The sequence below is a fragment of the Mauremys reevesii genome, linkage group 27 (genome assembly GCF_016161935.1).
Source record: "Mauremys reevesii isolate NIE-2019 linkage group 27, ASM1616193v1, whole genome shotgun sequence".
Lineage (NCBI taxonomy): Eukaryota > Metazoa > Chordata > Testudines > Geoemydidae > Mauremys > Mauremys reevesii.
This window is the reverse complement of record NC_052649.1, coordinates 8358321-8415940: the sequence shown is the minus strand read 5'-3', so window position 1 is coordinate 8415940 and position 57620 is coordinate 8358321. Positions and strand designations below refer to the sequence as shown.

At 60.9% G+C, this 57620-nt stretch overlaps 6 protein-coding genes across 12 annotated transcripts; 4 read left to right on the top strand and 2 right to left on the bottom strand.

Moving 5' to 3' along the window:
• The first annotated feature begins 3862 nt into the window (after window positions 1-3862).
• RAB5C (RAB5C, member RAS oncogene family) lies at window positions 3863-12041 on the top strand. The gene is made up of 5 exons (XM_039516818.1): window positions 3863-4128; window positions 7906-8057; window positions 9351-9473; window positions 10344-10437; window positions 10846-12041. The coding sequence occupies exons 1-5, from the start codon at window positions 3963-3965 to the stop codon at window positions 10959-10961; spliced, it is 651 nt and encodes a 216-aa protein (XP_039372752.1). The 5' UTR covers window positions 3863-3962; the 3' UTR covers window positions 10962-12041.
• Window positions 12042-14307: 2266 nt separating this feature from the next.
• LOC120392227 (heat shock protein 30C-like) lies at window positions 14308-15032 on the bottom strand. Its single transcript, XM_039516888.1, has one exon. It carries the CDS (start codon window positions 14946-14948, stop codon window positions 14337-14339), a length of 612 nt encoding a protein of 203 aa, XP_039372822.1. The 5' UTR covers window positions 14949-15032; the 3' UTR covers window positions 14308-14336.
• A 1366-nt stretch (window positions 15033-16398) lies between these two features.
• Window positions 16399-17113, top strand: LOC120392228 (heat shock protein 30C-like). Its single transcript, XM_039516889.1, has one exon. It carries the CDS (start codon window positions 16481-16483, stop codon window positions 17090-17092), a length of 612 nt encoding a protein of 203 aa, XP_039372823.1. The 5' UTR covers window positions 16399-16480; the 3' UTR covers window positions 17093-17113.
• Window positions 17114-18573: 1460 nt separating this feature from the next.
• Window positions 18574-19594, bottom strand: LOC120392250 (heat shock protein 30C-like). Its single transcript, XM_039516921.1, has one exon. The coding sequence runs from the start codon at window positions 19548-19550 to the stop codon at window positions 18879-18881; it is 672 nt and encodes a 223-aa protein (XP_039372855.1). The 5' UTR covers window positions 19551-19594; the 3' UTR covers window positions 18574-18878.
• Window positions 19595-21324: 1730 nt separating this feature from the next.
• Window positions 21325-35335, top strand: KAT2A (lysine acetyltransferase 2A). Of its 3 annotated transcripts, none has more exons than XM_039516972.1 (18): window positions 21325-21557; window positions 22674-22797; window positions 23030-23175; window positions 24686-24775; window positions 25697-25878; window positions 26483-26674; window positions 27169-27275; window positions 27514-27624; window positions 28458-28594; window positions 28838-29046; window positions 29391-29517; window positions 30096-30206; window positions 30304-30447; window positions 30879-30993; window positions 31628-31664; window positions 32188-32251; window positions 32608-32692; window positions 33039-35335. In XM_039516972.1, exons 1-18 carry the CDS (start codon window positions 21348-21350, stop codon window positions 33230-33232), a joined length of 2385 nt encoding a protein of 794 aa, XP_039372906.1. In that variant the 5' UTR covers window positions 21325-21347; the 3' UTR covers window positions 33233-35335. The 3 variants fall into 3 exon arrangements, with proteins under 3 accessions (XP_039372906.1, XP_039372905.1, XP_039372907.1); XM_039516971.1 differs by having other exon boundaries at window positions 27511-27624; window positions 33039-35334; XM_039516973.1 differs by lacking the exon at window positions 21325-21557 and adding an exon at window positions 22503-22520 and having other exon boundaries at window positions 27511-27624; window positions 33039-35332.
• A 1558-nt stretch (window positions 35336-36893) lies between these two features.
• DHX58 (DExH-box helicase 58) lies at window positions 36894-49432 on the top strand. Of its 5 annotated transcripts, none has more exons than XM_039517015.1 (13): window positions 36894-36931; window positions 37705-37891; window positions 38700-38901; window positions 39603-39793; window positions 40236-40352; window positions 40616-40742; window positions 42262-42453; window positions 42949-43205; window positions 44557-44706; window positions 45244-45405; window positions 45733-45923; window positions 46452-46548; window positions 47267-49432. In XM_039517015.1, the coding sequence occupies exons 2-13, from the start codon at window positions 37724-37726 to the stop codon at window positions 47438-47440; spliced, it is 2028 nt and encodes a 675-aa protein (XP_039372949.1). In that variant the 5' UTR covers window positions 36894-36931; window positions 37705-37723; the 3' UTR covers window positions 47441-49432. The 5 variants fall into 5 exon arrangements, with proteins under 5 accessions (XP_039372949.1, XP_039372946.1, XP_039372947.1 ...); XM_039517012.1 differs by lacking the exon at window positions 36894-36931 and adding an exon at window positions 37218-37295; XM_039517013.1 differs by lacking the exon at window positions 36894-36931 and adding an exon at window positions 37236-37342.
• The last annotated feature ends 8188 nt before the right edge of the window (window positions 49433-57620 follow it).

The following is a 57620-nucleotide window of genomic DNA, read 5'->3' as shown; positions in this document are numbered from 1 at the left end:
CTTTATCTCAGCCCGGCAGGAGCCAAGAGGGCCTTGCTGTGAACGGTTACCGTAAGAAATGACAGGTGTCTCTTCTTTCCTCGTGTTCTGTGATCGGGGGGCTGAAATCTTCATCGATGTAGCTGTTTCTGTACATGCACATTCCCAAGTCCTGTCCTGAGTTGGTGTGGGAGTGGCTTTCCACAGCTGCCTTCACAAACCAGTAATTACTGACCAGGGCTTCTTTCCATGTCTTGGCAATGTGACATTTGATGGATGATCGCTCAAGTAGTGCTTGTATTGTGGTACTACTCAGATATTCTCTCTCCCCCTTCGCCCCCCAAATCAGGGCTCCATTCTGTTTGGGGACACAGCCTCTCGGAAGCTGCTCCTGCTCCAAAGAGATTACAATCTCAAGTGGCTTGTCCTGCAGGAAGTCTCCTAGCTAGCTCAGCCTGAAAGCAAGATTAGTCCTGCTTGAAGTTCTGAAGTCTCTTCCAAACCCCCTTGCTACCCCCCGAGTTTCTTTAGGGTTAGAAAGCTCAGGGTTCTGTTCTCCAACTCCTCAGTGTCTCTACAGCACAGTTAGGTACAATCCCGAACAGAGAGCTTCCAAAGCAAGCCACTTTCCTGTAGGCCATCTCTGGCAGCCCAAGCTGGCCTGCTCCTTACAGCATGTCGAGTGACACCTAAGGAATCTGGAGCAGCTGGAACCCTAATGACCGAGTCCAAGATGTGGCTGGGTGAAGTGATTCTTTCTAAGTAGGTCTTTGCAAATGAAGATATTGACATCTGAGCTCTGTGACCTGGGGTCCTGGAAGTCTCTTGCTTGAGAAGACTTGGGCTAGAGCTTCTTTTCAGGAAACTACCGAAAGGGAGTCCTGCTGGACATGCTTGGGACTCCAACCCTGGCTGTTCAGAGCTTCCCCTAGGCTGCTCTTCGTCAAACCGGAAGCGCATTCACTTGTGAAGCTGAAGTGCTGATAAGGAAATATCTGTTTTCATATCTGATTGTGCTAAAAATTCTTCACTGTGGCCAAAATGATAAAATAGATATTAAACAAAGAGATAAAGGAGAAGGGCCATTAACAGCTGCAAGCCAAGGTAATTATCCTTCCCCTACAGTGAATAGCGCTACGTGGCTGGGGAGGCACAGTTGTGGGGCTTTATCTGTTGTGTGATACAGCAACTTGCCTGTTGCTTTTACTCGTGCCTTTGGGATCATCTGTATAAATCTGAAGAGTTGGGTTACTATTGCCTCTCTACTGTCGGAGGAACAGAACAGAACTGTGATCAACAAGTATAAATATACCAGTGCACTCCGGTAAAATGAACTGGATGATAACGTACTGTGATGTGGGTGTCCTGCTGAGACTAGTGCCTTTTAAAAAGTGTGTGTATGTGTATATATATATATAATATGAATGTGTTGGGATGGTGAAGAGTAGGAGTAGCAGCTTTGCATAGGCTGGAATGATGTGATGGACTGAAGTGACAGACTGGACAGTGATTGAAAGCATATAGTAGAACCTCGGTTACGAACCCCAGGATACAAACTGACTTATCAACTGCACACCTCATTTGGAACCAGCATTATGCAATCAGGTAGCAGCAGAGACCAAAAAAGTTTACGTTCAACAGTACGTTAACTACCAGAAAATAAAGATTTGACAAGGTAAGCAAGCTGTTTCTGTGCTTGTTTCATTTAAATTAAGATGGTTTAAAAGCATTTTCTTCTGCATAGTAAAGTTTCAAATCTGTATTAAGTCAATGTTCAGTTGAAAACTTTTGAAAGAAACATAATGTTTTGTTCAAGGTTATGAACACCTCAGGAATGGAGGATTTTCATAAAACTTGGAGGTTCTACTATATAACCCTTGCCAGAATTGATAACTGGTCCATTTTTGTCATTGTTCCCGCTTCTCCATACTAGCGGTATTAGAAATCAACAGGAGCTCTAGTGATTGCTACTGGGTATGAGACTGGTCACTTCATAGCCTCTGGTGCATTGTCTACTACAGCCAGGGGGCAAAATTTGTTGATGGTTTAAATTCAAAGCAGGGATCTCTCAAAACTGGGTGACTGGGTAACAGAATGGCAGATGAAACTCTCTATTGATAAATGCAAAGTAATGCACATTGGAAAACAGGATCTTAATTGTACATACAAAATCATGGGGTCTACATTAGTTACCAGTCAGAGATTTTGGCGTCCTCGTGAATGGTTCTGTGAAAACAGCTTTGATTGCTGCTGCTGCACACTGAGCAGATAACGTTAGAAACCATGAGGAAAGGGATAGATAAGACAGAAAATTATCCTAATGCCATATGTAAATCCGTGGTATGCCCACACCTTGTATGCTGCTTGAAATTCTGGTTAACCATCTCAGAAGAGATGTATTGGAGTTAGAAAAGGTACTGAGAAGAGCAACAAGAATGGTTGAGGGTATGGAACAGCTTCTGCATGTGGAGAAATGAAAAAGATGGGGGCTGCTCATCTTGGAAAAGAGATGACTGGGGGGGGGAGATACGAGAGAATTATAAAGACATGACTGGTGTGGAGAAAGTAAATAAGGAAGTGTTGCTGTTCACATAAAACACAAATGCGGGATCAGCCAATGAAGCTAATAGGCAGCAGGTTTAAAACAAACTTCATCCAATGCCCAGTCCATCAGTGGAACTCTTTGAACAGGGGATGTTGTGAAAGCCAAATGGATAACTGAGTTCACAAGAGAATGAAAAGTTGATGGAGGGTAGGTCCAGCAATGACTAGTAGCGAAGTTGCTCAGGGGCACAACCCCATGCTCTGGGTGTCCTAAACCTCTGACCCCCAGTAGCTGGGGCTGGATCGCTTGATAAATTGCCCGGTTCTGTTCATTCCCTCTGAAGCATCTGGCATGGGCCACCGTCAGAAGACCGGCTATAGGGCAAGATGGACCATTGGTCTGACACAGTCTGGCTGTTCTTGTGTTTTTAGTTGGGAGTCTCTTCCCATCCAAACAGAATAAATGTTTTTGACTTCCTTAGTGGTGTGATTCTAATACGATGATTCTTAATGTGTGTCGTCATACAGACCACTTTGTAAGATCCTCTGCCCTTAACACCCCAACTCCCCATGACTTCCTGTGTTCCAAGCTCTGGACCACCCAGTGCTTCAGGAACCCCTGGTTTAACAGACTGCATTTGGCTAAGCTACCTAAGCTCTTACAGCTCTAAGCATTCATGAGCTCAGACCACGTTTTCACTTTATGGGGGTGGCTTGATACTCAGTTTGCTCATAAGGGAGGAAAGGGGCTCTGTGTTGCCCCGTACATGCCAGGGCACTGAAGATGGGTTGATCCCACTCATGTGTAGCTAGCGTGACTTACCCTAGTGTGTATATTGGGTCTAATGACTTCTGCCATAGCCCAGTTTCACAAAGGGGCTGGGTGGTGGGAGAGGAGGCTCATGCAACTTGGCTGATCTGTGGCCTGTATGAAACTAGTCTGTTCATGATCCAGTTTTCGGTAGGCAAGTATCCAAACACTTGGCAGGAATTGCTCTGGGGTTCTCCGCTACCTGTCTAGCAGCGAGGAGAGCATGGTGCATGGCTAGCGTCCCTGGCGGCAGGCTCCAGAGTCTGGGGCTCACTTCAAACGAAGTACTCGGTGAGATCACTGGTGAGGGGAAGCTGAGGGGGGATGGTCTCGAGCATTAACAAATACCTGATCCTTCCTCCAAGGATGGACCGATAATGCACCCTGTTTACTTGGAGATTTCTGATTGAGTGGGAGGGGATTCCTTCCTGCTTCTGCAGGAGATGAGCTTGCTTCTGGAATACATGATCAGACCAAAATCCTTCTGCAGGGGATGCTAATGCACAATCTAATGTCTTCCTCTTCCAGTTGGAAACTCACCGTCCTTGAGTGCATCGGAGTCCACAACCAGCACAGTCCCCTTGCCCCTGAAGTCTGTGCTCTTGGCACTGCTGCACTGTAACGGACCATGGCGGGTCGAGGTGGAGCTGCTCGACCTAATGGACCAGCTGCTGGAAACAAAATTTGCCAATTTAAACTTGTCCTCTTGGGGGAGTCGGCAGTGGGGAAATCCAGCCTCGTCCTGCGGTTTGTCAAGGGCCAGTTTCATGAGTACCAAGAAAGCACAATCGGAGGTGAGTGCTCAGGGCCATGATGGGGAAGCTGCAAGAGTCCTGGTCCATGAGCTAGAGGGTTGGTTTCAAAGGAGCAGGCTAGTGGCTAATGCAGAGGTTAGGCTAGAACTCCTCCCTAGTTGGGCCACTGATGCTCACCTTGGGCAAGTCCCTTCCCGTGCCGGAGTTCCTGATCTGTAAACGAGTGTAATTCTTGCCAGGCTCAGCAGTTCGGGATCTGCCTTAAGTGTTCATTAAAACACTCTGCAGTTTTGGGATAAAAGGACCTCTCCGTTTAAAGCCTGGCTTGGATTCCAGTGTGAGGTGTGGGTAGGTAAACTCGTCCTGTTGCCTTTCCAAAGCCGGTGAAGGGAGTTCATAAAATCCTGCTTCTGGAATCCTCACACTTTCATAGGCTGACGACATTGCTCCAGTGTCCCCTCGCACTGCGATGGGTGAAGTTGTCACAGGCACGTTACGTTGTTGCTGTGTGGAAAAGTTAACTGAGACCCAACATACTTTGTGCTGAGATTAAAGTGTTCTCGGCGGGGAACCAGGAGAGTCTGCTCAGCACTCTGCCAGCTGGGAACCCCTGCCCTGAGGGAAGAAGATCTTGAAATGACTTTCTTAGAAAGCTACTGCTGTGCATGGGGTTTCCCCAGTGTCCTCAATGCACTTTCCCTTCCCGCACAGCTGGCTGCCACTCTCCACTGCACAGTCAGCTGTGGCAGAGATGCCCTGCTCAGAGAAGCTGCTGTGCTTGAAGACATCTGAAATGAACCTGGCAGCCTGAGCTAGTCTGACTTGGCAATCGTGCTTCCTGCTGCTGGGTGGGAAGCTCAGGCTGGCGGAAATTCATAAGACTGGGCCAATAGTCAGTCTACCAATATTAGGATGCTCGCTTCTAATAGTGGCTGGTGCCAGAGGTTTCAGAGGGAGTGAACAGAACAGGGCACAAGAGATCCAGTCCCAGCTTCTGGAAGTCGGAGGTTTAGTGACACCGAGCATGGGGTTGTACCTTGACCATCTTTGCTAGCCATTGCTGGACCTACCCACCATGAACTTGTCTGATTTTAATTTTGAACCCAGTTATACACAGCATCTCCTGGCAATGAGTCCCACAGTAGGCTGCATTGCGTGAAAAAGTTCTTCCTTATGTTTGTGTGTTAAACCTGCTGCCTGTTGATTCCATTGGGTGACCCCCGGTTCATGTGTTATACAAAGAGGTAAATAACTCCCCCCTTTCTCCATGCCAGGCACGATATTCTAGACATCTATCAACCCCCATCCCCCCTTAGTTGTCTCTTCCAAGCTGAACAGTCCTGGTCTCTTTGCTGTCTCCTCATATGGCAGCTGTTCCAGACCCCTCATTATTTTTGTTGCCCTTCTCTGTACCTTTTCCAGTTCTAATGGGTTTTCCCTGTCGGCAGGGAGGCTGTAGTGACTGATGCCCGTTTTACTTAACTGCTGTCAGTTCTCCACTGCTCCCCAGAGTAACCCAACGTAGACAATAACTTCATAGTTAGCCTCTGTCTGGCATGAAGTCAGAATATCTGGTCTAGGAATTCTCTAGTACAGAAATACAACTCTTTCCAAATATTCTCTGGAGTCGGTGGGACTGGTGAACCCTGATCGCTTTCAGTGCGTTCATCTGAGCTGAAGAAGGCATGTTCCATTGGTCAATCAGGACCTTTAGACCTGTCCTACGAATGGCCTCTTCTGTTTGAAGCAGGTGAACCGCTGGCAGTGATCTTGCTTCTCCAGCCCAGCGTTCTGCCTTTGCTCGCTTTGAGCACTGCACAGTTTACCTCAGACATTCGATGGCATGTCTGTGCCCGACTGAGTGTGTCAGGCCTAGGAAACAGAGCTAACTTAACCACATCCTACCTGATTTGGTGGCTGTCAAATCTCAGCCTTGTATTGATCTTAAATGACCAGAAAGTAAACTGGCCTTTGCCATTTGTAAAGGAAAACTGGAGGCTGAATATCATGAAGGGCTGCCCAATAGAGCTCCCAGGGGAGTTTGGAGGAACGTTAACGAGACGGGAAAGCTTGTTCCTGGAACTCTAGAAATGCCGTCTGTGTCCGAGTAAATGGGCCACTGGCAAAGAGCATTTTTTTGCTGCAGTTACCTGGCTGAAGAGGCTGGCTGGCTGGCCATTGGTGGAGTGTATTAAAGTCTTCCTGCTGTTGAGAAGCTTCCAGGGCCCCTCGACGGTTAAGACAAAAGGCACTTGCCTGTGCCGAGGAATCTTTTCAAAGGCGGGGCGGGCGGGGTGCATACAAACCCCTTTGCAGGCTTCATGTAAAAAGCAGCCTCCACTTGGCTTTGAGTGTCACTCGTAAGTGTTGGCAAACTGGCTTGTCTTGCACACGCTGCTGGGAAGTAACTTTACATGCACTGGGGAGGTGAAATGGGAGGTTTCAGCCTCCCTCCTGGTAGGGCAGAACTAGCGCCGCAGTAGCGAAGAGGAAGCTGGTGAACGTCTAAGCCTCACTCCGCACTGACTGGGCTGCCTGATAGAGAGCTCCTGGCGTGTCCACAAACCTCAGGAAGGTCTAAACCCCAGCTCTCCCCCAGCGTGCGCTAGTGTGCCTGTGATCGCAGCTCTCCCCGTGCAGCCCCTGGGTGCAGGGGCCAGGGGAACACGCTCCCCCAATGCAGGGGTGTGCACGGCAGGCCTGGGCCCTCCATCGAGAACGGCAGAAAGGGAAATGACGCAGTTAAAGCACGGCCCCCTGGTTGGAAGGGCAGAGTTACCTTCCACTTCCACTTCATGGAGGGGACCTTCCCAGCGTGTAAAAACAGGAAGACAACAGCCTGGTGCCTTGATGTACAGTCAGTGACTCGGGTGAGACGTGCAAGACTAGACCCTCACATGCACTAGTCACGCCAGCCGAACGATGTGGACGTGCTAGTGAATCTATTCAGGATCTTTACTGCTTCAGTGAAGCCACATGGGTGTGCTTGGATCAGCTGTTCTGCCCTGAAAGCCACTTCCAGACACACCCATCTCCATCTCCGACCCACGTCTCTCTGGAGCGGAGCATGGCCCCAGCGTGTTCTACTGGCTCAGCGGCCTGGGCATTGACGCCTCTTGGCCCAGGACACCCTGCACCTGCCTGCTCTCCATCGCCCTGCCAGCGTGCCTCCGCCAGCTCTGGCCTGACCCCCCACCTGCTGAGGAGAGGGAGGCTCCATTGTGCACCATCCGTGACCTCTCAGCCTGGCAAGGGGCTAGCTGGGATGTGGAGAACTAGGAAGGAATTTGTCAGTGTGGCTAGAGAGCTTTCAGGTGACAATCGCTGCTGTCCAATGACTCGGGCTGGATTTGAGGCTGTGACAGACCCCTCTCAGCGTATGTACAATGTGCCCAGCTCCAAACTGTCCTTCGGATCAACTGTAACTGTCCTGTTCACAGCTCCCCTCTGCTGGCAAATGCCCCGTTCTTCGGCTCCTGGCTGGCGTGCTAGGGGTCTGTCTCTGAGCAGTGGGTTTGTGAGCATTTCCCGGAACGACAACATCTTACAGTGACAGCTGGAGAGCCAAATCTCCTCCTTTGACATGCAGCGATGTCACGCACATTTCAATGGGATAATATGCAGTGGATTAGGAGTTTTCAGAGGGTACCTCCCGAGGCATCCTTGGTACAAGTGGAGCCGTATAAAGGCAGTGAATGTGGGGTGGGGAGGTGGGGTGGGTGTCTCATAGCGCAAAGAGAACCGGGTTCTCAGAGGCCAGCTGGCTTAACCCAGGGCTGTCCGACTCCCTTCACTGACCAGCCGCTTCTCCCGCAGCTGCCTTCCTAACGCAGACAGTCTGTCTGGATGACACAACGGTGAAGTTTGAGATCTGGGATACAGCAGGACAAGAGAGATACCACAGCTTGGCCCCGATGTATTACAGGGGGGCCCAGGCGGCCATTGTCGTCTACGATATCACCAACACAGTGAGTACTGAGCTGCTGGCTGCAGACCAGCTTGCTGGAGGGGAGAAGGGCCCGTCTGGGTATCCTGCTCCTTGGGGCGCTGCAGGGATGGTGTTGGCTCAGGACTGGGGGCCAGCCCCTCCTCTGACACTCCCCATGTGTCACTTCCCCTTGGCTTTGTAGTGACCTAGCCACTGAGCCTTGGCTCACAGTGCTTGGAGGCAAACTGTTCTTGCTGACTAGAATCCGACTCTCAGGGTTGGAAGGGACCTCGGGCAGTATCTAGTCCAACCCCCTGCTCGAAGCGGGACCAACCCCAACTAAATCATCCCAGCCAGGGCTTTGTCAAGCCTGACCTTAAAAACCTCTATGGCAGGAGTTTCCACCACCTCCTAGGGAACCCATTCCAGTGCTTCACCACCCTATTTCAGTAGGAGTGTTTCCTAACCTCCCCCACTGCAACTTGAGACCATTACTCCTTGTTCTGTCATCTGGTACCACAGAACAGTCTAGATCCATCCTCTTTGGAACCCCCTTTCAGGTAGTTGAAAGCAGCTATCAAATCCCCCCTCATTCTTCTCTCCTGCAGGCTAAACAATCCCAGTTCCCTCAGCCTCTCCTCATAAGTCATGTGCTCCAGCCCCCTAATCATTTTTGTTGCCCTCCGCTGGACTCTCTCTCCAATTTATCCACATCCTTCTTGTAGTGTGGGGCCCAAAACTGGACACAGTATCCAGATGAGGCCTCACCAATGCCGAATAGAGGGGAATGATCACATCCCTCGATCTGCTGGAAATGCCCCTACTTATACAGCCCAAAATGCCATTAGCCTTCTTGGCAACAAGGGCACACTGTTGACTCATATCCAGCTTCTCGTCCACTGTAACCCCTAGGTCCTTTTCTGCAGAACTGCTGCTTAGCCATCCGGGCCCTAGTCTGTAGCAGTGCCTGGGATTCTTCCATCCTAAGTGCAGGACTCTGCACTTGTCCTTGTTGAACGTCCTCAGATTTCTTTTGGCCCAATCCTCCAATTTGTCTAGGTCCCACTGTATCCTGTCCCTACCCTCCAGTGTATCTACCGCTCCTCCCAGTTTAGTGTCACCTGAGAACTTGCTGAGGGTGCATCCACGCCATCCTCCAGATCAGTAATGAAGACATTGAACAAACTGGCCCCAGGACTGACCCTAGGGGCACTCCGCCTGATACCAGCTGCCAGTGACATGGAGCCATTGATCACTTCCCTCTCCTGCCTCTGTTCTGGGCAGGAAGGGGGAGGGGCTGCCCTCCCTCACCCTGCCTCCTGCCTCCTTCTAGGACACCTTTGTACGGGCCAAGAACTGGGTGAAGGAGCTGCAGAGGCAGGCCAGCCCCAACATCGTAATTGCATTAGCAGGCAACAAGGCCGACCTTGCCAGCAAGAGAGCCGTGGACTTCCAGGTAACAGGGATCGGCGCAGACGCTGCCCTAATTCAGAATTTTCCCTTCCTCGATCTCCAGTGTCAGGCTGAAACCTATCCACGTGGCTGCATTAGAGCCCTGGGGGAGCGCTGTGTTCCAGGTGGCTGCAACGTGGTAACCCCCAAGCCCTGCTTGAAGGGAAGTGGAGCCCACCTGTGTCCGTCCACTCCTTTCACAGTCCTTGTCTCCTCCGTGGGGCAGCCCCATCTCAGAGGTGGGGATTAGAACAGGCCGACCCCCTAAAGCGTCACCGCTGGTGTGCTCTGCCCACACTCGCTATGATGCCACCCTTCAGCCAGCTGCCTCCTTCCCCAAGGCAGATGAGCCACATCCCGCAGCAGCCAGATGTGAGCGTCTTTCCAAGGCGGCTCTGTAGACAGATTCCCTGCCAGCTCCCACCTCGCCGAGGGAGCTTGGTTAATGCTGAGCTCATGTCCCGTCGCTTCTCATCACGCTGCGGTTCCGCGCACGGCACTGAAATGCAGGCTGGGTCGCTACCGTAGCAGCCTGGCCCATGTACCTCCCGGCTAGCGGCCGTAGCACAGAACCCTGGTGAGCAGCGCCCCAGACGGGTCTGCCCCGTGCTCCTCGGTGGGCAGCTGGCTCACACTGGTGGGAGACCTTGGGGGTGCTGTCAGATGGCTGGGATGCCAGCCCAAGCAGCGCCATCAAGTGCAGCAGCACGAGCCCTCCGGGGCGCGAGGGGACTTGTCGGAAGAAGGCAAAGCAGCAGAGAACCTAGTGCAATGGGGCCTCTGGAGGAGCCCAGGCTGCTGTCTGTCCTTTGCCTGCCTTCCCCAAGCCCCTTGTAAGCATAGGGCCAGCTTACACTCTTGTGATTGCCTCCAGGAAGCCCAGACGTATGCAGACGACAACAGCTTGCTGTTCATGGAGACCTCGGCGAAGACGGCGATGAATGTGAATGAAATCTTCATGGCAATAGGTAAGTGGGGTAGCCGCAGTGCCCTTAGCGATGTCTGTCTGTGTGCACCATCGCAAACTGGCATTGTGCTGCCTGCCACCTGCCCACCCATCTAACAGCAGCAATCCCCGACTCTACGCCCCAGGGCAGCGAGGCTCTGCCTAGCGAGCAGTCCAGTCGCTCGGCTGGACACTGCCACCCCTGCTGGTTAAAGGGGCTCTCCCCACCCTCCCCCAGCAGGAGCAGCCAGAGAGAGAATTGAGCCTGCCCACTCTGGGTTAGTGCTGGGCACACCTGGAATCGGCACTTGCCTTTCCAGTCCCAAGCCCAGCTGGAGGGAGAGACCTGCCTGGCGCGGCACGAAGGCCTGGGGAGCACGAGCTCGGAGCTCTGCATATGAGCTGCATTGACCCGTTCCTCTCCCTCCAGCCAAGAAGCTGCCGAAAAACGAACCCCAAAATGCTGCCGGCACTCAGGGCAGGAATCGGGGCGTGGACCTGCAAGAGACCAGCCAGCCCAGCAGAAGCCAGTGCTGCAGCAACTGAGCCGCCGTTCCCACCTGACCGAAGCCCTTCCAATGACCTGACTGGAATCCACTCGACCCAATCGCACTTACGGTAGAGCAGCTGGCAATTGCCGCTGCTGTGATTTCTCCATCTCCTTCTGATCATAGGCTGGAGGGAGCTAGTCCACCTGCACCTTTCTGTACAAATACTAATTCCATTTTAAGTCTTAAGTCACTTTTTTAATATATGAACTGCTCGTCCCTCTTCCTGGTGGTGGATACGTGGGCTGGCCTCTTCCCACCTTTGCTAGGTGAGGGCTAGAGCCGAACAGCTCCCACAAGCTTCTCATTCACTATTGGAAACAAGGGGCCTTGTCCCTTAGATGGGATCTTGTTTGTTATCCACGTGAACAAGCCAAGGCTAGGTCAGTGCCACATGCCTAGAACAACCACTAAACAACACCGTAGCATTATAATGCCACTCAGCTCTGGCGTCCGAGCTCGGTCTTGACCAAATCACAATGATGAGTATTTTGGGGTGGGGGTGAGGGGGGGCAGAGGGGAGCAAAACTGGTTTCTTCTGTATTTTGTATTATACGTTTCTCAACATGTAACCAATCAGTATCTTGTCAATATAGTACATACCAACTAGCCTTCTGTCGTCCTCCTTTTGGTGTTGGACTTTAGCATGCCAGCTCTTTTCTAGCTCTTCAGTTCCGGTGTAATGCACTAATAATCCTCTTGCAATTTTTTGCAAAAAAAAAAAAAATCTTGTATAAAAAAACAAAAGAAAATTGTCCTTTTTGACAGTGATGTGATGCCACTAATGTTAATATCCTTGCTCTGTGCAGACCGCTCTGGTTTACTGATGTACAGAGATGAGGGTGGGGGAGACTGGGAAGAATTTGTCTGTGGAAACCATCTGTATTAAACGTGTAATTCCACAAAATAAAACCTGGAGGGAGGTATTAAAATTGCTTCTGTTGCTGGAGTCTAACTCACGTTGGCTGCTGCCTAGTGCCTGATGCAATGTTATACAGACTGGTATTTAAAGAGGAACTGTCAACTTAGTCTTCACCACAAATTTACGGTGTGATTAAAATTTTTTTTATAAATCTAATGTAACCAGAAATGTTTGTTTTATTAAAGGCACGTAAATGAAAGGTGGGTTCCCGTGTGCCCTACACATCACACTAGTACTTGAAAGCTAAACTGGCCAGTGTAGTTTCATTGTGAATTTGTTCTGCTAGTGCACAACACGAAAGATCTCGAGGTCAGTATTGTTCCCGCCACTCTACATGTGGGGAAATGGAGGCACAAGCACCTTACCCAGATCCTCCAGCAGGCCAGTGGCAGATCGGGGCTAGAACCCAGGTCTCCTGAATCCATCACTGTTCTTCTCACTACTCCTTGTAGATTACGGTGACAGTGTCTAGATTCCCATTGTGCTAGGTGCAGCTGCCTAATGTGCGTGGAAATGCCGATGGTAAATGGCCGGCATGGTGGAGAAAACGGAGTGGATTGTCTTGAATGCAGGGACTCTTTAAAAGGCGCAGAACGAGGCCTAGAGGGTGGCAAGATGCAGGGAAAACAAGCCTCCCATGGAATGGAAGTGGCCCATCTGGCTACAGATGACAGCCTGGAGGAAAAGGTCTGGACTACGTGACCTCTTGAAGTCCCTTCCAGTGCTACGATTAAAAGCAAAGTGCGACCGGCTGCTCTTTGCGCTGCGTATGATAGAACCGAGCTGAGAGTAGGGAGGAGCCCAGCCCCCCATCAGCAGTTCCATGATTGTAAAGGGGTTGAACAGGCATGGACAGCATGAAGATCAGCCCACTTCGTAGTTCCCCTGCACACTCCTTTCCCGTGCCCCGGGAAAGCCACTCTGCCTAGCGCCCCTGCCCCAGGCCCCGCCCGTGCCCCGGGAAAGCCACTCTGCCTAGCGCCCCTGCCCCGGCCCCTCCCCTTAGCTGAGGGCAGCCACAGCAGCGGGGCAGTGTTCAGTGGGTGGGCTCTGTGGTGTATTTTCCTCACACAATTGCTCCTGCTTTGCTTGTTCCTTTGTCGGGCAAACCTGGCCTCTCCCATTTTCCAACTGGAATCTGGGTGGCAGCTGCTCCCAAGATTAATGGGAGATGCGGGAAGCACCCAGCAGTCTCCCACACACCAACTCCAGCTTCTCGCTAGAAACCTTTCAGAGCGGTAGCGGGGAGCTGTTTCTACCGACACTGCACGGTGAAGAGCTGGCTTGTGCTATGGCTGGAGGCATCTAAACTTCCCAGTGCGTTGGCAGAGACAAGCTGAGGCCAGCGGGAACATCCGGCTTTCGCTGAACTAAAGCGATAAAATGCCGCCATCTAGTGCTGGTTCTGCTTAGCCAGCACCTCCCCAGGCTGGTGACTTCAAATGCTCCTGTCTCCTTTCACCTACAGCCTCCTGCCCTGAGTTCCCCGGCCGCCGAGGGGCTGTGGGGTGGCTGCTCCTGTGGTCCGAGCCCAGCGCCTTCGTAGCAATGAAACAGGGCAGCGAGTTACGTGCTGCTGGGCAGGGCGGCCAAGGCCGTGCTCCAGGCGTTCTGCAGCTTGGGGCACCCCCCATCCCTGGATTGCCTGGGTCAGTCTCATGAGAAGCTTCTATCTGATCACAAAGGGTTTAGGAGCCAGCCTCTCCCCCCCCCCCCCCCCTTGTGCTGATGGGGAGCTGGGAGCCAGGGAGTGACTTGCCCACCACTGTGTAGCACGGGTGCCATGGTATCAAGCTGCTTGTCCCTGCAAGGCTCTGTGACTAATTAACGGTGAAGGGGATGAGCCTGGGGCTAGAACCCAGGCATCCGAGGCTGCCAGCTCTCCTCTCTAGCCAGTAGATCCCCCCCCGCCCCGGGAACTTGAGCTGAATGTCCTGTAACCTCCCCACCTTCTCTTGCAGCTGGGCCTGGCGCTGGTACCTGCCCAGGACGATGCAAAGGCCCTGGCAGTGCTGGGAGGGAGCCCTGCTTGCCCCTTCCCTCTCTCTGGGAGGGACCCCCCCCTGGCAGCAGGGTGGGCTGAGACCCCCTCCCCCGCCTTCCTGCAGGTTCTGCTGAGTTCAGGGAGATGCTCAAGGCTGCAGAGCCAGCGGTGCATGCGGTGTAGCCACACCCGGGGCTGCTTCTCCTGCTGCTCTGTCCTGTCCCATGGGGCCTAATCCTTGTACATCAGCAGCCAAGACTGGCCCACACCAGCGTGCCTGGGAAATGACTCAACCACCAGGCGCTGACGTCCAGTGAGTGAAATGTATTTGGTACAAAAACTATTTTGAAACTTTTGCTCTGATCATAGTGACAAAAACTGATGCTAGTTTTTGAAGCCGCTTGTTTTAGGCTCCAGACATCTGGTCTGGGCAGCTCTGCCGGGGCCGCTGCCAGCAGCTCAGGCTGTTACCCCCGGGCTCTGCCGTCGGCTCCGTCCCCTGAGCCCGGCTCAGCCGGTGCCACCGAGCCGCCCGCAGGGCTGAGCTGGATGGGCACGTTCCTCGCGGGGAGGGCTGGGGGGGCCAGGCACGGGGCTTCGATGCACAGCTGCCCCTCCCTGGAGATGGAGCAGGTCAGGCGGTCGGTGTCCACGGCCTCGGGCACGTCCCACTCCCTCTTGAACACCTCGTACTTGTAGGAGAAGGAGCCTTTGCCGTCCTTGCTCTGCGTCTCCTTCCTGCCCGTCAGCAGCACTGTCCTGCCCACCAGCTTCACCGCCAGCTGCGCGGGCGCAAAGCCCCGGACGTCCTGCCGCACGGCGAAGGGCTCGGCCGTCCCCTGGGCCAGGGCCACGCCGGAGCTCTGGCCTGGCTCCCCCCCGGGGCTGCCGCTCCCTCCGCCAGCCAGGAGCCGCCCCATGCTGCTGGCAAACTCCCTGGCCGACTCCAGCTCCCGCAGCAGCTCCTGCTCCAGCTCAGCGCAGAGGGCACCCGGGGCCGGCCACAGAGTGCGCACGGGGCCCAGCCGGGCAGCCAGGAGGCCATGGGGGGGCGGCAGGAGGTGCAGGCGGCACAACATCGCTGCTTCTTGGGCTGCTGCTGGCTCGGGGCTGAGTCCTCTCCGGCGGGGCTGGGGGCCGATCTGCTCGGTGCCGGGGGCCGGCAGCTTTTATCCCCCCCGTGGGGGCCGGGCGCCTTCCAGAACCCTCTGGCCCTGCCGCCCCCCAGGCACCACTGCCTATTTTTACAAGGCTGATGGCTCGGGATGACTCATGGGGCAAAATAACAGTGACAGAAACACCCAGGTGTTTCCCCTCCCCTGGCCTGGCTTCCCCCACTCCAAATAGAGCAGCGGGACGCGCAGCCACGCTCGGGTTACAGCAAATCCCCCCCCGCCCCGCCCGGCAGCTGGGCCTGGGGAGGGGAAACACCTTGGTACCTGCTTATACCTGCTGGGGGATTAGCCTGGGGCAGGGGGTCAGGTGTGAGCACAAGGGTCCCAGCCGGCCTGGGGAGCAGCGGGGCAGGAAAACCCTGGGGCTGGGGGGCTCAGGACCAAGCAGCACAAGGCCAGGAGCGTCTTTCAGCCCCGCGCCCTGCCCCTGCCATCCCGAGGGGCTGGCTCTGGGGGAAGGGGGCAGCTCGTTAGTGCCTGGCTATTCCAGAGGCCAGCCAGCTGTTAGCCACTCCCCAGCGAGGCAGGCTGAGGGGCGCACGGCTGGCACCTCCAGACCCCCCAGCACTACGGCTCTCCCAGGCCAGGCCGTGGGACGGGCCCCTCAGTGCCCTGGCTGGGAAATCAACAACCGCCCTCGGGTGGGGCTTGAGTCCCCTTGTCAGCCCATCGCGTGACGAGTTACCACCTGTACGGCAGCAGCTGGGAGACCCCGTGTGCTGCGCCTGGTACACACCGGGAGGAATTCCCAGCCTCAAGCATTCACAAGCTAGTCAAGGTGTAGGGAGGAGAAACTGAGGCAGAGAACAGGGGATGTGACACGCCCAAGGTCACGGCAGAGCTGGGAATAGAGGCCGGGTCCCCCAAGTCCCAGCCCATGGGCCGACCCACCCCACTGCCTCCCTGCTGGCTGCATTGAATTGGGGACGTGCCTAAGTTCTGTGGGGCAGGGTCTTCTGAGCCGGGCAGGTGGCCCTGGGCAGTCAGTCCCCGCTGCCCGCTGTGCGGCTTGGCGGGGAGGAGCTGGCACCACAGGGGAAAGACCAGGACTGGAGGCCTGGGGCAGGGCTGGGCCCGTGCCGGGGCTCCGCTCCGCCTGGCAAAGGAAGGACGGTCACAGGCCAGCGGGAGGGTGGGGGGTCGCAGAGCTGCCAGGAGTTTCTATTTAGAGGCTGAGACGAGGATGCTAATTATAAGCTGGCAGGAAGGCAGAGCCGTGACCCAGGCATGCGGCTGGGAGCTGCCTGTTCTGGGGGCTGAGTAATGGGAATGAGCTGTCCCATTCAGCCAGAGGCGGCAGGGCCAGAGGGTTCTGGAAGGCACCCGGCCCCCACGGGGGGGGATAAAAGCTGCCGGCCCCCGGCACCGAGCAGATCGGCCCCCAGCCCCGCCGGAGAGGACTCAGCCCCGAGCCAGCAGCAGCCCAAGAAGCAGCGATGTTGTGCCGCCTGCACCTCCTGCCGCCCCCCCATGGCCTCCTGGCTGCCCGGCTGGGCCCCGTGCGCACTCTGTGGCCGGCCCCGGGTGCCCTCTGCGCTGAGCTGGAGCAGGAGCTGCTGCGGGAGCTGGAGTCGGCCAGGGAGTTTGCCAGCAGCATGGGGCGGCTCCTGGCTGGCGGAGGGAGCGGCAGCCCCGGGGGGGAGCCAGGCCAGAGCTCCGGCGTGGCCCTGGCCCAGGGGACGGCCGAGCCCTTCGCCGTGCGGCAGGACGTCCGGGGCTTTGCGCCCGAGCAGCTGGCGGTGAAGCTGGTGGGCAGGACGGTGCTGCTGACGGGCAGGAAGGAGACGCAGAGCGAGGACGGCAAAGGCTCCTTCTCCTACAAGTACGAGGTGTTCAAGAGGGAGTGGGACGTGCCCGAGGCCGTGGACACCGACCGCCTGACCTGCTCCATCTCCAGGGAGGGGCAGCTGTGCATCGAAGCCCCGTGCCTGGCCCCCCCAGCCCTCCCCGCGAGGAACGTGCCCATCCAGCTCAGCCCTGCGGGCGGCTCGGTGGCACCGGCTGAGCCGGGCTCAGGGGACGGAGCCGACGGCAGAGCCCGGGGCTAACAGCCTGAGCCCTGGCAGAGCTGGGCGGAGAAGGGGGAGCAGAATCCAGCTGGGGCTGAGACTTGACTTTTTTTTGCTTCGGCGGCGCTCCAGACCTGCCCTCCTCTGTGTCCCATAATCTGGTCACCCTGGCTGGGCCCTGGGTACCTGGCTGGCTGCAGGCCAGATTCACAGCGTGTGACGTGTTTTTATATGAAATAAATGTTCCTGATCTTCCCCTGTGCTGGTGCTGCCTTCGCCAGGACCGGCCGGTGCCAGCACTCGCTGCGGGCGCCTCCCCGGCCAGTCTACGCTACCCTGGCACAGGCTGGCCCCGCACGGCCGGCCCCTTCTGGGGAGGTGGGGCTTCACCCCGTGACAGGTCCCGCTTGCCTGCCTCGGGGGGGACGTTGAGGGGGGCCCAGGCAGGCTCCTGGGCTCTGCTGGAGGCACAGGCTGAGCCGGAGCAGCTCAGCTGGCACAAAGCCCCGAGCGGCAGGGCCGTGCAAGCCCGAGCCTTGTGCTGGGTGAAGGGGGCTGGGGTGCAGGGCTGGCCTGGGGGACATAAATCAGACCCCCCCCCCCCGAGGGGAGTGGGAGGGACATTATTGAAAAGATTATTTCCTGGGAGGGAAACTGAGGGAGGTGCTTGCTGGGCCAGGGGAGGTGGGGACCCCGGTACAGAGACCTGCCACATCCGCAGCATCGCGTAATTCAGGCCGGGGACGACGAGCGCGGCTCCTCCATGCAGCTGCCGCTCACCTGCACGGAGCCCTGGGGCTTTACCGCTGGGGCCAGCCCCTTCGGTCCCGGCTCGACAGCTTGCAGGCCCCCTGCCCAGCGCCAAGCCCAGTCGTTCCCGTAGCGCCTGCGCGGCCAGAGAACGGGCTCCCCTCGGCTCCGCTCCGCGTGCCAGCATGTGCCAAGCCGGGATCCGTCCAGCTGCCCACGGCTCCGGGTGAGCGGCAGTGACCGAGGGCAGCGCTAGGCCCCCCCCCTATCAGCTCCGGCCACATGCTCCGGGGAGCGCCCGGCCCTGCCCAGGGACCCAGAGTCTCACGCAGGGACGGCAAGTTTGCAGTACGGCCAGTCTCGGCTCCAGGGCCTTGCGGTGCCAAGCAGGCCTGTGTGCATGGGAGCCCGGGCAGGGGGGGCATGTGCCAGCCTGTCGGCTGCTTGTCCCAGGGCCAGTGTGCTCCTCACCCGGAACCCCGCTCCAGCAGGACCTCATTCGGGCCCCATGCAGAGCGGCAGCCACGCAGCCAAGGGCTCGCTGCTGCCAGTGGGACCCGCAGGACTGGGCCTGGCCGCTCTGCCAGGCTCGCACATTAACTAGGACCATGTATAACCCTCTAGCAGAAAGCAGGGCCCCGACGGCCCAGCCAGCGTGTGGGGCGGCCACATGTGGGGGACGGGGCTCGGGCTCCAGCCTGCCCCGGTTGCTGGGAAATCGGAATAAAAACCATTTCTACAAAGTTCACTGACAACGGAAACGTGGGGAAAACAGGTTTATTCCAGTGGTGACACAAACGAGAGACACCCGGAGAGAATCGTCACCCGGCAACACAGCCAGGGGGGAACAGGGAGATGGTGACACTTGCGCATTCGTTACAGGTACCAGAATCCTGCCGGGAGCCTCCGGCGGATCCAACCCGCCCCAGAGACAGGGCAGTTCCCCAGGCTCTGCTCCGGAAGAGGCACGTGGGGGCACAGAACCCTGCGAGCGCGCAGGGCCGGAGCGGGCAGTGCTGGCAGCCCGGCCATGGCTGCGGTCTCTGGGGCGAGGGGCGCTGGCACCTCTGGTGGGTCAGGACCCCCTCGTTCCCTCGCTCCCTCCCGCAGGCCCCCTGCCCAGCCCCTCGCTGCTTCGCGGCTCCTTCCCCGCCCCGGCTTCCTGCGCCTGCTGGATGCTGATGGGAAGGGCTCTCCCCTTCACGGGCGGCGGGGCCAGGCGTGGAGCCTGGATGCAGAGCTGTCCGTCCCGGGACAGGGAGCAGGTCACGGCCTGGAGATCCACGTCCTCTGGCAGCACAGCCTGGGTGCGCAGCTCCCTGCATTCCCGCCTGCGGCCCCCCTCTTCCCATGTGCTTTGCTTTTCATGCTTCCCGGTCACCGTCACGCTCCTCCCCTCCATCCTCACCGTCAGCTCCTCCGGAGAGAAGCCGGCCACGTCCACAGAGAGCTGGAACTTCTCCTCCCGCGGCTCCGCCTCGGCATCCCCAGCCGCCCCCGGCTGCCTCTGGCCCGCAGGCTCCCAGCAGAGGGGCGGCTGGGCCTGGCCGACAGCACGGCTTATCCTGGCCATCTCCTCCATGTGCCTGCGCACGTCGCCCACCACCTGCTCGAAGCAGCTCTGGGGGGCCGGCCCCAGGAGGGCACTCCCCGGCTGGCTGCTGCAGACCCACGTGGGGCCGAAGCCCCGCCACGGCCACCGTCTGAGCGGGAGCAGCCGCACCAGGTACCAGGAGCAGCTCGTCATGGTTCTGCTGCCCAGACTCCTGCTGCCTTTGCCTGCCTGGCGTGCCGGGGCACTGGCTCTGGTAGCAGCCGCAGGGCGGCCTTATATAGCCACCCGGCCTTCCGGGCCCTTCCAGACCCTTCCTCCGCCGCCCACGGAAGGGCTGAGCCGGCCTCCTCTGCCGTATACGGTGCTGGGGCGGGACGAGCCTGGCCCTGTGAGTTACCTAACTGGGCGGCAGAGCCGAGCCAGCAGCTTCTGGCAGCCGGGAGCAGGGCCTGGCATTGCATCACTCCCTGCCCCACAGTCTGGGAATTTCTAGAGCCCCCCTGAAGCTGCCCCTTGTTGTCTGTATCCAAGGCTGGCGGGAGGGGCCTGTTATCGCTCTGTGCTAGGGACCCGCAATTGCAGGGTCTAGTTCAGAGGAAAGGTGACAAGTGCAGGGATTGCGAGGTCCTGGGTAATAGGGGATTGGGAATTAAATAGAATTCAGGGCCCTGTACGGGTTCAGGCTGGGAAATATTTGAGCATGAGGTAAAAGTGTAACAAATCCAACTGGGAAGAGGGGGACTGGGAAGAGGTGTGAGGAAGATGTTCCTGATGTCTAACCTGTGATCAGAGGAGGTGGAGGAATCCCCCTCATTGTCTAATCTGTTCTTAAATCCCCTCTCCTCTCAGAGATGTTTATTTGGTCCTGCCTGGTGGTGGCTTGGCCAGATGACCTCTTGAGACCCTCTCAGCCTACTAGTTCTGAGTCTGTCTGGGGGATGGGGATGGACACAAGGCTAGAAAACTGCTCTGCAGGTAAATGGATTTTGAACTAACTGGGGGGCTGGGCAGAGAGGGGTTTCGTATGGGGCGAGCTCCAGCACCCACCCCAGCAATGATCCCCTGCAGACAGACCCTTTCCCAGAGCCTCGGTGCTGGCCCACGTTAGTCACCGGGTTGTCAGCTCTCGCCGGGTGCACAAAGCCGGGGGGTTTCCTGACAGGCCCAGCGCCCGTGGGACTGAAGCCCCTTGGGATCTCAGCGGTTATTCAGGGTTCTCTTTCTAGCCCTTCTGGTTAGCAAGAAAAGCTGGACCCTGCCCCCTAAAGCTGCCCAGGCCGGAGGCCCAGGAGAAGACCTGTGCTCCCTCCCCAGCCCCTTTGGGTCCTGCCTGCTGGTGTGTGCACCTTCGGGTGGGGGATGCTGCACCCTGGGGTGGGGCTGGGGTTCTGGCCACGCTGTGCTGCTCTGGGCCGAGCAGCTGTGGGGCAGAGCTGGGCGTTAGGGCTCCCCAGACCTGCCAGGAAGTCTGCACCCCACATGGTGCAGAGGGGTATGGAGAGCTCAGTGGTTTGAGTTGAGTATTGGCCCAAACACCCAGCTGTGAGAGTTTGAGGGGCCAGGGGGGGATCTGGGGCAAAAAAAAAAAAAATTGGTCCTTGGCTGAGGAGGCTGACTCAATGTCCTTCTAGGTCCCCCCTTACAGCTCTAATAGAGATAGGTATAGTTCCCTTTCTAGGAGGGGAGGATGGTATATCTCCAATTATTACCTATGGTGAGAATCCCCCAGCCCCCTTTTCCCACGCGCATGGGGGGGTTGTCCCACTTTGGGGGTTAGGTGAAATTGAGGGGGGTATTTACCCCGTGAGGGGGGGTATTTACCCCACACTGGGGTGCGGGGGGGGGGGGGGCGGGCCCGCATTAAGGGGGCTCTGGCTGGCTCCGCCCCGGGCAGGCTAAGCCCCGCCCCCGGCTCGGGGACTACATCTCCCAGCAGCCCCCGGGCCCGCGCAGGCGCAGTGTTGGCCTGGCGCACGCCGCGGTCCCGGCATGGCGGAGCCGGAGGCCTCGCAGCCCGGCCGGACCCCGCCGCCCCCCCCGGCCGCTCCCGGCTCCGGGCCGGGCCCCGCGGGGGGCTCCAGTGACCCGGCCCGGCCCGGCCTGAGCCAGCAGCAGCGCGCGAGCCAGCGCAAGGCCCAGGTGCGGGGCTTCCCGCGCGCCAGGAAGCTGGAGAAGCTGGGGGTGTTCTCGGCCTGCAAGGTGCGGGGGCCCGGGGGCCGGCCTGCAAGGTGCGGGGGCTCGGCCTGCCAGGTGCGGGGGCCTGGGGGCCTGGCCTGCAAGGTGCGGGGCACCGGGGGCGGCCTGCCAGGTGCGGGGGCTCGGCCTGCAAGGTGCGGGGGCACCTGGGGCGGCCTGCCAGGTGCGGGGGCCTGGCCTGCAAGGTGCGGGGGCACCTGGGGGCGGCCTGCAAGGTGCGGGGGCACCCGGGGGCGGCCTGCAAGGTGCGGGGCACCTGGGGGCGGCCTGCAAGGTGCGGGGGCCTGGCCTGCAAGGTGCGGGGGCACCTGGGGCCTGGCCTGCAAGGTGCGGGGGCGCCTGGGGCCCGGCCTGCCAGGTGCGGGGGCCTGGCCTGCCAGGTGCGGGGGCACCCGGGGGCCTGGCGTGCGGGGGCCCGGGGCCTGGCCTGCCAGGTGCGGGGGCGCCCGGGGGCCTGGCCTGCCAGGTGCGGGGGCCGCCCGGGGGCCCGGCCTGCCAGGTGCGGGGGGCCTGGCCTGCCAGGTGCGGGGGCACCCGGGGCTCGGCGTGCGGGGCCTGGGGCCTGGCCTGCCAGGTGCGGGCGCCGGGGTGTTCTCGGCCTGCCAGGTGCGGGGGCCCGGCCTGCCAGGTGCGGGGCTCTGGCCTGCCAGGTGCGGGGGCCCGGGGCCTGGCCTGCCAGGTGCAGGGGCGCCTGGGGCCTGGCCTGCCAGGTGCGGGGCGCCTGGGGCCTCGGCCTGCCAGGTGCGGGGTGGCCCGGCCTGCCAGGTGCGGGGGCACCTGGGGCCCGGCCTGCCAGGTGCGGGGGCTAGGCCTGCCAGGTGCGGGGGTCCGGGGTGTTCTCGGCCTGCAAGGTGCGGGGTACCGGGGTGGGGTCGGCCCTGCAAGGTGCGGGGGCTCGGCCCTGCAAGGTCTGGGGGCCCGGCCTGCAAGGGCGGCGGGGACCTGGGGGTGTTCTCGGCCTGCAAGGGGCGGGGGTACCCGGGGCGTTCTCGGCCTGCAAGGTGCGGGGGGCACCTTCCCTGGCTGTTCCACCCCTGTGCGGTCACACGGAATTGGGAAGGGAGAGGGCAGGGCTGCCCCAGGACCCCGCACCGATCGCCTGGTCTGTCCCTGGCTTAGGCCAACGATGCCTGCAAGTGCAACGGCTGGAAGAACCCCAACCCGCCCACTGCCCCCCGCATGGACCTGCAGCAGCCTGTGACCAACCTGAGCGAGCTGTGCCGGAGCTGCGGACACGCCCTGGGTGAGGCCTGGCAGTGCCTTCCCCGGGCACGGGGACCCAGGGCGGGCACGGGCTGGGAGAGCGTCGGGCTCTGCTCTGGTGGGGCTGGCAGAACGGGCCGGGGCTGCATTTAGTGCTGTGCCTGCCTTCACGGCTCCCTGGCAGGGCACCCGCTGGGCGATGCCCTGTGGTCGGTGCCAGGGTGTCACCAGCTAAACCTCCTCTCCATTGTCTTCGCTGCTCCCCTGTCCAGCTGACCACGTGTCCCACCTGGAGAACGTCTCGGAAGAGGAGATCAACCGGCTGCTGGGGATGGTGGTGGACGTGGAAAATCTCTTTATGTCGGTCCACAAAGAGGAGGACACGGACACCAAGCAAGTGTACTTCTACCTGTTCAAGGTACGGTGGGGGAGCAGCGGCTTCGCTCTGCCTTTGAGCCGCAGGCCTCCTCGGTGTAGCCATTAGGACGTCACGATAGACAGCGAAGGCGTCCAGTGTCCAGCCTAAAATCTGGCGCATCTCTGCCTGCCTCTGGTCTGGTTGCTGTTCTGTGCAGTTACTTTCCAGGGCACGTTTGGTTGAAGTCAGCGCTGAGGCAGGGATTCTGCTCTGTTCCATGGGCGCCCCTCTTCGGTACTGCCCCATGTCCAGAAGTGTTCACAGTCCTTCTCAGTGATAGCGGCACCAGGCTGTCCTCAAGGCAGGCGTCCCCTCGGCCTCAGGGCTGCGCCTTCCTGGAGCGAGTGCTCGTTACTCCACCTTCGATAAATGGAGAGTTTGTTCCCTTCCTGGGGAAACAGTCTGCACGTGTAAAACAGCACGTGTTATGCACCGAGAATGCATCTGATTTGTGTAGGACCTAGAGTAACTATCCTGTTTGTTTGTATCCTGCCTGGCAAGGGATGGAACTCCGAATTCCTGACCCTTTCATGGCTATGTGTTTGGGGGGCTCAGAAGCCCCCGGTACCCTTCTTCTTGAGCGAGGAAAGCTAGTTTGTTGTCGCACGAGATTGAAAGAGCCACTCCTCTCCTAACCTGCGTCTTGCCTAAAATTCCTGGAGCCACAGCTGACCTCTGCTCCTTTATGGGTGCTGGGAACTGAGGTGCGGCTGGCGGGCCGTGGGGAGGAGCAGCGGATGGATTACATGAGATGTGGGGGAGGGTCTGTGTGTGGTCTCCGTTAGGCTTGGGAATAACCAGCCCATGTAGGGATCTGAGCCCAGTGAGCTGCTGATTTGTTACAGTGGTTCTCAACCAGGGGGACGCAGAGATCTTCCGGGAGTCCATCAGCTTATCTAGATATTGCCTAGTTTTACAGCAGCCTACGCAAAAAGCACTAGCGAAGTCAGCACAAAGTAACACGTCATACAGTGACTGGTTTCCACTGCTCTAGATGCTGAAACGTAAGCACAATATTGATATTGCAATTGCTTTCGTTTATAATTATAGGGTAAAATGAGAAAATAAGCGGTTGGTCAATAGCACTGTGACGCTTTTGTGATTTTTACGTCTGATTTTGTAAGCGAGTAGTTTGTAAGTGAGGCGTAACTCGGGGTACACAAGCCTCCTGTTCGGGGTGCCATTGTCTGGACAGGCTGAGTGCCGGGGATTCATTGTACGTCTGGCAACCCGCCTCAGGCAGCCCAACTGCAAGACTGGCTTAAAAGCAGAAGCTTTGCCAGAAACTAGGTGTTGTCCCTGCCCCCCCCTCCCCGAGCTGAGCCCCTGGGAGATGCACTGCCAGGGAAGGAGTGGGCCGATTCCCAGGCAGTGTAAATCGACACAGCCCATTAAAGGCACCAGCTAGGGATCTGGCTGGCTGCTCCTGGCCCGTCGCAGCTTTCGGTAGCTGCTGTAAGCCTGGCCGCTCTCCAGTCTCCGGTGTGTGACGTCCCCCTTGCCTCCCCAGCTGTTGAGGAAATGCATCCTGCAGATGAGCCGTCCTGTTGTAGAAGGGTCCCTCGGCAGCCCCCCCTTCGAGAAGCCGAACATCGAGCAGGTAACACCAGCGCTCTGTAGCGGCCGTCCATTGTCACGGTGACCCCAACGCCTGGGACACCCTCTGCTGGGACACGCAGCCGGCCCCGAGCTAACGTGTCTGCCTGGACCCCCCGGCGGGGGGAGAGGTGCTGGTGGGTTCCGATGACCCTCTTCTCAGCCTGATCCTGTGGCTTTTAGCTTCCTGGCATCTCTTCCCCTGCCTCAATAATCCTGTATAACGAGGAGCCGTTCCCTGCAGCTGGCTGACTCGTTACCCACCCAGGGTTTGGCACGGACACGTCACTACGTCCGGGTGCCTCGGTAGCAAACCGAGCCGCGTGTTCGGCTGGTCCCAGGAAGTCCATCCCCAGGGGCCAGTGCTGGGCGCGGTTGTTTCTCGTGGTGGTGACTGCTCTCCCGCCCTCACCCGGGAAGTGGTGGATCGTCGTAAGTTCGGGGGCGGGGAGGGCTCTGGTGAAGCTTGAGGGACAGGGCAGGAATTGCCAGGCGGGGTCAGACCCGGCCCCGTCTTGTCCAGTGTCGTGTCTCCAGGCTTGGGCCGGTGCATCTCCGAGCCGCAGCGCTCCGCTGCTCTGGTCCGGACCCTCATGTTCCGCCGCCCCTCGGTCCCAGCCCTGGTCTCGCTGATAGAGGCCTCCAGCTTGACCAAACCGGTCAGTGGGGATCTTGTTGTGTTGATAAATCACCTGGGAATACTCGTCCCGCTACACCCGATCCACAACTGAACGCGGGTCTCGGCTGCTCCATTCCCCACACCTCCTGCAACTCCTCGGCTGCGTTAACCTTGCCTCGTGCAGCCCCCCCTGCCCTGTGTTCACGCGCAGAGCCAGCCCCGCGTCGGCTGCTCTGTGACAAAGCCCCCCACAGCTGGGGCCTGCCTTTGCCTCCCCTGACGCCTGCCGGCACCCTGCCCCCACAGGGAGTCTTCAACTTCGTCCAGTACAAGTTCAGCCACCTGCCCCCCAAGGAGCGGCAGACCATGTACGAGCTCTCCAAGATGTTCCTGCTCTGCCTCAACTACTGGAAGCTGGAGACGCCCTCCCAGTTCCGGCAGCGCTCGCAGAACGACGACGTGGCCACCTACAAAGTCAACTACACCCGGTGAGTGCTGGGGAGAGGGGCCGGTGCAGACCCCGTCCCAGCGACCATTCGTTGCATGCTTAGCTTGTGCTCTGGGGGAGCTCTGACCCTGGCTCCCCTCACTTCACCTCCCCAGTGGGGGGATCTGGGCTCGCCCTCCTCTCCCGAGCTGGTCCTGATCTCCCCCACCGCACTCCCCGCTGTATTCCCAGCGACGAGCCCTGGAGATCCTGAGCCTGCCGCTCTTAAGCACAGCACCTGCTGCATCCCTGGAGTGCTGCCCCCCGGCGGCTCAGGACGGTGCACAGCTCACACCTGGGCTGGCCCGGCGTGTGGGGTTGCGGGTACTCGTGATGGTTCAGGGCCATGAAGCCAGCATGCCTTGCCCCGGCCGGCTTGGAGAGACAGCGTCGGTGTGCTCCACACTCCGCTGGGAAAGGTCCCCTATCTCGACTACCCCAGCCGCTGCCTCTCTGCCCCCATTGCCCCTCCATTCCCGACAAGATGCAGCTGCTGCGCTTTGCATCTCAGCCCGTGACTGCCACCCCAGTCATAACGCCAGCCCCTTGGGGGCGCTGGTACCAGCATCCAGGTCCCTGGGAGTGTACCCCCTTTTCTCCCCCAGCTGGCTGTGTTACTGCCACGTGCCCCAGAGCTGCGACAGCCTCCCCCGCTACGAGACTACCCACGTCTTCGGGCGCAGCCTGCTCAAGTCCATTTTCACCGTCACCCGCCGGCAGCTGCTGGAGAAGTTCCGGGTGGAGAAGGACAAGCTGGTGCCGGAGAAGCGGACGCTCATCCTCACCCATTTCCCCAAGTAGGTGGGGCTGGCTCCCAGGGCGTGGGGCTGGCAGGGGTTAGCTGAATTCTCGCTGGCCCTGGCGAACCCAGAGGTGGCTGTGATGGGTGGGTCACGTTTGGTCTCTGTGTGCCAGGTCCCTGGGCCCTGCTCGCTGGGTGAGGCTCCTCCCCATGGGTACCTGCCCGTTAATCTGGATTGCCACGTGTGGCCCCACACTCCCCCCCCATGCTGCTCAGGGTTGGCAGCTCTAATAATTGGAGATGTACCTATCTCACAGAGCTGGAGGGGACCTTGAAAGGTCATCGAGTCCAGCCCCCTGTCTTCACTAGCAGGACCAAGTGCTGATTTTTGCCCCAGATCCCTAAGTGGCCCCCTCAAGGATTGAACTCACAACCCTGGGTTTAGCAGGTCAATGCTCAAACCACTGAGCTATCCCTGCCCCCCTAATGCGGCCGTGCCACTAGCCTGCCAGCTGCTGGCTAACCTGCCCCGTCGCCCGCCCTGCCCAGGTTTCTGTCGATGCTGGAAGAGGAGATCTACGGGGAGAACTCGCCCATCTGGGAATCTGACTTCACCATGCCGGCCACGGAAGGCGCCCAGCTGGTCCCGCGCCCAGGTACTTGGCTGGGAAAATGGCCGAGCGCCCTGGGGGCGATTGAGCTCATGCCACGCCAGCTCCGGTGCAAGTGGGTGGTTTGCTTGACACGGCCCCTGGTCTGGGCTGCAGAGGGCCCCTGGTCTGGGCTGCAGAGGGCCAGTGCAAAGACGTCCTGTCCAGGGCCAGGTGGGCACCACCCCCGGGGCGGGAGGCTGTGGGTTCGGCTAGTGAAAGGCTCCGTTCTCATTCCCAGCAGCCGTCAGCACCGTCGCCGTGCCCAGCACCCCGATGTTCAGCAAGAAGCTCAGCAGCAGCAGCTCCTTGTCCTCCATGAGCCTGGATGCCAGCACGGCCGAGCCCGTGCCAGGTAACGCCAGCCCAGCTGTGGGTGCGCGGAGGGGCTGAGGCCGCCCCGGGGCCCTGCTGGGTGGCACAAAACTTTATGGCCCCAACGCCTCTGGGACTGGCCGGGGGCTAGTGCCCGAGGACACAGCGCCCTGGGAGGGGTCAGCCTCCGGCCAGCGCCACCTCCCCTGGAGTGAAAGGGGCAAAGCGCTGCTAGACCAGGGGGATCCGCAGTTAACCCTTGAGAGTCCATGGGGTTGCTCGGGTCTCAAGTGTGGGCTGGGGGAGGGATCTTGGGGGAAGGGTCTGTGGGGGGCGGGAGGGGGCGCTGCAGTGAGCAGACAGGTTCTGCCCTTGTGATACGTGCGGACGGCGGATGCCCGAGTGGATTGTCGTCAGCCAGCTTGGGAACAACCTGCGCCCGCCCTTCCCTGTAACCCTGACACCCCTCGGTCGCAAGCCGTTCAGCTCAGAGGGGGAAGTGAAAGAACAAACTTGAGACCCCTCGTCTGTCACCCGCCCCCCGAGCATAGACTGCCTGGGGTGGGACGGGGACGCCGTGCCCGCTTCCCTGGCAGGCAGCGCCACGCAGGAAGCCATGGAGCACCCAGTCGGCCCGACCCGGCACCCTAGGGGGCAGAGAGGGGAAGCCCCCTGCGGGGTGACACGCCTCAGCTGCACCGGTTCCCGCGGGCCCCAGCCCTGCCGAGGTCTGGCTGCTGCTGCAGGGTCCGGGTGCGGCGGCTCCCGTCTCCCTTGCTGTGCGGCTCAGCGGGAGCCACGCGGGGTGGGAGATGCAGGGACGCAAGTGGCCCGTGGCCCTGCCGGCGTGACCATCCTCTGCTGCCCGAGCAGGCGAGAAGCGGAAGCTGCCCGAGGGCCTGACGCTGGAGGACGCCAAGCGGATCCGGGTCATGGGCGACATCCCCATGGAGCTGGTCAACGAGGTGATGCTGACCATCACGGACCCGGCCGCCATGCTGGGCCCGGAGGTATGGGGCAGGGAGCTGCGGGGATGTCTCCCATCAGCACTCACCGGCTCCCCACTGGGCGCGGGCCCGGCAGTGCTGGGCCAGGGTTGCTGGTGACAGTAGGAGCTGCCAGCCCTTGGGAGCGGCTGTGGCAGACCTCGGCTGGCACCTGCTCGGACCCCGTGCTGGGGCCTGGCGTGACTGTTGGGGGGGATGGGTAAGGGGGTGGGGCGTTGTCCCTTACGCCCCCTGCTCCGCCCCCAGACCAGCCTGCTGTCGGCCAACGCGGCGCGGGACGAGACGGCGCGGCTGGAGGAGAGACGCGGCATCATCGAGTTCCACGTCATCGGCAACGCACTCTCGCAGAAATCCAACAAGCGGATCCTGATGTGGCTGGTGGGGCTGCAGAACGTCTTCTCCCACCAGCTGCCCCGCATGCCCAAGGAGTACATCACCCGCCTCGTCTTCGACCCGTACGTGGGGCGGGGGGGCTGCTCCGGGGGGCCGGGTTCAAGCTCCGTCGCGATCCCGGCTCGCGCAGGAAGTAAACGGCCCCGGTTCGGTCCCTGCATCCTGGCTGCACCAGAGGCCCAGGCCCAGTGCGACCCCAGCAGCTGTGGGGGGCGGGGGAATGGTCTGGGCCCCAGATCCCTCCCCAGCCCCATAATATTAACTCAGACAGGGCCGTTCCTGCCTGAGCTGCACACGCCTCCCCCACTACTGCTGCAGCGACTGATGGGGCTGGGGGGCAGGATAGTGCATTGAGTGGGGCCCCCCCATAGCCTCTATGTGACTCTGCCTGTGCCTTTCCCGGCAGCAAACACAAGACCCTGGCTCTGATCAAGGACGGCCGGGTGATCGGGGGCATCTGCTTCCGGATGTTCCCCACCCAGGGCTTCACGGAGATCGTCTTCTGCGCTGTCACCTCCAACGAGCAAGTGAAGGTGAAGGCAAAACTGCAGCTCACCTGGGGGGGGCCATGAGAGAGAACAGTGGGGAGCCGCAGGTCTGGATTGGGGAGCCCAGGCTGGGCTAGCAGGGGCTGCAGGTCGGGAGTGAGGGGCCCTGGCAGGGCTGGGGGGAGCCCAGGGCTGGGCAGCAGGGGCTGGGGATCGGGAGTGAGGGGCCCTGGCAGAGCTAGGGGGAGCAGGGGCCAGTGGGTTGGGATTGTGGGGTGCTGGCAGAGAGGTTTGGGTGGGCAGCCCAGGCCTAGGTAGCAGGGGGAGGCTGCAGGCCATGGCTCTGCGGCCGCGCGGGCTGCGAGGGAGGCAGGAGCGGATGCTTTGCCCCGGCCGTGGTGAGCGCAGCCTCGTGGACAGCGGGACTTCCCCCGAGGCCGGGCCGGGGACCATGTTTAACGCTGGCTGTTCCTGCGGCCGAGCAGTTGCTCTGCTGGGGTCTGTTCCCCAAACACGTCTCGGGGCAGGGCCAGCCTGGGGCACCTCCCCACAACCCCTCCCTGAGAGGCTGAGCCCCGCCTGCCCCGCGGCGTCTGCCTGACGGGCGCCTGTCTGCCTGCCAGGGGTACGGGACGCACCTGATGAACCACCTCAAGGAGTATCACATCAAGCACAACATCCTCTACTTCCTGACCTACGCCGACGAGTACGCCATCGGCTACTTCAAGAAGCAGGTCCGGTGCCGCCTGCCCCCACCTGGGGGGGTCCTAATCCCCCCCCCTCCCCCAATGGTGTCGCTCGCGTGCTCTCACAACCCCCCTTCCTTTCCAGGGCTTCTCCAAGGACATCAAAGTGCCCAAGGGCCGCTACCTGGGCTACATCAAGGAGTACGAAGGGGCGACGCTGATGGAGTGTGAGCTCAACCCCCGCATCCCCTACACCGAGCTCTCGCACATCATCAAGAAGCAGAAGGAGGTATCCTGGCCGTGGGGGGGCTCCGCTCGGCCTGGCTCCTCGTGCCAGCCACGCCCGCGCTGCCGTAACACCTTGGCGCTAGTGCAGGGGAAGGGGTAACGCTGCTGGCCCAGGAGGCTGCTGTCCTGTGAGCGCCCCTCTCGGGCAGCGTCGCCGTGGCCCACGCGGCTCCCAGCACGGCTTGGCCATGTCTGTGCTAGTCACGGTCCAGCACCCGCCTCCGTCAGACCCGGAGCCACTGCCTGGCTCCGGCTCGCCCTGGGCAAGCCCTGCTTCCCTGCCCCGGGCACAAGGAGGGCATTGGCTGCCCCGTCCCGCGGGCACGGCCCTGCGCCCGGCTCCCCCGCAAAGGCCTGAGGGTGAGGGGAGCGGGCGTGGACCAGCCAGACTCTGCCCCCGCTCGCTTCTAGCCTCTGCCGCTCCCACCGCAGATCATCAAGAAGCTGATCGAGAGGAAGCAGGCGCAGATCCGCAAGGTCTACCCGGGCCTGACCTGCTTCAAGGAGGGCGTGCGGCAGATCCCGGTCGAGAGCATCCCTGGAATCCGTACGTTTGGGCCACAAACATCTGCAGCCCTGGAAGGCTCTGGCAGCAGGGCAGGGCTCTGACTGCTCCCCACCACCACCACGGCCAGCGCCTGTCACTGCGACTGTAGCTACCCACCTAGCGCCTGTGTGCTCGCCTGTAGGCAGCCGGCGTCACCTTGCAAATAGTCTCAGCTGCGGGCAGTGCTGCTGCCACCCTGTGGCCAGGCTGTGCCACTGCACTCTCCTCTCTGCGGTGCGGGTCCGGGTCCGGGCTGAGCTGTTCGGGGGTGGTGGCCCCTGCGCTGGGGGGTGAGGCTGGGCAGTGGCTGGCTCTGCCCTTAATGCAGTAACACAAGCAGGTGCATCAGGAAAGAGCAGAGGGGTCGACTGGCTCTGCAGCCTGGCAGTGGCTCTGATCTGTGCACTGGGAGAGGAGCAGAGCTGGCATCCCAGCCTGGCTCTGTGCAGGACTAGTACAGCTCCTGGCGCGGCTCCGTGGAGCAGTGCGTTCCGGGGGCAGCGGAGGGGTGGTCGTGGCCCTCGCAGCCAGCTTGGGGGTCACGGAGGCAGAGTGCTGCCCAGGGACTGTGCTTGGGGAGGGGATTGTGACTCGGTTGATGGCGAGTGAGCCAATGCCTCTTCCTGCCTTCCAGGAGACACGGGATGGCGGCCGCTGGGGAAGGAGAAAGGGTAAGTGCTGTTCCCAGCCCTGCGTCCGTCGCTGCTGGCCCGGTTTGCTCACCGGGGAACTAGGGGGGTTGGGGAAGCAGCGGCACAGGTGTGATATATTCCCCCCCCCCCCCCCCCCGGTCAGCAGCCCGGGCCAAAAGGCGCGATTGCCTGGGGGCTCTGGTGCTGCTCCCTAGCCTGGCAGACAGTGCAGGGATGGCCCGAGGCTGCAATCCATTCTCAGCATCCCAGCAGGGTTCCCCAGGCCGTCAGACCTCGAGGCAGCAGCATCTGGGCCGTAGCTGTGTGGGAGCAGTCGGGGGACACGTGGGCTGAGGCTGGTCACGCCGCCCTGGGGGTCCCTGGCAGGCTGCTGCCCTCAGCACAGCGGCAGCGTGTCCTGAGTGCCCTAGGAGGGAGGCACAAGTCTTCCCCCACAGTGGGGGGGGCCAGGGGCTCGCCTAGCTGGTGCCTGCTCACCTACGGGTACTGGGAGGGGACAGACGCGGTGGGTGCTGACCTCATCTGCCCCCTTCTCCTGCAGGAAGGAGCTCAAGGACCCAGACCAGCTGTACAACACTCTGAAAAACCTCCTGGCCCAGATCAAGGTGACGGAGCATGGGAGGCAGCTCCCCTGGGGTCTCACTCTGGGTATCAAGAGCTTCCGTGGGTCCGTTAGAGCCTCCCCGCCTGGCACAAGCCAGTCGCCAACCGGGGGCTCTGAGCCGGTTCTCCCAGCTCTGGGGGGGGGGCGTGTCTGGGGCCAGCAGCCGGGGCACAGGCGCCTGGGCTGGTTCTGATCCGTGGTCCCTGAGCCCAGGGCATCTCGCTCTGTCTGAGCTCCCTGTGCTCAGGGTGGGGCCAGGAGCCACGCACCTCCCGGGCCTGGTTCTGGAGGGGGAGGGGAGTCCAAGCTGCCCCCCCCCCCCCACATGAGGCTCTGACTGCCCCTTGCCCCCCACAGACGCACCCCAGCGCCTGGCCCTTCATGGAGCCCGTGAAGAAGTTGGAGGCCCCCGATTACTACGAGATCATTCGCTTCCCCATTGGTAGGTGGCTGATCTGCCCGAGGCCCCTGCAGCCCCGGGATGGGGGGTGGGGCCAGCGTGGGCTTGTGTGGGGTATTCATTGGCAGTGGGGGACAGCACTCCTGGGTCCTATTTCGCCTCTGGGAGGGAAGTGAAATCTAGTGGCTGGAGGGGGGCTGGGTTCTGCCCTCTCCTGTGGCAGGCGTACGTGGAGTTCTAGTGGCCAAGGCGGAGGTGGGGAGCCCGGATTCCTGGGTTCTGTTCCTGGCTCCGTCGCTGGCCCGTTTCCCCTCTGCGGGGCTGAGGGTGCTGGGACCCGAGGGGTGGGGGAACCCAGCCAGCCGCGCGCTGATCGCTGCCCCCACAGACCTGAAGACCATGACCGAGCGCCTGAAGAATCGCTACTACGTCACCAAGAAGCTCTTCATCGCCGACCTGCAGCGCATCATCACCAACTGCCGGGAGTACAACCCCCCCGACAGCGACTACTGCAAGTGCGCCAACACCCTGGAGAAGTTCTTCTACTTCAAGCTCAAGGAGGCCGGGCTCATAGACAAGTAGGGGCTCGGGGGGGGCCTGGCCTCACGCTCCCCTTGGGCCCGCAGCCCCCGGCCGAGGCAGCGCTTCCTGCCGAACTCTCCCAGGAGGGGCTGGGGGGCTTCTCTGAGCCCGGCTCAGCTGCTGACGGGTGGAGCAGGCCAAGGAGCACGTGGCCAGAGTGTGGGGCCAGCTCCCCTCCCGCTGCTGGGGGAGGCCTCTGGGACTCGCTGGCCTCTCCCCTGGGCGCCACCAGGAGAGGAGCGGCCCAGGGCCCCTCTGCACCAGTCGACACTCTGCCCGTGGGTGTCTCCGCACACTCGGCGCCTCGCCCTGGAGGCAGGAGCCCGGCCCACATGGCACCAGCGCCACAGGGTTCAGCTGGGGCATGGACCTGCTGGGCTGGAAATTCCGGCAGGGCAGCCCAGGCTCCAGTGCTGAGCCGCCCCACCCTGGGCGAGCTGCACCGCGTCTCTCTGGCTTGGGGCTGTTCGCGGGCTTGGGCCAAGGCTGCCCCACCCCCTGGCCTGCGCGCACAGCACGGCTCTGCGTTGTGGGGCTGAGGCCCAGCCCCCGCTCCCCCCACAGCCCAGCTGCCTGCTCCAGCCCCTGCCTCCTGCTGCAGCCTGGTGTGTTCCCTTGGGCTCCTCGTCCTGCTCACCCCCTTGCTCCACATGGAGCATCCGGCCCTGCCGCTCACGGCGTGAATGTAGAAGGGGGGGGGCGGCGTTCTCCTCCCTTGCCAGCCGGGAGGCTGCCCCCCTCTGGCCTTGCCTGGGTTCCGGGGCTCGGCTCCAGGCTCTGCTAGGTGGAGGTGATCTGAGGGGTCTGTATCAGCTCTCAGCCATTCCTCCCCCCGCAGCTCGGCCTGAGGCCCGTCCTCTGTCCTCTCCTGCCCCGGCACGGCCGGGTCCCCTCGGGCTGGGCCCTGGGCTGTCAGCCCTGTGCTGAGCCATGGGGCTAGTGTCACTCCTGCTGGGGCCCCCCCATCCCCCCTGCTCTGTGCTCCTCCTGGCTCCAGCGCACTGAGCGCTGCAATCCTGAGGGGGGGGGTGGGGAATGCTGCGCCATGGGGCGGTGCAGGGCCGGGGCCAGGGCCTTTCAAAGGGGGGTGGGGAATTGGGTCCCAGGCTGGGGCCGCGTGCTGTGCCGGGGTGAACAGCAGTTAGTGGGGTGAGTGGCTAAACCAGGCCCCCCCCCTACTCCTTCCTAGGGGGCCTGAAGGGAGCCCCCTGGGCACGGGGATTATGGGCCATGGGGCTGCTTCTCCCAGCCGGGTTACTGACCTGTCCTACGGCCCCTCCTGCCTCCCCTCCGTGGCAGGGGCCCCTGAGGCCTGGCAGAGCCACAGGCCCCCGTGACGTAGAGCTGCTGCCCTCTGGCACCGGGCCCCTGCAGCTCCTGGCCGAGACGCAGGCAGTGACGTTTTCTCCCCGCACTGGAGCAGAAGGAAGAGCAGCCAGGCCGCAGAAGCATTTTGCTGTCACGTTCCACCCACCCTGCCCCCCGACTGGTCACTGTTGCCTTATTCCCCCTGCACTGGCCTGTCCCTCGGGCGCAGCCATGGGGCTGTCCCAGCCTCCCAGTTCATTTTTTATTTTCCTTTATTATTTTTTTAAAATAAATGTACATGGCCCCCGTGAAGCACCTGTCTGTGTACTGGGGCCCCAGCAGCAAGGCATTGTGGGTGGGTAGCCCCCCCCCCCCGGTCCCTCCTGAGATGAGCATTGGTGCTGCTGTGTGCCAGCCTGTCACCCCTTCCACTGACAGCAGTGCCACCCCCGCTGCGCCAGCCCTGGAGATGGTCAACAGCCTGCCAGGTGCTCCCTTCTCACACCCCTAGCCAGGGGGCAGCTTCTCCCTCGGCCCTGACTCAGCTGGGAGCCCAGGGCAGGGAGCAAACCCTCCCCCCACGTGCTCCGCGGTGCCCGCTGCCCCGGGCTGAGCCCTGTGTCGCTCAGAGTTAATCGTGGCGCGGCGCCGCTTGGTGCTAGGACGCAGGCTGGGCGCGTGGGTAACGTGGCTGCGCTCTGGCTGGGGTTAGCAGCTGCTGCGTGGAAGCCAGAGTCCTGGCTAGCTGCTCCTCCACCGCTGCCCTGCTCTGCTCTCCCTGGCACACCTGCCTGCAGGGTAGTGTCACCTGCCAGCCACGGGCCCAGCAGGGCTCAGGGCCCTGTTGTGCCACCTGCTGCCGTGAGCCAGCACGAGGCTCTGCCCCAGAGCTCCCAGGCTCAAGCAGAGCTGGGGTGATGGGACTTGCCCAAGGTCATGCATGAGGGCGGTAGCAGAGCTAGGAACTGAGCTCCGCCCACTGCAGCCTGCTGCCTTTGCATGTTGTGAGTGGCTAAGTGCAGCAGCATAAGAATGAAGGTGGCGGCCGGTGCCTGCACAGAGAAATCTGCTGCAGGTGCCACTAAACAGCAGCTGGGTCAGTATGGCTGGGCCTTGGCATCCTTCGGTCAGGCTACATAGGAGGAGCAATTAAATACCCCAGCATGTAGTGATAGCTGGAAACAATAGGAGGCCACCACCCATGTCACTGGGCCCCAGGCTGGAGCTAAGTGGTGGGGTCTGAGGGTTCCCCAGGCCTGATGGCAGCGGCGGGGGGTTAGGGCTGGTTGGCTGCAGCTGTGTGCGAGGGAGCAGAATGCCAGGAGAACGGGGGGGGAGCGGGGCCGTGAGTGGGAGCCGGGACAGCTGCCTGGTGTACGGGGCTGGCTGGGAAATGGGGAGGCTGGAGCCAAACTGCCCCTGTTTGTTTCCTTACGATTCAGGGACGTTCTGGGTCACACCCAGGGTCCATCCAGCCCAGTGTCCTGTCAGCCAGGTGCCCCAGAGGGAGTGAACCTAACAGGCAATGATCAAGTGATCTCTCTCGTGCCATCCATCACCACCCTCTGACAAACGGGCCAGGGACCCCATCCCTGCCCAGCCTGGCTAATAGCCATTGACGGACCTGTCCTCCGGGAACGTCTCTAGTTCCTTTTTGAACCCAGTCTATAGTCTTGGCGTTCACAGCACCCCCTGGCGAGGAGTTCCCCAGCTGACTGTGTTACGCGAAGAAATACGTCCTTGGGTTTGTTTTAAACCTGCTGCCTGTTCATTTCATTGGGTGAGCCCTGTATTCTGAGGAGTAAATGACGCTTCCCTATCAACCGTCTCCGCACCAGGCAGGATTTTACAGAGCCCCTCATCTCCCCCCTCTGGCGTCTCTCTCCCAAGCTGGACAGTCCCGGTCTCATTAACCTCCCCTCAGGCGGCAGCTGTCCCACGCTCTTAATTATTTTTGTTGCCCTTCTCTGAACCTTTTCCAGTCCCAATCGAGGGTTTTTTGAGCTGGGGCGACCCCGTCTGCACCCACTAGCCGACGTGCGGGTGAACCCTGGATTTACACAATATTTTCTGTCTTATCCTCGCTCCATTTCCTCACTAGCCCAACATTCACTTGGCTGTTTTAACGCCGGGCGCCCGAGGACTTGCTGGAGGTTCTGCTCCCGGGGCTGGCTGGGGCAGGCCCTGCCTGGGGCTGACCCGGGGGGCGCTGCCCTCCCCAGGAGCCGGGCGCTGTGTCTAGTGCTGGGTTCAGTTTCGATTTCTGCCTGTGACAGCTCGGCTGGGGGATCCCCGAGGGGGACTCCAGCTGGCGCAGCGGCCGGCCGGCCGGCGGATTCACTGTGGTGTAGCCGAGCCCTGCGCTGGGTTTGTGACGGTTCGTGGAGCCAGGTCAGTGTCATTCGGGTTAAACGTGCCCTGCGCGGGGGGGGGGGCTGGAATAACGTGTATGTGAGGGGAGGGGAGCTGAGAGCCATTGAACCAAACTGTAAACCCTGGATATAATGGAAACCACTTCAAGCCGGGGGGGGGGGGGTGCTGCAGCCCCTCCCAGCGCCCCAAGTTCCAGCACCCCTGGCCCGGAGCTGGCGCCAGGCAGGCGCCAGGCTCCAGGGAGCGGAGCTGCTGAGACCCCCCTCGCTGGGGCCCCCGGGAAGGTTTCGCTTTCAGGCTCTGAGGGTGTCTGGTGGGGCGGGCAGAGCCCCTGGCAGAGGCAGCAGCTGCCAGGCCAGTGCGGAGCAGGCAACTCGCCTGGGTCTGTTTGCAAGCGGGGTGATTCTGGGCAGGGAGGGAGGCGGCTGGGTAAGAAGTGCCCGCCTGCTCCTGCCACCCACCCTGCCCTCACCCTCCGCCTGGGGGTGCCCCGGGGCCGCTGGCTGGCACCGGCATCCTGCCCAGGCTCACGGGCGCTGGGGGTCAGACGAGCTGCCCTCGCGGTACCTTCTCACCCTGCGGGTCCACGGTGCGGGGCTGGGGGCAGCGGTGGGTGACTCAGTGGCCCAGGCTCCTGTCTGACCTGACCGGTCTCTGCCTGCTGCCAGGCGGGGTGGGGGTGGGGGATGATGGATTGGGGGCTGGGCAGGGGGTGGGGAGGGGTTGGAGGGCAGGGCAGGGGGCTAGTCACCAGCTTTGCCCCCTTCACACTGGCTCTGTGCTTCCTGCAGGTGCCCAGCGCCAGCCCGCATGGAGCTGCGTGACTACCAGTGGGAAGTGATCCTGCCCGCCCTGGAGGGCAAGAACATCATCATCTGGCTGCCCACGGGTGCAGGGAAGACCCGGGCAGCTGCCTACGTGTGCAAGAGGCACCTGGAGACCCGGGACCGGGCCAAGGTGGCCGTGCTGGTGAACAGGGTGAGACCGGCGTTGCACTGCTGGGGTGGGAGGGGGCTGATTCTCCCAGCCCCTTGGCCTGTCCCTGGCCAGACATGAGGGGGAGGCGGGACGTGCTGGGGCTGCAGCCGGAGACAGAACCAGCCAGAGCGAGGAGCCGCCCCCACCCCAGGTCTTTGCAAACAGACGTGCTACGGAGGAGCTGTGTGGGCCGCGGGGGCAGCGGGCATTGGGGCTAATCACCCGCGTCAGGCTGGCCTCCCGGTCTCAAGGGGGTGGACTTGGTGCCAGGTGGGGGAGCTGTGTTCACGTGGGGGGGAAGGCAAGTGGGTAAAACATGCCCACCTCCTCCTCTGCCCAGAGAGCTGAGAGCGGGCTCAGTCCCAGCTGCCAGGCCTTGTGGCCGCCCATCCTCCCCCATGGCACCCCAGCAAAGTGTGCTGTGCTCTCTGCATAGCTGGTCCACGTGAGGATAACAGCCTACTACTGCTGCTAGCTAAGGGCATTACCCTGTTAGCTCCAGAGATAGAGAGGGCTGTGCTGAAGGTCCTGGGTTCAAAACCTGCCGATGACCCATGCGAAGGAGGGAGGGTTCCTGAAAGCCTGCTCTACGCTCGAGCCCCCTAGCCAGGCAGGGTGTGGCTAGCTCGGGTTGGGCAGGGGGCTGCGCTGCTTTGCCTCTGTTGTCCATGGGAGGTTGCTCAGCTGAGCAGCCAGGGCTCTCCCTAGGCTCTGCTCTCCGCCCCACCCGTAGCTCGGGGGAGGTTCTGGGCGGCTGCTGTTCAGCACACAAGCCTCACAGGGCGTCTCCTATGTGTTGGGTTGCCAGGTGCACCTGGTGGAGCAGCACTACACGCAGGAATTCCACGTGCTGCAGGATCGCTTCCGGGTCACGCCCATCAGCAGCGACAGTGACCGGAAATTCTTCTTCTCCGAGGAGGTGAAGCTGAGCGACGTGGTGATCTGCACGGCGAAGATCCTGCAGAACGCTCTGACCAGCCAGGACGAGGACATGCACGTGGAGCTGACGGGTAGGAGCCCGGCGAGATGGGAGCCAGCCCACGTGGGACTGGGATCTCGGGGCCGGATCCCCAGCCCGTGTGCCCATGTCAATTCCAATTGACACCAGCTGAGGAGCTGGCCTTTCGTTACTGCTGACCGTGCACAGGCCAGCGAGAAAACCCAGCTTGACTCTCAGCTCCTGGGGGCTGGAGATGGTGGGAGTGAGGGAAAAGGGCTGGTCCCTGGACAGAGGAGCCCTGGGTGGCCGATTCATTCCCTGTTGATACAGTGGGGGCAGCAGGGCGGCTGCCTTGCCTTGGAGATGGAGAGGCAGAAGGGCTAGTGCCGGTGTTTTGTAAACTCCACACATTTGATCTGGAGTCCGTGGGAGGCAGAAGAGACAGTGTCATTCCCCCAGACCTCGGCAGTTGCTGGTCACCTCGCAGAGCAGACCCCCGCTCTGTCCACCTGCCCACATGGTCCCCTCGCCGAAGCACCTGAGCCTCGATATTCTCCCAGTCCTGTTATCTCCATTTGGCAGCCGAGGATGGCAGCCCACAGAGGCTGTGATGTGCCCAAGGCACCCCAGGGAGTCTGTGGCAAAGCTGGAAACTGACCCCGGGGCCCCAGCTAGCACCCTAGTCACGTCCCCTCCTTCCAAAGTCTCCCCCCCCCACATCAGCCTCACTCCGGGGCCCGCAGCTTGGTTCAGTCCCATCTCTCTGGGCAGATTTCTCCCTGCTGGTGATTGACGAATGCCACCACACCCACAAGGACGGCGTCTACAACCAGATCATGGAGGATTACCTGGAGCGCAAGCTGAGAGGCCAGCGGAAGCTGCCGCAGATCCTGGGCCTCACTGCCTCGCCCGGCACCGGGGGGGCCACCAGCATCCAGGGGGCCAGGCAGCACATCCTGCAGGTGAGTGGAGTGTTCCTCACGCCTCCCATCCCAGCTAAGTGGGGGACGTGGCTGGCGGCCACCCCGGTGGCCCAGGAACTGCGGGACCCCCCCGAGATTGCACCAGGCTTGTCTTTTGGCTGCTGGGAAAGGCCCTTGGAGCAGGAATTGGGGCTGCGCAAACTGTCCGCCAAGGGAGCCCATCTCCTTGGCTTCTGGTCACCAGGGATCTGAGATTCTAGCCATGGCAGCCACATGGGTCACGGAGCTGCAGTGTTGTTCCCTCTGGTGTCTGTCGGGGGACGTCCCTAGGGCGTGGGGGGGTGAGTGGCCGCTGGTGCCAGATATGCCTATGCTGATGGTACCCCCCCACCTCCACTGACTGGGAGCTTCCCAGCTCAGTGCGTCCATGGCATGTGGCTCATACGGCTCTCGGGGGCGGGGGGGTGTTTAACCCTTTTAGATCTGCGCCAACCTGGACACCGCCAAAATCATGTCGTCCCAGAAGCACCGGGTCCACCTGGAGGCTCAGGTCCCTCGGCCCAGGAAGCAGTACGACGTGTCCTACGAGAGGCCGCAGGTAAAGGGCTCTCGGGGCTGCACATGGGCACGGACCCCAGGGGAGAAGGGAGAGACCCCACTGCAGGGGAGACCAGTGAGGGGTTTAAACCCCTCAGTCAGCCCTGCTAAGGTCAGGGTCTGGGAGGGGTGGCCGCGCCCATCCCGTAATCAGCTGGGTCCCCGGTGCTCCCCGCCTGCGACCCGGCTTGCACTGTGCCCTCAGGGCATGCCACGGGCAGCAGCCTTCCCCTCTGAGCTCCCCCGCCACGCTCTGCTCCCCAGGATCCCTTGGGCAGGAAGCTGAAGGAGACCATGGCCCACATCCACCAGTACCTGGACGTTCGTGCCCTGCCGCAGGACTTCGGCACGCAGAGCTACGAGCAGCGCGTTGTCGAGCTGGGGAAGGAAGGTGAGGGGTTAACGGGTTGGGAGGAGCCATAGAAATCGAGAGCTAATGGGCGGGAGGAAGGCTGAGCTTGTGGCTCAGGATCTCTGGATTCAGTTCCCAGCTCCGCCTGGCATTGGGCAAATCAGTTCATTGTGCTGTGCCTCAGTTTCCCCACCTGTAAAATGGCGATAACGATGCTCCCTTTGCGTTGCCTCTTCCGACTGAGCGCTCTTGGGGGCAGGGCTGGTCTCTTCTAACGTGTCCGTGCGATGCCCAGCACAAGGGGATCCCTCCAGGCGTTACTATATCTACACACGAATGGCCTAGATAAGCCACCTGAGCTCCAGAACGGGCACCCACGCAGATCCCAATGGCAGGGCTTGCGAGAGGGCAGAATGCTGCCTGCAGCATGTCCCGTAGCTGTGGGACTCCCTGCTGCAGGGTGGGAGGGAAGCTAATGCCCTGGAGAGTTTTTGTGCAGAACGGTGCCTGCAGGGACCCAAGCCACGAACCTGATCCTAAGGATTGTGCAGCCTCATGCGCCAAGGCACAAAGCGACCCGGGGAAGGAATTACCCCGCTCCTCCCATGGGATAGGCTGAGGCCTCTGATCCCGCACCCTGGCTGCTGCGGGGGACTGAACCATTGTGGCATTTTCTGTTATTGCCTTTTCCTCCTCACTGTGTAATGGGCCTTTGACACATGCCTTCTTCCCAGAGCTGGAATAGAACCCAGGTGTCCTGGCTCCCAGACCCCCTGCTCTAACACTAGCTACATCCCTCCCGGAGCCGGGAATAGAACCCAGGCATCCTGGCTCCCAGCCCCCTCCCCCCTGCTCTAACACTAGCTACACCCCTCCCGGAGCCGGGATAGAACCCAGGCGTCCTGGCTCCCAGACCCCCTGCTCTAACACTAGCTACATCCCTCCCGGAGCCGGGATAGAACCCAGGCATCCTGGCTCCCAGTCTCCCCTGCTCTAATACTAGCTACACCTCTCCGGAAGCCGGGAATAGAACCCAGGCGTCCTGGCTCCCAGACCCCCTGCTCTAACACTAGCTACACCCCTCCCGGAGCTGGGATAGAACCAGGCGTCCTGGCTCCCAGTCTCCCCTGCTCTAACACTAGCTACACCCCTCCCGGAGCCGGGATAGAACCCAGGCGTCCTGGCTCCCAGTCTCCCCTGCTCTAACACTAGCTACATCCCTCCCGGAGCCGGGATAGAACCCAGGCGTCCTGGCTCCCAGACCCCCTGCTCTAACACTAGCTACACCTCTCCAGAAGCTGGGAATAGAACCCAGGCGTCCTGGCTCCCAGACCCCCTGCTCTAACACTAGCTACACCCCTCCCGGAGCCGGGATAGAACCCAGGCGTCCTGGCTCCCAGCCTCCCCTGCTCTAACACTAGCTACACCTCTCCGGAAGCCGGGATAGAACCTAGGAGTCCTGAGCCCGATCCTCACACTGGCCCTGCTCTCAGTGACTGCCCAAGGCGCCGGGCCAGGGGATTGGCTCTTAGCCGTTGCTACGGTGGTTTTGTTCCAGGAGCCCAGTCGTTCTGCCGTAAGAAGCGCACGTGCGCCATGCACCTGCGGAAGTACAACGACGCGCTGCTGATCAATGACACGGTGCGCATGATCGATGCCTTCAATGCCCTGGACGAGTTCTACCAGCTGGAAAAGGCCACCAAGCTTCTGCAGGACCCCACGGAGCGCTTCCTCGTCAGCACCTTCGAGGGTAAGGGCTGGATTCAGGATCTGGTGTTGGGGGTGGGAGCCCATAACAAAGCGAGGGGAGGGGTCAGCAAGGCCTAATGTGCTCATCTAGGGCAGGCCGGAGAACCCTCCCCAGGTACCTGCCACCCGTGTGTCTTGACTCCCAGGCCAGTGCCCTAACCACTAGGCCACGCTGCCCCTCGCAGTGCTGGGCACATGGGACCTCTCTCCGGGAGGACTCGCTGCCAGCTGTACATTACGTGTGACGAGCCCCTTGAGAAACGTTAGGTTTAATGTAACCCACGGGGCGGGGCCTGGTCCCCGGGAGCGGATAAGAGCCTACAGCTGCAGCTAATAGAGTCGCTCCTTTCACTTCAGCAGTAGAAGTCTGTGTTCTTAGCGCGGCAGGCCCTGGGTTTGAATCCTGGGCCAGGGTGCGTGTGCTGTAAATCAGCCCTGGGGCTCGCGGGCTCAGAGCTGCAGCTCTCACCTGCCTGCACGCTCCGCTCCGTTGCAGAGATCAAGGCAGCCCTGCTGGCTCTGGCCAGCGACCCGCGCTACGAGAACCCCAAGCTCAGCAAGCTGGAGGAGATCCTCCAGGAGCAGTTCCAGACCCTGGGCCACTCCCGCGGCATCATCTTCACCAAGACGCGCCAGAGCGCCCACGCCCTGCACAAGTGGATCCAGGAGAACGCCAGGCTGGCGAGACTGGGCATTAAGGCAGCTGTCCTGACCGGAGCCGGCTACAGCAACCAGACCAAGCACATGACCCAGGTGGGTGGGTGGGTGCGAGGGAGGGGGCAGACGGTGCTGAAGGCAGCTGTGCCCCGTGTCACGGAGTCCCCGGGCGCTGCTCTGGAGCTGCTCCCCACAAAGCCAGTCAGGACTCTGGGGAGCCTCCTCTCCCTCGGAGCAGCCTGTCTGCAGGGCAAGGAGCTCCCACGGCTTCACCTCCTGGGTCTCTCCTTGGAGCATTCAGCATCCTCTGCCCCTCCGTGCGCTTCCCACAGCGAGTCCCCCCAGGCGGGGTCCTGGGGAAGCCACAGGGTCCTGCCCCCCCACTGCGCAGTCAGACGTGACTCTCAGCCAGCCAGTAACACAGAGGTTTATTAGCTGACAGGAACACGGGCTAACACAGAGCTTGTAGGTACTGCGAACCGGACCCCTCGGCCGGGTCTATTCTGGGGGGCAGTGAGCCAGACCCCCACGTCTGCCCTCACTCCATGTCCTCAGCCAGCTCCAGACTGAAACCCCCTCCAGCCCCTCCTCTCTGCTCAGCTCCTTTCCCCGGCCCGGAGGTCACCTGACATTTGTCTCCCACACCTTCAGTTGGCACCTTTGCAGGGGAGGGGCCCAGGCCATCAGTTGCCAGGAGACAGTGCCAGGCATTTATGTGCACTGGCCCTTTGCTCTGCAACAATCACATCCCCTTATTCCACCACCTAGATACTTAAGAACTGCATAGGGGAAACTGAGGCACCAACACAGCATTCAGAGAAAACATTAAGAACAGTCCCAGTTCGTCACACCCTGTACGGCTCTTCTCAGCCCACGAGCTTCAGGTGCTTTGCACACTCCCCCCCCCTTGAGAGAGGCCATGGGAAAGAGCGAGAAACTGAGGCACGAAGAAGGAAGTGCCGTGCTCCCCAGGCTGGTGACAGAGCTGGGAAGAGAACCCAGGCGTCCTGACCCCCAAGCTCTACCCCACTAGAACCCAGTCTCCTCTCGCAGCTGGGGGAAGAGAGCTCTGGAGTCCCCTCCCCTCCACGAGTGGGGAAAAGAACCCAGGAGTCCTGACTCCCGCCCCCTCCTCTGTTCTAACCACCAGGCCCTGCCCCACCCCACCCCACTGGGTGAGCAGAAGGACGCGTGGGGGACCTGTCCCCTCACACTTGGGGGGAAGGGACGAGTCAGTAGCTTTAATCCGGGTGATTCTCGCCCTGTCGTGGCCGGGGGTCCCCATGCGGAGCGGCAGCTCCAGACTGTGTCCCAGGTCCCATCTTTCCAAGGCTCCCTGCTGTCCTGCAGCCCGGCGGCTGGGCGATTGCTTAGGGGCCGGCCTGGGATCCCGGGGCCAGGCCTGCGGCGGGCGGAAACGACGGCTCCGTCCCTTCTCTCTTCCCAGAACGAGCAGCAAGACGTCATCAAGTTGTTCCGCAAGGGAGACCTCAACCTGCTCTTCTCCACCAGCGTGGCCGAGGAGGGCCTGGACATCCCCGAATGCAACATCGTGGTTCGCTACGGACTGATGACCAACGAGATCGCCATGGTGCAGGTAGCCGGCTGCTCCCCGGGCCTGGCCAGGCCCTTCCCTTGTTCCCCGGATCCCTCCCTCCTGGCTCCGAGGGACTGAGCACTAGGCTGTCCCAGGCCCACCCGGCTGGGTCTGTCTGACACACACCCGGCCCCCGGCTCCCTGGAGTCCTGCCGAGCGCCGCTTGCTGCCAGGTCCCGCTCGCTGGGGCTCATGCGGTGCTCAGCTGTGTGCCGAGGCCAGGACCACATGGGGCACGGAGACCAGACCCCCGACTCCTCTCTGGGGGGGCTCCCTGCAGGCCAGGGTCAAGGCACGCTCGGGGGAGGGGGGGGCTGCACCCATGAGGCCATCTGCCAGCAGCACCAGGGGATGGCGAAGCCGCCCCGCACCTAGTGGGCTGAGCGTTCACCCAACCCCCTCGCTGGGGGGCGTGCAGACCTCCCATCCCCCCACTCCTGGGCGGGGTGCGGGGCGGGGCACTGCCGGCGCTTTCCCCGGGGCTCCGTCCTGAGCGGAGCCCAGGCGTGACCTGAGTGCGCGTCCCCGTTTGCACAGGCCAGGGGCCGCGCCCGCGCCGAGAACAGCCTGTACTCCGTCCTCGCCAAAGCCAACAGCAAGGAGGTGTCGCGGGAGCGGCTGAACGAGAGCCTGGAGGAGCTCACGCAGAGAGTCATCGAAGAGGTGCAGGCCATGCCGGAGAAGGAGTACCGGGACACGGTGAGGGGCCGGCACTCGGGCACAGCAGCTCCTGGCGCAGAGCGGGGTTCCCCGTGCACTGGGCCGGCTGGGGCCTCAGGCCCCGTTCTCCACCCCAGCCACGCTGCTCCGACAGCCTCTGGTTTGTGCTAAGGCCCCAAGTGCCCGCCCCATGGGGTGGTGGATGGCAGCAGCTCCCAGGCCGGAGGTGGAGGCAGCGATGGGGAGGGGACGGAGCGGAGCTGAGGGGGCTGGTGGTGCCTCTTGCTGCGTGTCTGTGGGTGTCTCGTTCGCGGTTGTGTTCCTGTCGCACCTCCGCTGAGCTGCCCCTCCCCTCCTCTCCCCCAGATCACAGACCTGCAGCGAGGCGCCGTCATTAGCCGGAAGGTGAAGAAGGCTGAAGGCAACCAGAAGCGGCAGCTGCACGACCCGGACGCCGTCCGCCTCCACTGCATAAACTGCAACATGGCCGTGTGCCACGGCAGCGACCTGCGCACCGTGGAGAAGATGCACCACGTCAACGTCAACCCGGACTTCAAGTGAGGGCGGGACTGGGGGGATGGGGACCGGGGAGGGGAGCCCTGCCCATGTCCCCCGGGGCACCCGGCCGTTCGCTGTGCAGAGCTGGGCAGCAGCCTCCAGCCCGCACTGGGGACAGTCGCTAGCACAGGCCTGTTTAATGCTGCAATAGACGTTCCCCGAGCCCCTGCCCTCAGCCTCTCTCTCGCTCCGCGCTGAGGCCCCCGGCCTGGCAGCCCCGCTGGCCCCTCACTCAGCCCTGGGACTCCCTGCGGGCTCAGCTTCGCAGCCTCTCCCAGCAAGATCCTGGAGAGACCCGTCAGTCGGCCCCATCAGGCCGGGGTCCTTCCCATCTGCTCCAGGGACAGGTCCAGGGAGCAGCTTGGCCGTGCTTGGGGCTCGGATTGTCCCTCTCCGGGGCGGTGGGCGGGGAGCTCCCCTCCCCAGGTGGCTGCATGCTGGCTCCACTTGTGAACCCTGCACTCTTGGCTCACAAGCACCCTCTGCGTAGCTCCTTATGGCAATGGCTCTTGGTGCATTTCCCGCAGGATTTACTACAACGCCACGTCCAACAACGTGGAGATTCCCCGCAACTTCAAGGACTGGAAGCCCGGGGGCAGCATCAGCTGTGCGAGCTGCGGCCAGGTGGGTACGCGGCTGAGACACCCGCTGGGGCTGGGGACGGTGTTAGCTGCTTTCACAGGTGACTCTCCCCTGCTGGGCACTGGGGTCGAATTGGAAATGCATCCAGTCTGCATGGACAGAGCCCAAGTGACGGAGAATCCACACATCCCTTGGGGATCCCAGGCTGCCAGCCCCAAACGTTCAAAGCCATGAGGTTTTTAAAAGGGGGTTTCTGAGCCTTTAGGGGTCACAGCTCCCCTCTCCCCAGCTTTTCTGCACAGCCATGAGGGCTAGAAACTTCCTTTCTGTTTTAAGGGGAAGCTGAGATTGCCCCCCCCCCATATCACATGACTCCAAGAGCTGGGGCTTTAAGGAAAGCATCAAATATTAAATCCCGGGAATTGGCAATAGTTGGGTCTGTTCCGATGGCTAATTATCCACATTTCAGAATGGGCGACATATTTCCAGTGCGAGTTTTTCTGCATGAAACTTCCAGCCATTGGCGCTTGGGTGTATGTGGGAGTGAATGTCTGTGAGCACGTGTTGGTCTGTGTGTGACTGGGTGGGTGGGGTTAAGGTACATACACCCCCCTGGATAGAAGTAGGAGCTGATTGTACAGTTCAGCTCTGGGATCAGATTCTAAGCCCTGTCGCCCAGACGTGCGGCTGTTTGCTCCTGGCGATTTGCGGTGGGTCCTGACTGTCCGTCCGGTGATGTGTCCCCCGTCTGTCCATGCAGGCCTGGGGCATGGAGATGATCTACCGCAGCGTGACACTGCCCATCCTCTCCATCAAAAACTTCGTGGTGGCGACGCCGGATGGGAACAAACAGCCCAAGCAATGGAGCCGGGTGACTTTCACCGTCGAGGAGTTTGACTACACGGAGTATTGCAGCAGGAACCTGGGCGAGTAGCGGCTGGTGAGCTCAGGAGACCAGCCGAGCCCCAAGCACCCTCCCGTGGCAATAGGGAGCCCAGCCCTGGGCATATAGGCGGGAGCGCCCCTCCCAGAGATCAGCACTGGGCACAGTGGAAGCATTTTAACCCTGCTTTGCCCAGGTGTGGCTCTGTCTTTCCTCCATACGCTCCGCGGCGCCCGGGCACTGGGCAGCGATAGACCAGTGGAGGAGGAAGGACGCCCTGGAGATGGGCCCCCCTGCGCTCCTGCCCCTCTCCGCTCTGCTGGGCCCCTCTGGGCCCACACAGGATCAGGTGCAGGATTGGGACCTAGGGGGGCTGCCTCCTCCGGAGACTGGGAGATGGTCTAGTGACGGGACTGAAGTGTCCCAGCCAAACAGGGCAAGGGACCATAGAACCACAGGGTTAGAAGGGACCATGGGGGTCATGTTGTCTGACCCCCTGCCAAGATCTGGACTGTTCAGCCCAGGATTGACCATAAAACCCCTCCTGCCCTCCCCAGGCGTCTAACACCCTCCCCCGTCCACCCCCCTCTGCCCCTCAGCACTTACTGCTAAGGAGCAGAGTGTTGTGACCAAATCTCTGCCCTGGGATGCAAGACTCCTGGGCCCTGTTCCCAGCTCTGCCGCTGACTCACTGGCTGATCTCACACAAGTCTCGTCCTGCCTCTGTGCCTCAGTTTCCCTACCCGTCAGACAAGGATAATGCCGCGCCCCTTCTAGGGGGAGTCTGCAGGTACATTTCTTTATGGTTCTGTGAAGGACAGGACACATCTCTCCCACCCTGCCCCTGTCCGGGAAAACCCCCCGCTCCATCTCAGTCACAGCTTGCAGTGATTCTGCGCAATGCGCAGAAGCCACTTTTTTTTTTCCTGCTCGGCTGCACGAAGCCGAGTGCATGTCGATTGCAGCAGCGTGTGATCGGTTTGCAGAACTGCCGCCAGCCCCTCTGCTGCCCGAACCGCGAGCCAGTGCAGCGGCTCGTGCTTAGCCAGAGCGGAGGAGCCAATACGAAAACAGGCAAGTTCTCATGAAAATAATAATAATAATATAGCCAATAGGGGGCCCCCTCGAGCCTCTCAGGGCTCTGCGCAATTGCTCAGTCTGCCGATGCCTAGCCCCAGCCCAGCTCTGGCTGCGTAGGAAATACAAGCCCCACAGAGTCCCTAGACACCACGCAATGCGGTCGGGAGTGGCCACGCTGATCTCCAAGCAGCCTGCTGCCACCTGGGGGTTTGAGGCTGTGACACTGGCAGGCCAGGTGCCAGCTCATGCCGCGGTCCCCAGGCCTCCACTGAACACTGACAGATACACGGCGGGCACCAGCCTGGCTCCCCGAGGGTTAGTGGTGTTGAAATAGGTAGTAGAACTATCAGCATGTGCTTCGTGTTTAGACTGTATTGAATCGCTGTGAGTTGCTACGTGCGTTGATCGCAGTCAGACTGTCCCACACTGTACGGTAATCGCTCAGCGTTTGTGCTGTCAGCCTCAGTAACTGTGTAAAGACCGGACCAGAGAGTGCGATTCGTGTGAAACGCTGGTTCCTGCCAGCAGGTGTTACCGCCAGCCCACAAGGAAGGCCCAGCCACACCAGGCAGACTCGAGCGGAACACTCACGTGGACAAAAGACTTGGTGGTTTACGCTCCCCACCCTATTAGGATGAGTCTCGACCGTGAATTCCTCCCATCAGCTGAGTGTCAACTCCAAGCAGAAGCGGGGAAGGGAATAAACCCCCCTAACAAGGAGGAACTGGATCTTTATGCTGCTTTGCATGGGACAGGGATCGCTGGGCGTAAGCGAAAGCGGCCCAGCTGCTCAGCCTGGCTTAGCCCTGCGGACCAGACCGAGCTTGCGTAGCACAGAAGCTTCTGTTACCTTTTGAAACTGAAGATTGGCCCTCGTGTGTGTGTGTGTGGCTGCCTGCTTTACCTGTGTGAGTAACTCGGATTTCCTTGGCTATAGAATAAATCTTTAGACAGGTCACTATAGGATTGGCTGCGCGTGTCATCTTTGGGATGCGATCTGAGGTGCACTTAACCTGGGGTAAGGGACAGTCCTTTGGGACTGGGAGTAACCCGAATATTGCTTGGTGTAAGGGACCATCTCTCACAAAGGCAGGCCCACCTGATCAGAGTGCCCCAGGGGCCTGCCTGCGAGTCCGTGGCGAGGTCGTTACGGTGCCTGAGGAGTTCACACACGATAACTGACAGGTGAGATCCAGGCATGGCACTCACAGCCTGGCAGGGGTTGGTGCCCTGCTTCCTAACAGGCTGCCACTCACGCTCCTGAGCCACTGCAGGACAGCTTAGCAGAGGCACGTGGTCTCAGACCATGTCTCCATTTGCCGAGTTTCTCTTAGACGGAAGAGCACAGGCTGGAGGCCCGAGGAAAGGCCATGAGCCATCTGACATATCCCCCCACCAGCCCGCTCAATGCGCTCATGTCCCACGAAACATGGCTCCAGCGTCCACAGCCCCTCAGAACAGCTGATCTACCCTCCATGTGAGTGGCACGTACAGCCCACCACGGGCACGGAGCAGCCACGGCCCATGAGTCTCTGCCCATGAACCCTGAGCAGAGCAAACAGCCTGATTAAGACCTGGTCTGAAGAACCCACCTGAGCTCAGTTTGTCCACCTGACAGGGAGGAAGCTGCCTGGCTGGGATCTGAACCTGCCCCGGGGGCATTTCAGAGCTGATGCTCAGACCCCTCTGGCAGGAGATTAAAGGATTAAAGTGGGAGCTGCAGCAAGGCAGATCTGAGAACCAGCCAAAGTGGCAGCCTGCAAATATTCAGCAAGGTTGTCTGGTGTCGCTAGGGCAAAGGGAGACGTGCCCCTGGCGTGTCGGGACAGCCCCCGGCAGCAGCGCTAGGGCAAAGGGAGACGTGCCCCTGGCGTGTCGGGACAGCCCCCGGCAGCAGCGCTAGGGCAAAGGGAGACGTGCCCCTGGCGTGTCGGGACAGCCCCCGGCAGCAGCGCTAGGGCAAAGGGAGACGTGCTCCTGGCGTGTCGGGACAGCCCCCGGCAGCAGCGCTAGGGCAAAGGGAGACGTGCCCCTGGCGTGTCGGGACAGCCCCGCAGCAGCGCTAGGCGGCGAGACGTGCTCTGGCGTGTCGGGACAGCCCCGCAGCAGCGCTAGGGCGGGAGACGTGCTCCTGGCGTGTCGGGACAGCCTCCGGCAGCAGCGCTAGGGCAAAGGGAGACGTGCTCCTGGCGTGTCGGGACAGCCCCCGGCGGCAGCGCTAGGGCGAAGGGAGACGTGCCCCTGGCGTGTCGGGACAGCCCCCGGCGGCAGCGCTAGGGCGAAGGGAGACGTGCCCCTGGCGTGTCGGGACAGCCCCCGGCGGCAGCGCTAGGGCGAAGGGAGACGTGCCCCTGGCGTGTCGGGACAGCCCCCGGCAGCAGCGCTAGGGCTTTTCTGCATCTGAGTTAATTCGCCATGTTGCATTTTTAACACTTGAGCAAAGTGGCCAGTGAATCCGCTCTGGCTGGAACAGCTGAGCCCTGTGCTGCTGGGAGCGTGGCTGCACCAAGGAGCTGAGGGCTAGAGGAAGGCGTGTGCCCCTGCTCCATGGCCCAGCCAGCCAGGAGAGACTCTGCAGCAGCCATCAGCACCGGGGAAGAGTTGTCTTAGTTAATGGGATTGGTTTGCCTCTTCACTGGGCACTCAGCTGAGACCCCACCAAACTCATGGCACGTGCCCAGCTGTTTGTTTTAAACACACAGCTGTGCAAGCCGTCTCCTCCACAGTGCATCAGCCTCTCCCATGCGGGCCAGCCCCACCCGCAGTGTCGCCCTGAATGGATTTAATTTGCAAAATCAAACTGATCACAAACCACAGGTTCGGGACTTGAATGGCTACCTGGGAAAAAACATATTCAGGCTGAGTTTGAGGTGGGTTAGCGACACACAGAGACCCAAAAGTGCTAATCAAAAGCCAATGCAAACGATAAACACCGGGCAATAGATGGACACAGAGTTGACAGACTCACAACTTCATGGAGCAATGAAAACAGAGACAAGAGACAGGCAGTGGAGGGCACCGTAAATCACCTTTGTCATGCTGATGTCCCACTGGTAAATATCCCTACACCAGTTTTTGTGCCCCTTTGTTTACATATTAACATCCCTGGCCATCTGTAATTAAATCTCCACCTCTTGTCCATATGGGGCTTTCTAGGTAACCGTAATTGGTGTTCTGATTAGTGATAGAGCTATTGGTGACAATTCGTTAACATTGTCAATGCACTTAGAGCAAGGTACATTACTTAACTCCATCCCACCCCCCCAAAAAATGTCATTCAGATTTCACGCTTTGTGGTCACTTGTTTATGCCACAGCTCTTAGCGCTCCACCTCGTCACCCCAGATCACTTACTCCTGACTCTGATGCTGGCAAACTTTTAACTCCCAGGCTTAAGCCAATTGCCAAGCCCAGCTTAACGTTAACCCTCAGCTTGCACATTCTCCTACTTGTGTTTCAGCTCGAGGGGACTGGGCTAGATGACCTCCCGAGGTCCCTTCCACTCCTACGGCTCTATGCTGGCATCACTCAGCCAATTGTACTGTCTATATAAAGTAAGCTTGTTTTATAACCTCAGGCTCAGGTGTGTCCTGGGGGGAGGGATGTCTGACTCCACCCCTGCTACCTCCAGGTAGGCCCCGCCCCAGACTGGCACCCGCAGCAGGGGCTGTGTGTGTGGTAGCTTCCGAAATGAGCAGGGCTTGTACTAGAGACCCTCATTAGTGAGCGAGTCTGGCTAGAGAAACGTAGCCCCTGGCTCTAAGGGCACAGCAGCGGTGGGGGGTTTAAAGCTCACGTGCTGCAGGCTGTGGGGGGTAGCGGCTTAACAGGGGCATCTGGGCTTTTTGTGGGACTTGCTGGAATCCAAGTTGTTTGGCTGGAAATGACTGTGCCTGGGCATCCTGGCCTGCCTCAGGCTGATCTCGGAGCAGGCTCTGTCTCTTCCTTCAGGTCTGTAATCCGCTGTGCGAGGGAAGGTGCTGTCCTGATGCAGTGATCTCTGGAGGGCTGACGCGTCAGGCCTGGCTCTAGGGGGGATCTTTGCATGGGTGCACTGCAGTCCCCTGCTGTGGGTGCACTAACGGGAGTAAAACAGGCTTTATGTTGGCCTGAAAACGAAGGGCTTGGCTACAAGGGGAGTTATTCCAGTTTAACTGTTCCCTGTGTGAATGCTCTTACGCTGCAATAAAAGTGTAATTCCAAAAATTAATCCACTTCAGAAGTGGATTAAGCTAATTTGAAATAACTGTTTGTCTGCATAGGGAAATTAATTTGGAATACGATAGGGTGTGAATGGAAAGTGGCTTAATTACCCCGATTAACTCCCTATGTGGATGGTTTTATTCTGGAATAAAAGTGCCTTGTTCTGAATTAGTGGCTTAAATGAATAGTGGATTAAGTTAATTTGGAATAAGGCACTCTTATTCCCGAACAAAAATGTCCGCATGTGGCATTAACCAGGAACAGTTAATCCACTTTACGTCCGCACCCTACTTTATACTGGATTAAGGTTCGTGTGTAGACGAGCCCGGTGCCAGTCTGGCCTATCTACACAGGAGGTTGGCCTGGTGCACAAACCCCTTGGGTAGCCAGGCCCTGGCAGCCTGGCCCTGCGTTTCCAAACAGAGTCACTAGAGGGAAGCCCAGGCCAGGGCTGTGAGCTGGGCTGTGTGTGCGGGGGCGGCTCGGTCCCTTGTAGGGCTGTGAAGGGAAAGGCCAGTTACCGCTGGGCCCTGAGACCGGCTCTGAGGCAAGCGGCAAACTGAATGAACAGAAGCGGCCTTGTGGGGCTCTGGTCCCAGCTCGGCCGGGGTGGAGCAGACAAGGCCCCGCTTAATCCAGTGTCTGCTGTGTAAACGTCCTCCTGGGGCTGCTCCAGCTTCCCTCAGCCCTGGGCCAGGCCGCCCCCCTCCTCGCCGTCCCCGGCTGCCCTCCCGGGCTCCCTCAGGGGGCCCTGGGGCCTGCCCCCAGCTCCGGCTGGCAGGAGGGTTTGGAGTTCGCCATGGACACCCCAGAGCGTGGAGCCCGATGGCAAAGCAGTGGCCCTCTTGGCCTCTGTGCCGGGAGCCGGGACCAAGCGGGGACCTCCAGGGCCGAAAGAAGCAGCTCTGAGGTAAACGCCTCGGCCCTGTGGGGCTGGGACCGCCCCGTGTCGGCGGGGGGTCGGGAACAGCCGTGAGAGCTGCGTTTCGGGGGGGGCTTTCGGCTGGGCCCCTTGCAAACGCTGACTTGGGGGGGAATGTTGGGGGCTCAGCTCCCAGAGTCCCTTGTGATTTCCCCAGTTGCCCGCCAGCCCTGTTACAGCCCCTGGGGCCCTGGCCTCACCCCGAGGGGGGGGGGGCATTTCTAGACTCTGCCTTGCTCCCGGGGCTGGGGGGCAGCATGGGGCCCTTTGAGCCCTGCCCCGAGCGCTGGGGGAGCCACAGAGGCTGCAGGGAGTCGCTCGGCCGGAGCCTGTTCCCGCTGGTGAGTGATTTACGCTCTAGTTCCCGCCCCATGCGCTCCAGGGCGGGGTTCCCCCCTCGCCCCCTGCACCCTGGGGGTCTCCCCATTCTGCCCTTCCTACCCAGCGGGCTGCCCTGCCACCTCCCGAGCGCTGCCGGTGGAGTCTCGAGCTCTGTGGCCGTGGCCCCTGTGGAGCTCAGGAACGTGGCCCACGTGGCCGTTCTCCTGGCACTGGTATAGAGCAAGGCCCATTTGTGGACGGAGGCAGCGTGGCCTAATGGCTCTCAGAAGCCCTGAGGTCCATTTCCTGGCTCTGCCACTGGGCTGCTGGCCTCAAAGCGCGTTGAGTTCTGTGGGGGAGAAGGGCTGGCTGAGAGCTCTTTGTTCCTGGCACCGTGGAGCACACGTTTGCCCTGGTTGCTTTCTGGGCAGCCAAAGCACAACCCGGAGGGTGAGGAGAAGGAGCTCTTCCCCCTCCCCAGCTGCCATCCTGCTGCCTGTGCCTGCAGGTCTCGCTCTCTCAGACACAGCCCCGCCCCTGCCTTGTGCCATGACAGCCTCCCAGGACCCCAAATACTGGGGGGTGGGGGCCTCTTGGCTAGCAGCGTCATGAGCTCGTGGCCATAAACGGCGGCTAGTGACTTGCCAGGAACACACAAAGCCAGGGCACAGCTTGGACGTCCTGTTGTAAAACCCACTGGCCTCTGGGGCAAAGCTCTGGTTTGCAGGGAGGCCTGGTGAACAGGGAGTGCGCCTGGGAGTCAGGACTCCTGGGTTCCAGTCCTGGTTCTGCTGCTGACTCTCTGTGTGACCGTAGGGAATGTGGCCTGGGAAGGAATTTGCCCATCTGTAAAATGGGCAGCCCAGCCCTGCCCTGCCCATCTCTCTGTAACGCTTGCAGAGACTGAAAGCTAAAACAGGAGCTAAGTGTTAAGATGGTCCCTAAAGCCGCTGCCCTGGCTGGCAGTGCAGGGGCCATATCCAGTGCGGTCCAGGGCTGAGCAGACAAGTGAGCCAGTTACGCCCCCGCTGGAAAGAGAACCTCCTTATTGCAGCAGCTCCTGGCAGATGGAGCGAGAGCGCCGTGGCCACCTCCCAGCTAATGCCCTTGTCTTTGTTCCCCTGCAGCATCTGGCTGGTGGCAGGTCCTGTCCGTGCCTCCTGTGCGCTCAGCAGGGGCCTGGGGAGAGGCCGGGACAGACCCAATGGGAACAGAGCTGACAGTGGGGGCAGGTGAGAACGTCTGGTACAGAGCCCATATGATCAGGTACATGGATAGAGAATTGCTCTTGCCCTTGACCCCTCGCGCCCCCCACCAGGCTGAGTGGCGCGGGTGATGACCGGGTGGTAGAGCGTGGGTTAAGGAGGAGCCTGGGAACCCAGTGAATGCAGCCTCGGCTGGCTGGCCCGGCAGAGAGCCCGTCCTGCAGTGGCGAGTTCAGTGCCTGAGCTGTGACAGCACTGCAGCGCAAACAGCCCGTGCGAGCCGCTGGCTTTGGAGATCTCTGAGCAGCTGGTATTTGGGCGCAGAAGTAGGAGATGACTTTTTGCCAGGAGCAGGTCGGTTTCCAAGGGCCTCCCCGTGGCACAGGCCCCTCCCGGCACGGAGCTCTGCAGTCAGGGGCCACGCGGGGCGGGGCAGAAGGATTTCATGATGCACCCGCAGCAGGCACCCGCTCACAGGGTCGTGGTTGGGAGTTGGATGCCAAACTGCGATCTGTGACTGTGCAGCCCTTCCCCCCACTGGCCGCGGAGCGTGAAATCTGGCTCGTTGCTGTGGCCGGCGTGGGTCCTGGCACCTCATGCCTGTGTCAGACTCATCCTGTGCCTTAGCGCCCTCACCCGGCTCTGGTAACGTGCAGCCCAGGTGAGATACTGGGGGATGGGAGGGGCTCCAGGCAGGTGCTGAGCAGTGAGTACAAATATCCCTCGCTCTCGGGTACGTCGATGTCCCCTCCTCCCACCGCCACCTCTCGCTGCCAACGCTCCCCAGTGCCTTCTGCTGTTTTAAGTGGCTGCTAAGCCTAGTTCAAACCCTCTCACCCCATTAGGAGGCAGACAGGTGACATCTGTCTCTTTCCACAGTGCCGCCTTCCCCAGGCTCATCCTCTGAACCTGATCCAAGCCCATCAAACGTCTTCCCGAGCTGGCTTGGCCCAGGCCTGGACACGAGGCTCATGCCATCCCCCTGTCCCCCTCCGTCTCTGGGCCGGGCAGGGGGGAACCCGGCTAATTAGCCCAGTAGGAAGGGAGCGGTTATCAGTGATTGGAGGGATTCAGCTGTGATTGATGCCGGCTGGGGCAGCGTCTAAGCACCACGTCTGTAAAGCAGGCCTCCCGGGCACTTGCTGCTAGAGACCACTGGGCCTTATCCAGAGCTTTGTTCTTAGCACAGTACACGGAGCTTTCTCCTGCCCTCTGGGAGGAAGGCGGCTCAGGGGATGGGCAGATGCCCTGCTTGGGAGGGATGTTGTACCTTTGGAAATAGCTGGCTTGTGGGGTGAGGATTTTGAGTGGCTGCTCATCAGGTCAGATGGTGGCACCTGATCTAGCTCAGATGCCCCGACTGGGGAATCGTGGCAGGTTTTCTGCTTTGTCCATTTTGGGAGGGGAACAGTAAATATTTGGGACGATGCATGAACTGGCCCCGTGCAAATGGAACGAGCTGGGTTAGCCTTGCTGAGTGCTATTGGCTTGCGGAGCATCACGAGCATACGTGGCATTTGAAAAGCCCAAGGTCCCTGCCCCAAGGAGTCCAGCACAGTGGAGACAAGTAAGGTGGTGCGTCCGACGCCAGTGGGTGAAGGGAGGCGGCGAGGAGGGGAGGGTGCTGGGTGCCTGGGAAGAGGGAGCTGGTTCTAGGTGAAGTGGGAATGACGGCCCAAAGGGGAGAGTGAGAGGAGATGGAGGGGGAGCTGACGCAGACAGAGGTAGGAGTGGAAGCAGGGACGGGGTGATGGGCTCACAGCATCGCACGCAGGTGGGCTGCTCAATGAAAGCTAGAGAGGCCAAGGACAGGTGACTCCAAACCGTGAGCGTGGTACAGAGCAGCGATTCCCGTCTCCCGCGGAGCAGCCGCTCTGATCAGCTATTCAGCTCATTCCTGTATCGATCCCATCTGTGGCACTGTCGATAAGATGATCTCGAATGGCGGCTCGACTGCAGCTGTGCGACCGAGAAGCAGGGGAGACTGCTGCTCAAGGCTTTAACCCAGCCGCTTGTGTGGGGCAGTGAGAGGCACTGGCTCAAAGGCGAGGAGGATGGAGCACTTAACAACCAAGTAACGTAGCGTCTGGCTATTGGGGAATGCTGGCTAACCGCCTAAAGCCTACCACTAGGCCACGCTGCCCCTCCCCGGCGCTTGCTGGAAGGACCTGAAAGCTCCTTTGCCTTTCTCCAGAATGCAAACCTGGCTCTCGTCTCTCCCGAGACAGACCCACCCCCAGTCGAGTCCTGCACCTCAGTCCTCCCTCCAGCAGGCGAGCTAGCGCGGAGCTTTCTCCTGGCCCCACTGGACTCTCCCTCATGTAGGTAGCAGAGCCAGCTGGGCAGCGAATTGGCTGATGCCAGCTCCTGCGTCTAAGCAGGCTGCGGATCCTTTCACTTCCCCCCTGGCTGGCGGTGACGTCCTACCTCAAGTTACTAGCACGATCTTCCTAAATCCCAAAGCTGCTTAGGTCCTTAATCTGTGCGGAAGCCATTAACCC

Excerpts from the sequence above, each read along its gene's own strand:
- DHX58 (XM_039517015.1), top strand. The coding sequence starts at position 37,724 with ATGGAGCTGCGTGACTACCAGTGGGAAGTGATCCTGCCCGCCCTGGAG. Across the intron at positions 39,794-40,235 it reads CCAGGCAGCACATCCTGCAG|ATCTGCGCCAACCTGGACAC; the intron begins GTGAGTGGAGTG and ends TAACCCTTTTAG. Across the intron at positions 44,707-45,243 it reads ACGAGATCGCCATGGTGCAG|GCCAGGGGCCGCGCCCGCGC; the intron begins GTAGCCGGCTGC and ends CCGTTTGCACAG.
- LOC120392250 (XM_039516921.1), bottom strand. The coding sequence starts at position 19,550 with ATGACGAGCTGCTCCTGGTACCTGGTGCGGCTGCTCCCGCTCAGACGG.
- RAB5C (XM_039516818.1), top strand. The coding sequence starts at position 3,963 with ATGGCGGGTCGAGGTGGAGCTGCTCGACCTAATGGACCAGCTGCTGGA. Across the intron at positions 4,129-7,905 it reads CCAAGAAAGCACAATCGGAG|CTGCCTTCCTAACGCAGACA; the intron begins GTGAGTGCTCAG and ends CTTCTCCCGCAG. Across the intron at positions 9,474-10,343 it reads AGAGAGCCGTGGACTTCCAG|GAAGCCCAGACGTATGCAGA; the intron begins GTAACAGGGATC and ends GATTGCCTCCAG.
- LOC120392228 (XM_039516889.1), top strand. The coding sequence starts at position 16,481 with ATGTTGTGCCGCCTGCACCTCCTGCCGCCCCCCCATGGCCTCCTGGCT.
- LOC120392227 (XM_039516888.1), bottom strand. The coding sequence starts at position 14,948 with ATGTTGTGCCGCCTGCACCTCCTGCCGCCCCCCCATGGCCTCCTGGCT.
- KAT2A (XM_039516971.1), top strand. The coding sequence starts at position 21,348 with ATGGCGGAGCCGGAGGCCTCGCAGCCCGGCCGGACCCCGCCGCCCCCC. Across the intron at positions 24,776-25,696 it reads AGAAGCCGAACATCGAGCAG|GGAGTCTTCAACTTCGTCCA; the intron begins GTAACACCAGCG and ends CTGCCCCCACAG. Across the intron at positions 30,207-30,303 it reads TCGGCTACTTCAAGAAGCAG|GGCTTCTCCAAGGACATCAA; the intron begins GTCCGGTGCCGC and ends CTTCCTTTCCAG.